Source organism: Nicotiana sylvestris, chromosome 5, assembly GCF_000393655.2.
Source record: "Nicotiana sylvestris chromosome 5, ASM39365v2, whole genome shotgun sequence".
In the NCBI taxonomy this organism is placed as follows: domain Eukaryota; kingdom Viridiplantae; phylum Streptophyta; class Magnoliopsida; order Solanales; family Solanaceae; genus Nicotiana; species Nicotiana sylvestris.
The window spans coordinates 33975286-34047374 of record NC_091061.1 but is presented as its reverse complement, the minus strand read 5'-3'; the positions used below and the strand labels follow the sequence as shown (position 1 = coordinate 34047374).

At 36.4% G+C, this 72089-nt stretch overlaps 4 protein-coding genes across 5 annotated transcripts; 2 read left to right on the top strand and 2 right to left on the bottom strand.

Annotated features, from left to right (window-relative positions):
- Positions 1 to 20189: 20189 nt before the first annotated feature.
- On the top strand, positions 20190 to 25012 carry LOC138868488 (secreted RxLR effector protein 161-like). The gene is made up of 5 exons (XM_070146041.1): positions 20190 to 20244; positions 20461 to 20513; positions 20595 to 20640; positions 24357 to 24456; positions 24565 to 25012. The coding sequence occupies exons 1-5, from the start codon at positions 20190 to 20192 to the stop codon at positions 25010 to 25012; spliced, it is 702 nt and encodes a 233-aa protein (XP_070002142.1).
- A 1556-nt stretch (positions 25013 to 26568) lies between these two features.
- LOC104232373 (flavin mononucleotide hydrolase 1, chloroplatic-like) lies at positions 26569 to 28568 on the bottom strand. Of its 2 annotated transcripts, XM_009785564.2 has the most exons (6): positions 28408 to 28568; positions 28074 to 28125; positions 27746 to 27860; positions 27597 to 27667; positions 27256 to 27343; positions 26569 to 26768 (listed from the first exon to the last, which is right to left on the bottom strand). In XM_009785564.2, the coding sequence occupies exons 1-6, from the start codon at positions 28480 to 28482 to the stop codon at positions 26612 to 26614; spliced, it is 558 nt and encodes a 185-aa protein (XP_009783866.1). In that variant the 5' UTR covers positions 28483 to 28568; the 3' UTR covers positions 26569 to 26611. The 2 variants fall into 2 exon arrangements, with proteins under 2 accessions (XP_009783866.1, XP_070003564.1); XM_070147463.1 differs by having other exon boundaries at positions 27597 to 27860.
- A 20827-nt stretch (positions 28569 to 49395) lies between these two features.
- On the top strand, positions 49396 to 63880 carry LOC104232372 (aspartic proteinase 36-like). The gene is made up of 10 exons (XM_009785562.2): positions 49396 to 50288; positions 51436 to 51565; positions 51687 to 51928; positions 52342 to 52560; positions 54163 to 54322; positions 54444 to 54517; positions 60908 to 60998; positions 61451 to 61529; positions 62827 to 62898; positions 63586 to 63880. The coding sequence occupies exons 1-10, from the start codon at positions 50056 to 50058 to the stop codon at positions 63744 to 63746; spliced, it is 1461 nt and encodes a 486-aa protein (XP_009783864.1). The 5' UTR covers positions 49396 to 50055; the 3' UTR covers positions 63747 to 63880.
- A 1039-nt stretch (positions 63881 to 64919) lies between these two features.
- LOC104232371 (probable protein phosphatase 2C 33) lies at positions 64920 to 70821 on the bottom strand. Its single transcript, XM_009785561.2, has 5 exons — positions 69623 to 70821; positions 67662 to 68045; positions 67455 to 67572; positions 65771 to 65994; positions 64920 to 65683 (listed from the first exon to the last, which is right to left on the bottom strand). Exons 1-5 carry the CDS (start codon positions 69866 to 69868, stop codon positions 65192 to 65194), a joined length of 1464 nt encoding a protein of 487 aa, XP_009783863.1. The 5' UTR covers positions 69869 to 70821; the 3' UTR covers positions 64920 to 65191.
- Between the last annotated feature and the right edge of the window lie 1268 nt (positions 70822 to 72089).

Below are 72089 nucleotides of genomic sequence, written 5' to 3'. Positions count from 1 at the left end.
GCAACCCTTGTCAGTACCTGAATGGAAATGGGAAAGGATAACGATGGACTTTATTTCTGGACTTCCACACACTCCAAAAAATCATGATGCAATTTGGGTCATTGTAGATAGACTAACTAAGAGTGCTCATTTCTTGGCAATCAGAATGGACTACTCATTGGAACGTTTAGCAGAATTGTACATTAATGAGATTGTGAAGCTGCATGGAATCCCTGTTTCTATTATGTCCAATAGAGCTCCGAGGTTTACATCCAGATTTTGGTCTAGCTTGCAAGAAGCTTTGGGTTCCAGGTTGAATTTTAGTACCGCTTTCCATCTATAAATAGACGGCCAGTATGAGAGGGTAATACAAATCTTGGAGGATATGCTTCGAGACTGCATTATCGAGTTTGAAGGTAGTTGGGACAAACACTTAGCCCTGATAGAATTTGCTTACAATAATAGCTACCAATCAAGTATAGGCATGCCTCCTTATGAAGCTTTATATGGTAGAAAATGTAGAACGCCTCTTTGTTGGAACGAGGTTGGTGAAAGAAAATTTATGGGTCCTGAGATTGTGCAATAAACTAAAGATAAGATGAAAATCATCAAGGATCGTTTGAAAATTTCTTCAGACAGAAAAAAGTCCTATGCCGATCTTAAAAGGCGTGAAATTGAGCATCAGGTGGGCGATAAGGTATTTTTAAAGGTTTATCCATGGAAGAAGATTATAAGATTTGGCCAAAAAGGTAAACTTAGTCCTCGATTCATTGGACCTTATGAAATACTTGAGAGAATTGGTCCAGTTGCATATAAGCTAGCTTTGCCACTGTCATGACCCCAAACCGGACCTGGTCGTGATGACGCATATCGTGAAGACAAGGCCAGCCGACACAATTCTCAAATCAATCATTTTCTATTAAAAGTGGTTTTTATACCATACATAAACCAATAATCTCATAATGAACATTTAAAAGAAAAATGCGGAATAATTACACAAGCCCGATATCGGGGTGTCACTAGTCATGAGCATCTACCAAGGTCTGATTACAACAACAACAGTCAAAAGTGTGCTAAGTACAGTAATGAAAATGAGAGGAAGAAAGCAGTACTGCGAACGTCGTGCAGCCACCTTGCTAACTCTGATGACTCAGCGTCTGAGCAATCAACACCCGCTACCGAGTTACGAAATACCTGAATCTGCACACGAGGTGCAGGGAGTAATGTGAGTACTCCAACCCAGTAAGTAATAAGAGTAAATAAAGACTGAGCAGTAGGAAACGATGAATCCACAAATATGATAACTCAATAAGCACAACAGGCTTTCAATCAGAATACGAGTCAATCGTCTCATTTAAAATCCAGCTTTTGGTAAAAATCATTTAAAATGCTTTCCAACAGTTCCAGTAGGGGTTCGATACCATTTATAATAAAAGAGATAAAAACCATAATCGTCCCCTTGGGCAAAACTTAGTTAGTATACAACCCCCTCGGTATGATAGAATTTCACCACCCTTTTCATAACTTAAAAACTTCAGTTTAAATGAAAGATTATTTGAAACATTTGTTCAATATTTCCAATAGAGGCTCGGTCGAAAGATGAGTGAAAGCAGTAATTAAATCAACATATTCAATAGAAACTCACTTTAAAGAGGAGTGAAAAAAAACAATAAGTTCAAAAACAGGACCCTCAGGCAAAGCATCACTCATGTATATGTATATCTATAGCCCCTCGGGCAAGCTTCTCAGTCACTCGTGACTCAACTCTTACCAATCAGCATTCACACTCAGCACTCACACTCAATAGGTACCATATAATAATTGTTACGGTGTGCAGCCCGATCCGTATATATAGTCAACTGCGCTCACTGGGGGTGTGCAAACTCAAGAGGGGCTCCTACAACCCAAGCGCTATATCGCTGCGGCGCGCAGCCCGATCCAATATATATATCGCTATGGCGTGCAGCCCGATCCATATAAGTATCGCTGCAGCGTGCAGCCCGATCCATATATATATAATTCTCACAACCAGGCATCCGGCCTCTCTCAGTCATTAACCTCACAATCAGATTCGCTCTATCTCAATCATCAACCTCACAATCAGATTGATAGAATACGCTTTCTCGACTCTTGAACATTGTTATTGATATTTGAAAACACTTCAAAGTTTGATATATATATATATATATATATATATATATATGTCACATTTATGTATGTTATTTGGAGGCTTGTTGGATTTTAAAGACCAAAATCTTGTAACTTGAATTTGGTAACCTATTTTACTGTTTTAGGGTGTATTAATAACTCAAGTCTTGTAATATGCTGAATTTACACTTTGTCTTGTAAATATGTTCAAAGGAGAAAAACTAGTTTCCTTTTTTTATACCCGATAGTTTAAAATTTATGTACAATACAAACTTGCAGTGATGTTGAATGAATGTATAAATTTGTTAGGAAGTTGCTTTAATCTGTTGATTGTTCAAGAAGGGTTATATCACCTTATGTTGATATGTTAACATTGTATTTCGTTTAAAATAATATTATGAAGTGTACAAATATATATATATATATATATATATATATATATATATATATATATATATCTTTGAATTTTTTCGCATGAGCCTATTTCCGCTACTAAATTATTCTGAGTATATTTAACTAATATCTTTTTAATAATTTATAAGTAGTGAATTTTATTTGTTTCCTAAGTAGCACCCTCCCAAAGGGTCCGCTACAGTACTCAACTCATATTACAAAGAGATCAAGAGATAACATCCTTACAACCCAAGAAGATTGGAGTAGGATACCACATTGGTTCCAAACCAGTATAAGATTTCTAGTGTCATTTACCTTATTGCTTTCATATTTTATTATAAGCAATTACTGTTTGTTGATATTAGTATTTTATTGAATCGAAGTACTAACAATATTGTGCATGCTGACTTCATATTAGTCAACTAGGTCTGAGGAGTAGTCGACTAGAAATTTAAAAAGGCTACAATTCTGTCACGCCCCAAATCTGGGGAGGCGTGGCTGGCACCCGGTGTCGTACTGGCACGAGCGAACCATTCTGTAACTCATTTATTTTCTTTATTACTATCATGGGCCAACATGGCCACAACTCATAATATACAACTGTAAGTGGGCAAACACTCTATTAATAAACTATCGTTCTTAAAACATGAATACATATGGGCCGTCAAGGCCTCTAACATACTGTAAAAAGTGAACCTCCGTCTACAAAGCCTCTAAGAGTATTAGACATCAAAACATGATAGGGCACCGGCTTACCCATACGTCTGTAGCAAAACTCTGACACGATGACTCATAGACTCGGCTGCACTCCGAATGAGGTGGAGTCTTACCGATCCTTCCCTGAATGCAAACCTCGTCTACTATGAGGGCTCGTCAATCTAGTTATCTATACCTGCAAGCATGAATGCAGCGTCCCCAATAAAAGGACGTCAATACGAATAATGTACTGAGTATGTAAGGCAGAACTAAAACATAACAGTAAGTCAACACTAATTGAAGACAAAAAAAAATTAACCTGAATCTCTGAAGTGCCACCGTATATGCATACTTATCATAATTACATACATACATATATACATATACATATATATATATACATACATATACATACATACATATATATATATATATATATATATATATATATATACATATATATATATAATGCTTCTCCTTGAGACTATTATCCATATCGTATGATGCATGACTGTCCAACTGATCAGTGGTAACTGCCCGACCGGCCGTAGCAGAGTGTTAAATGCATGACTGCCCGACCGGCCTTAGCTCGGTGGTAAACGTATAACTGTCCAACCGGCCGTAGCTCGGTGGTAAATGAATATGCATGACTGCCCAACCGGTGGTAAGTAATGATACATAACTGTCCAACCGGTGGTAACTGCCCGACCGGCCGTAGCACGGTGGTAAATGCATGACTGCCCGACTGACCTTAGCTTAGTGGTAAACGTATAACTGCCCAACCAGCCGTAGCTCAGTGGTAAATGAATATACATGACTTCCCAACCGGTGGTAAGTAATGATACATAACTGCCCAACCGGTGGTAACTGCCCGACCGATCATAGCACGGTGGTAAATGCATGAAGATGCATGTATCATTATATTATAAACATTAACATCTTTATCAAATACCTCAACTACAAATATGTTGTCAATGTCCACCACCCATTAGAATCAAAATCAAACACTAAGTTCAAAAGGCAAGTTCTCCTTTTCCATAATATTTCAATTTATACTTTTTAGCTAATTGTCGGAGCTTAAGTTAAAAATAATGTTTTTTTTTATATTAGAAAATTCAAGATCATCTTCATACATTGCAAGCTTCACCCTTTTTCTTTTTATATTAGAAAATTCAAGATCATCTTGTGTTTTTTTCCACACCAACTACGATTGTTGTGGCTGAAGTTTCTCCACTTCTTTTCTCTTTCTGAATTGATGAATATATATATATATATATGGTTGAATAACTTTAAAAAAATGTATGTATATTTTTATTTTTCCTAGATGGATGAATATATATATATATATATGGTTGACAACTTTTTAAAAAAATGTATGTATAGTGAAGCTAAGTATCTATTGTCGCAAAATAATAGTAATAGGTGTTATAGTATTCTCTATTTACAGATTTAAATATCTATGATCTGTCTTTAGTTGTAATATACTTGTTTCATGTCTTAATTGACAAAGACTTTTTTTTTTCGTGAAATTAATTCATGTCATTGATTCCTTGCACAAAGTTAACTTTATCCAATTGAGGGATTACGTTACTTCGCCGACTTACCAGGATAATAAAATTCTATTCAAAGTGAGGAAATTAGATACGTACTTAGACATGTTTGAATATTACTTTACGGGAATAAATAACATGGACATCCTTGACTGCTAAGAGTAGAACTATTTATGGAATATCATAAAGTTTATGTATCGTCACTTAGACCATGCCAAAAGAAGGAAGGATTAACCTTAACATGCCTGAATCAAACTAGTTGTTGTAGTGGCTAAGCAGCAAGTGACCCGTTACTATCATAAAAAGGTCTGGTTTTGGTTTACTTTTTTTTTTTCCAGATCTCTTTTGTATTACCATACTTTCACATGAACTTCACGAGGGCTCCCTTAAAGAAAACGATAGAACTTGCCACTCTCCTCACAAACACACACACATATACACACAGAAAGTTAACTACCAATGAATCCATGGAAAACTCAAGCGATGTGTTAAACGCAAAAAGGGACGGAGATTATTTTGAAAGACATCCAAAAATTTGGCTACACAAAAGAATATAATCTACATAGGAAACAGACAAGCTTCAATGTAGCATCTTCAGAAATAATCAAGTTGACGTGGAAAAAAAATAACCCATCATTTTAAAAATGAATCTTACTTTTATTAATCTATGTCCAAATAAGACCAACTTTGTATTACTTTAGATAGAGCCACATAAGCTCATATGACTACTTAGTCATATATGTCTTCACAGTGGCTTACTGCCACGTTTTGCGTTTATCCAAAATATTTTGGGTAATTGTCAATTATCCGCATAATTAAAAATTATCTCAACTTACTTAAAAAACTACTCAGTTTTAATATATTTTATATAATTTATTATCATGGTCATGTGGTACCATATAAAATAATTAAATACATACACAATTATTTTATTAAAATATTCATGTAAAAATACATGTCACGACCCGGATTTCCGACCCTCGGAAGTCATGATGACGCCTACTAATGTGAGCTAGGCAAGCCAATCATTTAACTACTTATTTCATTACTCAATTCTTTCTTTAAAACAAATATAAGACGATAACATGAAAACAACGGAACTTTAAATAATGCGAAAGACATCAATAAAATATCTCAAATCTATGTCTATTACAATTACTCAAGCCTTAATCACCCAAAACCTGGTGTCACGGTGTCACAGACGGTCTAAGATTTACTACATACAAAGTCTGAAGAAAAGATCAATACACTGTTTCTGAAGCGAAAAGATGAAACAGAAAATAAAGATAGAGGAGACGCCAGGGTCTGCGGACACCTGCAGGTCTAGCTAGGCTCTCCGCGTGGACTGAAGGTAGCCTTCAAACTACGGTCCAAGAGCTGCTCCGGGATCGGCACATAGTGCAGAGTGTAGTATCAGCACAACCGACCCCATGTGCTGGTAAGTGTCTAGTCTAACCTCGGCGAAGTAGTGACGAGGCTAGGACCAGACTACCAAATAAACTTGTGCAGTTATACAATATACAGCGGAAAGTAAAGCAGAATAAACAAATAAAGATAGGAAGGGGAAACATGCTTCGGGGAATAACAGGTAAAAACAGAATATCAAGAAAATTATAGGGAACCAAAATCCAACTACTAACAAGGATAAGGAAAACAAAGGCAGACTTCACTTTCAGTTCACATCTTATTGCAGGTGTGCAACCCGATCCATTTCTGTATCTCGTGGCAGGCGTGCCACCCGCTCCTATTTCATATATCTTGTGGTAAGCTTACCACCCGCTCCCATTTCATTAACTCTTGTGGTAGGCATACCACCCGCTCCCATTTCATTATATCTTGTGGTAGGCGTACCACCCGCTCCCATTTCATTAACTCTTGTGGTAGGCGTACCACCCGCTCCCATTTTATTATATCTTGTGGTAGGCGTACCACCCGCTCCCATTTCATTATATCTTGTGGTAGGCGTACCACCCGCTCCCATTTCATTATATTTTGTGGTAGGCGTACCACCCGCTCCCATTTACAAGCCAACAATAATCACAAGGAATCACGGCAAAGGAACAAGAGTAATATAACAACTTCCCATCAAGGGTACAATGATATTTCAACATCCCGACAAGGGAACAATACTATCAAAACAAACATCCCGGCAAGGGATCATTAATATCAAACAAACATTCCGGCAAGGGATCATTAATATCAAACAAACATCCCGGCAAGGGAACAATGGTGATAATAACATATGAAGTGCAATAAACTATAACGGAGTCATAACAATTATAATACAAGACTCACGAGCATGCTTGACACCAACGTATAGATACTCGTCCCCATGTCTATACGTCGTACTCCACAATTAACATGTAGCAAATAAGACACAACTCCTAATCCCTCAAGCTAAGGTTAGACCAAACACTTACCTCGATGCCACGAACACAATTCATAATTCAACTATAGCTTTACCCCTTGATTCCACCACCAATTCGCTCGTATCTAGTCATAAGTTACTTAATTACATCAATAAATGCTAAATGAATCAACCCCAATGCATGAAAATGAATTTTCTAAAGTTTTACCCAAAAAGTCAAAAATCGCCCCCAATCCCACATGGTCAAAACCCGAGGTTCAAACCAAAACTCGAATACCCATTCCTCCACGAACCCAAATATATAATTTGTTTTGAAATCGGACCTCAAATCGAGGTCCAAATCCCCAATTTTTGAAAAACCTAGGTTCTACCCAAAACACTCAATTTCCTCCATGAAAATTATTGATTTTGAGTTGAAATCATGTTAAAAGATGTTAATGATTGAAGAAAACTAGTTAAAAATCACTTACCAATATTTTGGAGAAGAAGGGTTATTTGAAAAATCGCCCCTTATGTTTTTGGGATTTTGAAAAATGAAAAAAAACTGAAAATCCCGTCTAAATATACTCCTCTCATACTCCATGTGTGGACCGCACAAAATCAACTGCGGCCGCACAATCACCAGTGAACCTGTGTGGACCGCACAAGATCCACTGCAGCCGCACAACCACTAGTGCGGACAGCAGAAAACCAGTGCAGACCGCACTAGCAGGTTCAGAGAGCTGCAGTTTTCTGAACCTCCAATAGCCATGTTTAAGCCTAAGACACCCCGGAACCTACCCGAAACTCACTCGAGCCCTCGGGGCTCCAAACCAAATATACACACAACCTCAAAAATATCCCACAGACTTATTCGTACGATCACATCATCAAACTAACATGTAACATCATGAATTAAACCTCAAAACTCAATATTTTCATCAAGAACTCTCAAAGTTCATAACGCTCCAACCGGAAGTTCAACTCACGTCATTCACCAAACTTTACAGTTATCTTTCAAATACTATAACAAGTTTGTACTGTGCTCCGGAACCAAAATACGGGCCCGATAACAATGGTTTCAAACATTAATTCTTTTCTTTATTTCTTAGATAATTTAGTAAAATATTTTCTTTCAAAAATAGATTTCTAAGGCTTGGGACCTCGGAATTCATTTCTGGGCATACGCCCAAGTCCCATATTTTACTACGGACCTCCCGAGATCGTCAGAACATGGATCCGCGTCCGTTTGCTAAAAATGTTGATCAAATTCAACCGTAATCAAATTTTTAACTCTAAAATTTCTATTTCTCATATTTGCACATAGAAAGATTTCCGGATATAGGTTCAAACCACGCACGTAAATCAAGGTGGGGTAAAATGGAGGATTTTAGGCCTCAAAACACTGAATTCACTTGCAACACAAGTCACAATACATATATTTTCTCAACTTCTAATTTTCCTAATCTCATATAAATAGTAAAAAATTTCATACACTTAATTCTTAAAATGGTAAAAAGATAGCCTTCTTTCATTGAAAATAATTTCTATCTTTACAATAAAGAAAATCTCATAAATTTCTCATTTTACGTGTATAATTTAAAACATATTCGAAAGTAGTAATATTAATAACTATATAAAATCATTTTTTTAAAATTATTTTACAAAAATATTCCACTCAAAATACCATGTCAAATATAAGCTAGAGAGAGTGATAAAAGGCCTAATCGTCTATAGTCTTGATTATCATTCTTATTATTACTAATATTAAATTATGGGATGTAGCAAATCCCCCCCCCCCCCCACTTTTAAGGAGATCTTCGAGAAGTTCTGTATGGGGGACCATATAATGTTAATAGCAAGCCTATGATCTTGAAGGAATCAGCTCCAGATTTTGATCTATCAAATGAGTTCTTGACAGAAATTCCTCTGTGGGTTACTTTACCAAAACTACCAATGAGCTACTGGGATACAAGTCTCTAAGTAAAATGGCTAGTGTGATTGCTGCCCTTGAATTTATTTACTTTTGGAAAGAAGAATCAGAGGAATTATAGAGATTGTAACACACAAATTATTTGAAATAAATACTACGATTGTTACAATATTTTTTGTTCTCGATTATTTTCTTGGCGCAAATTTATTGTCTACAAATTCTGGCATGCCCAGTGGGACCATCTCTACCTCTCATCTCAACAAAGTTCAAGAACATCGAAATGGCTTCACAGAAAATTAGCTCCAGATCAACTTCCATTGAGGCTGCTAATTTCAAGTTCTATGTAGCATCCTCGATGTTAAATTTAGAAGCTTTGGACCAATTACAAGGAGCAAAACAAGCTCTTTAGGACTACAAGCACTCCAATTGTCATCCATATCAACCATAATGTCACGACCCAAACTGAAGGTCCATGACGGGCACCCGGTACCTTACTCAACCGAGTATCAACATAACATATCTTTCTTATCATACTATTATGGGTAAATGGGCCAAAAGGGTCGTCATGAGATAACCAGAATAAGACATAAGGGAATACTAGACATAGAACGACCCAACATGATATAAAAACTTATACATGTGACATACGAGCTTATAAGACCGACATGATCATTTGTAAACTCAAAACATAGCCGGAAAGGCCATACAAGTATCCATATACCTGTCATCTATCTACAAGATCTAAGAGTACATAAATATCATAAACGTCGAGACAGGGCCCGCCTTGCCAGTTAATACATGTCTAAATCATACTGGCCATATAGGCAACTCCAGAGCAAGTAGAGTGCATCAACACCTTCTACTGAGCTGATAACCTACTAGGAGAATTGCCAACCTATCTATCAAGACATACGAGCATGAAACGCAGTGTCCCAAGGCTAAAGGGACGTCATTAAAAATAAATTACCAATTATGTAAGGCATGAAACCAGTATATAAAAGACATGAAAGAAACATGGAGTAAAAAACTCAACCTGTAAATCCGAATATCTCTGTGAATCATGAAATATTTAGAATGCCAAATAAATGTCATATCATGTGTAGATATATGCATACATAATATCATCAAGCCTCTGAGGGCATCTTATCATATCATCTCGGCCTTTATGGGCGAAATCATCATCGTATACCAGCTGATCAGGTAGCGGTACATATATAACGCCGTAACCTTTCCACATACCCCATATACATATAATATATGTGTATATAACACCATCTTTTCTTGGGTTATGTACATGTATAAATGAATGCAATGCATAATAAAGTGAGTCAATAAGATCTCTCGGAATGTCATAAGATCAATATGCCTTTGGATTAACTTTATCTAATGTATTTTCTGAGACCCATGAACAGACGATATAATAATAGGATATATGGGGAATCAAGAACATAGGCACCCCTAGTACTTCTATGAATAGAGTCATATATGAAAGTTACGCGTTTACTCGTTTCATTTGTATCATATGGATCATGCTAAAAAGGAAAAAAGGAATAAGCTTAACATACCTCAAGTTGTCAATGCAACTCAACAACAAGCTTATGACAACTAGCGCACCAACCCTATAACAAAGAAATATATGTACAACTTGATGGCACTAGTATATCACGTATCTAAAATGATAACTCGACTCTAAAATAAAACGGGAAACATTTCCCCTAATTTTACTGCTCCCTCAAGCCTACTATAGGTGAGATACAAACATAATACAATCAGCAACTCAAAAATAACCCAACTACAATTCGGGGATCTTCAATACATCAAAAACCCTAAATATACCATAATACACCCAATCAACAAGTTATCAATTAGCCTGAAATTGCAACAACGAGCAACTAGACTACTACCCTACCACATGTGGAATTTCTCAACACCCTTCATCCTTCAAAACTCCATAAATCAGCATCACAATAGGCCAACACGAGTGGACAACAAAATAGTTCATTAAAAGTGAAATAAATCGAACTAACGGCTTCCGATCACTATCCCGTGAGTTCTAACTATTAGGAAACAAATTTATCGACCTTACTTGATATTTAAAATATTAAATACAGAAATTAGACATTTTCTTAACTATAAATTACCTCCCAAACTCAAACTACAAAGAAAAAGAGAGACGATATAGCGATACTTACGTCGTAGGGATCGATCTAATGTTATCGCTTCTTGATTTCGTACCCGGGACATCAGTCTTCTTTGAAACCCTAGAAGACAGCTTAAGGATATGTTTATGGGTTTTCTATGGTCGTTTTGTATGTAAAAATGAAGATAAAGACGACCTAAGACCTATATATATCAACTTTTGAAAAGTCAAAAACGTGCTAGCTTCGCACCCTAGCATTAGCCCATCTTCCGATACTTATTTCTTTTTATTTGAACGTCATATGAAAAAACGGTTAAGAGTGTTGGAAACTACATTCCAAGAGCTTTAACTTGGTATATAATATGTCCCAAAAATACCTCATATAACACACGAAATGCATTGCTCAAAAAGCTTTAGTGACACACCTACTTGTCACCTATGCAATTTACGCAGTCTCACAAAACTGAAAATATCTATCTACTCTGATGTCATATCAACAAACAGTTTAATGAATTAGAAGTTAGACTCGTAGATATTCAATTTTATATGTGGATCATCCCGTAATTCCAAGTATATTGGGAGAAAAGCTCCACTACACTTGACCTAATTTTCAGCATATTTATGAATGTAACTTGTGATGACCTTTGCCAACTTTTGTTCCAGAACTCATTTGACTTCAAAAAGTAACACACGACTATCATAAGGCTAAAATAACTCATAACATAACGTCCTTATCACGTTAAGAACCCTAATCTCACCCCAAAGTGCATGTTCTAACATTCCAAACTTATCGACTTTCGACAAAACATATTTTTCGTTTAGATTCTAAGATTTCCAACCCTCTTGGTACTTGTTATTCATGATCTTAAAGATTTGTAACCTTCAAGGTAACATGATTAAATTACTTTATGTATTTTTAAAGATGATCTCATTTCTGAGCTTACATCAATTGATTTACGAATACTCTCACATACGAAAATACGGGTGTAACATCATTATCCCCCTTTGGAACATTCGTCCTCGAATGTTGACTGATGCACCTATTAGTCTCATAACCTTTAGGTTTTATGAATACTTTAGTACTGTCCTTGCTATCTAGATAACTGTTCTATGAATAAACCCAAAGGCGAAGACATTCCTCCCCTCCCCCCCCCTCTTTAGGATCTTTCTCACACCATGACTTGTGGTCGGAATCTTTCCAATCTTGTAACTATTGCTACCTTCTATCATGTAGCCTGCATGTCTCCGACCTTGTAAGTGTGTTATGCGACTCTTCTCTCCTTTTTCCTCCAACTATTAGCCAATCTCTAGGCCTCGCTTTGTAAATATATACAAAACTATGACAAGCTGTCCCTTGGGGCATCTATAGGTGTACTGAAGTTCTTCTCTCAGCACTTTGTCGAACTTACGACCATTGCTATATCTTGTTTCATAGCCTCGGTTAACTATGCTTATGGCTTTACTACATCTAGGTAGGTTATACTATAGCATAACACTTACTTCGATTTATTATTACCAATGTCTGCTACCCAACTCTAAGTTACTCTCTCGCTGCTTATCTTATATGTACAAATCTAAGTCCTTTAGTGCTTCCTTATTGCTGTTCATCTTAATAATGACGGCCTAATCTCATCTCATACTTTGTAACTTTTATCCATCTATTGTTGATTCACCTTAATGTTGATCCATAATCTACTACTGATAACTTGAGACCTCTTACATAATACATTGTCACTAGGGCTCACGTTGCATCGGGGAACATTTGAAGTTATTTGCCTGATTCACCTAGGGACAATGCTATACTTCAATAGTCGTATTTCATAGCATTCCAATGTGATTCATCTTATAGGGGTATTCTAATCCCATGCAATTCATGAAATGCCTTTTCTTTAAATCATTATTCAATCAAAGGCCTAAACATCATCCTCTTATCTACCACAATTATACCCTTATTCTACTACCAGGGCAGCATTTCATCTCTTCTAAATTGTCTTAGTTTTAGACTCCTTTGAATTAATTCAGGCTATATTGAGCTTTCTATAACTTATGAAAACCATCAGCTCTCTTATTTTGATTGGCTTATTCTGAGGGCTAACCTATTCTTGTCACCTTCTCACCCACCTTTTCTTATCCATACTCCTATCTACCTAAAACCTTGTCGCTTTACCATACTTTAGCTTGCAACCTACACATATCTATTTATACTACCCGCAATCTTTCTTTAAATTGCTAGCACCATAGATTTCCTTTCCTGCCTTCTCAGTTGTCTTTAAATGTAAGCAATTATCTTTCCTGGTCGTTCTGCCACTTTTTGCATGAATACTTGGCTTATCTTAGTGTCCACGAATACTGAAATTTCTTATAATTCATATGATCTCAAATATTACTTTTGGTTTTACTTCCCGTTCATCAGTCAAGACAGGTGTCACTTTCTTATGGAGTGCATACAATGTTATAGTGAGACTATTCTTACAATATAATTTCTTCTTTAGGTCACTATGCTTGGGTTGAAGCCTTCTTCCTTTATTTCCTTAGCTAGTCTTTCGTGATAGTACTTAGGGGAGACCCTCTGACTCCTATAATGCTGCGAGTTTATAACATCATATACCCGATGAAATTTTCGATGTTCTTACTTGCCTATAATTATCCATAGTTACTTACATCCACGCCATTGTGCTCTTAGGGTTTCTTCTGAACTGAAATTTTGACTATCTTCCTAGTGGCACTCTCTTTTGTTTCCGTAACACTCATACCATACCTTTAACTACCCCAACTCCTATCTGAATATTTCTTAAGGATTATAATGTCATATCTGCGAGACCGAATTCACTATGTTGGGTTTCACTAGGTTCATCTTGAATGATCTACTGATTTGTCTGCATCCTCTTGTCTAGCCATAACCAGACTCTTCCTGAATCAATACTAACTACTTGTTGGTTCGCTCTCATATCTATATTCTGTGTAATCTCTTTTGGGTTATGTCATTTGTCTTAACTTACCCCTCGCGCTGGCTCCTTATGTATCAAGTATTCATTTTCACTTATTTATCAATAACATCTAGTGGTAGAACCCTTACCGCCTCTATTTGGCATACTTGCATAATGTTCTGGAGTCGTAACATATCTGTAGGGTCTGAATCAATGCAATCTCTCCTTTCGCCTTTTTACCGAATTCTTCCTTTTCTATTCCATAATTACTTCATCATCTTTGGAGTCTTTTCACATCTTCACTCACATTGTACTCGTCTTGCGGTAACCCTTCTATACCAAGGATAACTGAATATCTTACGCACGACGGTGACACCTAGTGTAACTGGCATACTTAGTCCCTTAAGCTTAACTCTGCTCACATTGCTTGCTTTAGGGAAATATCTTCCTGAATGACCTTTAAAGGTTATTCTTCTGTGGTCCATTCAATTCTCGCCGGAATGTGATCTCTGAAATTGTCATGATGTCGACTATTATCAAATCCTTCAATCCTGAATTCATGTTTAGTTTATCTTGTTCACTAGCCCATACTAATTTCTATTACTCCGGGGGTCCAACTTTTCCTACTGGTAATCACGTTGGAGTCACCAACTCATTTTACAAAATGATGGTATGTTGTTATGGCTTATACAGTTCTATTTTCTCAACACTTGCCACCTCTTGTCTTTTCCTTCATTTGACTATAGACTCTATCATTTTTTATATTTTGATTTACCCTTATCACCCATTTATTACATTTACTCATAATGCTTAATTTACTCTCTTCTTATTCTCCGACTAATATTTCAGTCTATTACTTTATTCTAAAAACTTCAACACAACATTCTTTCACTTTTAGCTCCCCTTGCTTCATCTCACTGGCTCTTCAGGACGCTTAACTTTCTCTTTTTCTAGTAGGGACGGGAGTCATACAAAGGTAAATATTTATCCCTCTTAGGATTCAGTGTCAATCTTCTAAATTTTTTGGATATTCTAGTATTTATATCTGACTGTACTTATTCTAGAGTGCACCATATGGGTATCTCACAAGGAGAACTATTACCATGTTTGTAATATCATTTGGGAATATCAGCTAATACTAATAATCCATCAAACATTTTGGGTTACTCTAACCTTAGTTGGATCCTGATATCTCATCCTTCTCTTAAACTATATGTGTTAGCTCCCATAGAGCATAACTGAGATCGGTGTTGTCAAATGTATATATCTCTGTTACTGTTGAATGTAACTCATAATGCTTATATTTCTCTGCCTGAATTGTAAATACAAATAATCTTACTAATTGGGTACCTCGTATCCTTCTTCACCTTGCTTCTTTTACTTGTTGAAACTTGTGTCTACCTTATGATTCTCTTATTTCTTTTTACCCTACGAATGGATAGAAATTCATACCTTAGGGCTCCTTATCAAGAAGCTTACACGTCTTAGTACACATATAATCTACTGAAGACCTTACATTTACTCATCATAAGCATGATGCAAAATCGAGTTCCTCTCACTAAATTCTTCCACATCCACATTCAATCTCTTACCAACCATCTTCTTCTGGATGAGGTATCGTTGTATTACGAATAAAATAGAATTTAGGAGTTTGAATTCTTACAACTGAGCTCTATCACACGATTTAGAGTAAGAAGAAAGAGTAACGGTCCTAAATGCCCTGTAGCCTCCTGCTTATAAGTGTGGTGCACAACACACCCATAAATAAGACTCTACTAGACATAACTTGTAGATTCCCTAGGACAGAACTTCTCTAATACCACTTTTTTCATGACCCAAACTGAAGGGCCACGACGGGCACCCAATACCTTCTTCAACCGAATACTAACATAACATATCTTTCTTATCGTACTATCATGGGTGCCGATGACATTTGAAGGAACTGATTATAGAACCTGGAGAAGAGGTGTCCTCAGAGCCCTTTCAGTGAAAAATAAGGTTAGATTTATCACTGAAAAATATAAGAAGCCAGATTCCGGTCATCCGACCTTCGAGCAATGGGAGAGATGTGACGATATGGTGGCGTCGTGAATTCCAAGCTCACTTTCAAAGGACCTGGAAGATAGTTTACAGTATGTGAGCGATGCAAAGAAATTATGGCAGGAACTAGAAGATAGTACGACGAGTTAAATAGAGCAAAAATATACCAGCTAGAGAGGGAAATCAACGAGCTAAGTCAGGAAACCTTAGATGTTACAGGATGTTACACAAAAATAAAGAAACTTTGGTAAGAGTTGACAACTTTCAGTGCACATGCACAATGTAAATGTCAATGTACTTGTGGTGCCAAGGTAAGTATGCACAAGGCAGAATAGGACAAATGGCTAATTAGGTTTCTAATAGGATTTAACGAGGTCTATATAGTTGTAAGAGAGAGTATATTGATGATGAATCGGTTGCCCATCATTGCGCAGGCCTTTTCTATTCTAATTTAGGAAGAAAAACAAAGAAAAGTTAGGCCAAATAATCATCTAATAATGGATTCTGCTTCGATGAATGTCACTGGACTTGCAAATCAAGCATTTAGCACAAATTACACTCAACAGAGAAACATTGTAGGAAATGACATACACAGAGGCAGTTATCCACCTAATAGGTCTCGATTGTTCTGCGATTACTGCAAAAAACCAGGACACACTAAACATAAGTGCTATAAACTACACAAATTTCACAAGGATTTCAAATTTACCAAAGGGAAAAATATGGTGTCTGCTGCAAATGTGCATGGAGGGCCTGAAGGCATGGTTTTTGGAAGATGTGAAGAAATTGATACTTGAAACCAAGGCATAGGTATTCAACACCTGACAAAGGAGCAGTACAATCAACTGTTGCATATACTAGAGAACTTCCATGGTGGAACTGCAATTGAAGTCTCAAATAACATCACTAGCCGCAAACTTTGCAGGTATATTAGCTTGCTCTACTCATGAAGAAATTGTTAGCAATATTTCATGTAAATGTTTCTAATCATCTACTGAATTTTGGATATTAGATTCCGGATCCGCCAATCATATGTCATATAATAAGGCCCTGCTAACTATATTAGAATTTCACCTTATCCTTTCCTAGTGACATTACCAAACTGATATAAAGTTAAAGTGACAGAAATTGGTGATTCAGTCCTTGGTCCTAAACTGACTTTACACAAGGTTTTGTTTGTACCTAGTTTTAAGTTCAATTTGATCACAGTTCATTCTTTAACATCACATCTTAAGTCAATTGTTCAATTTTCTGATTCTTCCTGTATTTTATAGGCCCTTTCAATGAAGAGGCCTCTGGAGATTGGTAGAGCAAGGAATGGTCTGTACTGCCTCTGCTCAAAATGTCAGTTTATTGGTTCAACTACTGTTCTCACTTCTCTTATTTCTAACTCACGTTCTGTTTCTCTTCGCAATAAACATAATGTACAACCAGCAAATCACACACATCATCTACTATAAATTATGTCTACTCAGACAAGAAAAGAATTTTTTCTGCTGATTAACTTTCATCATCATCTGTAAATGTTCCACTTTCGAACAATAAGAAAGATTGTTGTACATCTACTTGTTCTATTGATATGTGTGCATCCTTTTCTGATTCCTCATACTATGAAAATTGTATTGACTATTTTGTGGCATAAAAGATTGGGCCATGTGCCTTTTTTGAAAACGAGGGAAATTTCCTCCAAACATGTGAACTTTTCACCCAAACAACCATTCTTATGCTCAATTTTCCCTATGGCCAGACAAACAAGAATTCCATTTCCACAAAAAATCACATCATCCACCAATATTTTTGAATTGTTACACATAGGCCTCTAGATCCCATACCATACAGTCACACATGACAACAATAAATACTTCCTTACCATCATCGATGACTTTAGTAGGTCAACCTGGACATATCTTTTGAGTTGCAAGAGTAATACACTTTATGTTTTAAAAACTTTTGTGCGTATGATAGAAAACCAATTCAATTCTTCTATTAAGTCCATGAGATCTGATAATGGACTGGAGTTTGTTCACAACGAAACCTTATCCTTCTTCCATTCCAAAGGGATTTTACACCAGAAAACTTGTCTATACACACCTCAACAAAATGGTGTGGTGGAGAGAAAAATTAGGTATTTACTAGAAACTGCAAGAGCCCTGGTACCAGTCCAAGTTGCCTATCAAATATTGGGGAGACTGCATTCTCACTACCACTTACTTGATAAATAGACTATCTTCTACAATCCTGAATAACAAATCCTCTTTTGAGATACTTTATACGAAGAGACCTAGTTAATCACATCTCAAAAGCTTTGGATGCTTATATTATCCTACCACTCTTAAAACTCGCAAAGATAAATTTGTGCCCAGAGCTAAACCCATATTTTGTGGGTTACCCCTTTGGCACAAAAGGTTACAAGGTATTGAACTTGGCCACCAATAAAATACATATTTCTAGGAATAATCTTTACTAATTGGGTACCTCGTATCCTTCTTCACTTTGCTTCTTTTACTTGTTGAAACTTGTATCTGCATTATGATTCTCTTATTGCTTTTTACCCTATGGATGGATAGATATTCATACCTTAGTGCTACTTATCAAGAAGCTTACACGTCTTAGTACACATATAATCTACTGAAGACCTTGCATTTACTCATCATAAGCATGATGTAAAATCGAGTTCCTCTAATTCAACTCTTCTACAACCACATTCAATCTCTTACCAACCATCTTCTTTCTGGATGAGGTAGCATTGTATTACGAATAAAATGGAATTTAGGAGTTTGAATTCTTACAACTGAGTTCTACCACACGATCTACAGTAAGAAGAAAGAGTAACGGTCCTAAATGCCCTGTAACCTTCTGCTTATAAGTGCGGTGGACTACACACCCATAAACAAGACTCTACTAGACATGACTTGTAGACTTTCTAGGACAGAACTTCTCTGATACTACTTTTGTTACAACCCAAACTGAAGGGCCACAATGGGTACCCAGTACCTTCTTCAACCGAATACTAACATAACATATCTTTTTTATCGTACTATCATGGGTGCCGATGGCATTTGAAGGAACTGGTTATATAAGCTGGAGAAAAAGTGTCCTTAGAGCCCTTTCAGTGAAAAATAAGGTTAGATTTATCACTGAAAAATATAAGAAGCTAGATTCCGGTCATCCGACCTTCGAGCAATTGGAGAGATGCGACGATATGGTGGCGTCGTGAATTCTCAACTCACTTTCAAAGGACCTGGAAGATAGCTTACAGTATGTGAGCGATGTAAAGGAATTGTGGCAGGAACTGGAAGATAGTACGATGAGACGAACAATGCAAAAATATACCAACTAGAGAGGGAAATCAACGAGCTAAGTCAGGAAACCCTAAATGTTACAAGATGTTACACAAAAATAAAGAAACTTTGGGAAGAGTTGAACACCTTCAGTGCACATGCACAATGTAAATGTCAATGTACTTCTGGTGCCAAGGTAAATATGCATAAGGCTGAATAGGACAAGAGGATAATTAGGTTTCTAATGGGATTGAACAAGGTCTATATAGTTGTAAGAGAGAGTATATTGATGATGAATCGGTTACCCATCATTGCGCAGGCCTTTTCTATTCTAATTCAGCAAGAAAAATAATGAGAAGTTAGGCGAAATAATTATCTAATAATGGAGTCTGCTTCGATGAATGTCACTGGACCTGCAAATCAAAAATTTAGCACAAATTACACTCAACAGAGAAACATTGTAGGAAATGACATCCACATAGGCAGTTATCTACCTAATAGTTCTGGATTGTTCTGCGATTACTGGAAAAAGCCAGGACACACTAAACATAAGTTCTATAAACTACAAAAATTTCCCAAGGATATCAAATTTACCAAAGGAAAAAATATGGCGTCTGCTGCAAATATGCATGGAGGGCCTGAAGGAATAGTTTCTGGATGATATGAAAAAATTGATACTTGAAACCAAGGCATAGGTATTCAAAACCTGACAAAGGAGCAGTATAATCAACTGTTGCATATACTGGAGAACTTCCATGGTGGAAATGCAATTGAAGTCTCAAATAACATCACTAGCCGCAAACTTTGCAGGTATATTGGCTTGCTCTACTCATGAAGAAATTATTAGCAATATTTCATGTAAATGTTTCTAATCGTCTACTGAATTTTGGATATTAGATTCCGGAGCTGCCAATCATATGTCATACAATAAAGCCCTGCTAACTAATGTTACAATTTTACCTTACCTTTTCCTAGTGACTTTACTAAACTGATATAAAGTTAAAGTGATAGAAATTTGTGATTCAGTCCTTAGTCCTAAACTGACTTTACATAAGGTTTTGTTTGTCCCTAGTTTTAAGGTAAATTTGATCGTAGTTCACTCTTTAACATCACATCTTAAGTCAATTGTTCAATTTTCTGTTTCTTCTTGCATTTTACAGGCCCTTTCAATGAAGAGGCCTCTGGAGATTGGTAGAGCAAGGAATGGTCTGTACTGCCTCTGCTCAAAATGTCAGTTTATTGGTTCAACTACTGTTCTCACTTCTCTTGTTTCTAACTCACATTTTATTTCTCTTAACAATGAACATAATGTACAACCAACAAATCACACACATCATCTACAATAAATTGTGTCCACTCAGACAAGAAAAGAATTTTTTCTGCTGATTAACTTTCATCATCATCTGTAAATGTTCCACTTTCGAACAATAAGAAAGATTGTTGTTCATCTACTTTTTCTACTGATATGCGTGCATCGTTTTCTGATTCCTCATACTATAAAAATTGTATTGATTATTTTGTGGCATAATAGATTGGGCCATGTGCCTTTTGTGAAAATGAGGAGAATTTCCTCCATACATGTGAACTTTGCACCCAAACAACCATTCTTATGCTCAATTTACCCTTTGGCCAGAAATACAAGAATTCCATTTTCACAAAAAATCACATCATCCACCAATATCTTTGAATTGTTATACATAGGCCTCTAGGGCCCATACCATACAGTCACACATGACAACTATAAATATTTCCTTACCATCATTGATGACTTTAGTAGGTCAACCTGGACATATTTTTTGAGTTGCAAGAGTAATTTATGTTTTAAAAACTTTGGTGCTTATGATAGAAAACCAATTCAATTCTTCTGTTAAGTCCATGAGATCTAACTGGAGTTTGTCGACAGCGAAACCTTATCCTTCTTCCATTCCAAAGGAATTTTACACCAGAAAATTTGTCCACACATACTTCAACAAAATGGTGTGGTGGAGGGAAAAATTAGGTATTTACTAGAAACTGCAAGAGCCCTGGTACCAGTCCAAGTTGTCTATCAAATATTGGGGAGACTGCATTCTCACTACCACTTACTTGATAAATAGACTACCTTTTACAATCGTGAATAACATATCCCCTTTTGATACTTTATACGAAGAGACCCAATTATTCACATCTCAAAAGCTTTGGATGCTTATGTTATCCCACCACTCTTAAAACTTGCAAAGATAAATTTTGAGCCCAGAGCTAAACCCATATTTTGTGGGTTACCCCTTTGGCACAAAAGGTTAGAAGGTACTGAACTTGGACACAAAAAGAATACATATTTCTAGGAATGTACAATTCCATGAGCATGTCTTTCCTTTTGTAGTTTCTTCTGATCATACTTCTATTCCTTGTATTTTTCTACCTTTTCATTCTGATACATCTTGTGAAAATCATAGAATTGATGTTTTAAATCATAGTCAGTCACCAATTGGAATTCACCAAGTTCTATCACAAATACTTTCTCATCTGTTGATCAAAGTAACTTTTCACCTGTTAGTTTGGATTAATATGAAACTTCACCTAGCCCCTTAAATACAGTAGACTATCATACCACTAATACATCCTCACCCCCAATCCCTATAAGACCATCTAGGATAGTTAAAACACCAAGTTACCTAAATGAATATGTCTATTTTATTCCAAACCTAAAGAGCAATGCATCACACATTGTTTTACTCAACACTCCCTCTCCAAATCACCAACATATCTATTTTACTGCATTAAGTAAAGATAGCCAGCATATGATGAGAAATATTTCTCATGAATCTAATCCATGTTCTTATGAGGAAGTAGCCTTAAACCATGCATGGCAAGCAACTATAACACAGGAGTTTGAGGCCTTATATGCTAACCACACTTAGAATTTAGTAAAATTGCTTGCCGGTAAGAAAGATATATAGTGTAAATGGGTCTATAAAATCAAGTATAAAGCAGATGTCACTGTTGAGAGGTTTAAGGCAAGACTTATGGTGAAAGAATAAACACGACAACCTAGAGTAGACCATACTGAAACCTTCTCCCCAGTTGTCAAGATGATAACTATAGGACTCTAATAAGTATAGCAGTTAAAAAAGACTGGGACTTATTCTAATTAGATGTGAACCATGCATTCTTACATGGGGATCTACATGAAGAGGTGTATATGGAAGTTCCACAAGGAATGCAGGTTGAAGTTCCTGGTCTAGTTTGCAAGTTAAACAAGTCTTTATATGAACTCAAACAAGCAACTAGACAGTGATAAGTGGGGATTTTGACTACTTATTAGTACCTTTTTATTTTTATTTTCTTCCAAAAGTATTGATTTATGTTTCTAAAACTAATGAAATTGTACAAAATTATAGGAATGTTGGAAGTTTGGTCTCCCATAATGAAATTCGACTCAAAAAGAAGTGTTCTGAATCACAAGGCAATAAAAGGAGAAGCAAAGAAGTGTGGTCCGCGGAAGGATTTCTGCGGCTGCAGAAGAAAGTGCAGACCATAGAATTCCATCTGCGGCTGCAGACCAAGTAAAAGCACCCAGTAGAACTTTGGCCAATGTACGGACCACACACGAATTGTGCAGCAACAGAACATGATTTTCACTAACAAATGATTCAAAGTTCAGATAGTGTGCAAAAGACTAAGTCCTAATGCCTTGATGAAGTGCGGAACGCACAAGAATTGTGTGGCCACAAAAGATGCTTCGCAGCTGCAATCCAGAAATGTGCGGATGCAGAATCCTAGTTCTTGCCAATTGAAGAAATCCGCGGACTTCACATGGAGTTGTGCGGCCGCAGAACCTCCCGAGGGGTATTTTTGTCAGCGATTGTGGGCCACTATAAATAGATGAGTTTTACATTTTTAGGTCAAGTTTCGAAGTTTGAGCTACTGTAGCTGTTATATTTTGCCATTTTAGGAAGTTTGTGATTATTTTAGTGTTTAAACATTATATTTTATCATTTTAATCTTTGATTATGAGTTTAATTAGCATTTCTTCTTTATTTTTCTCAATTGCTACTATGAGTAGTTAGATTCTTATTAGGGTTGTGACCCAACCCTAGTGTGTAAACCTTATGGATATTTAATTTAATGTATGTTTATGATTGGGTGTTGATTATTTAGCTTAGTTCATGCTTTAATTTTAGAACTAATGGTTGCAAACATTGATTCATGTCTTTTTAACTTAGTCTCTACTTGAGAAACAGTGACCTAGTTTAGGGTAACTTGGCTAACAAGAAATTGGGCTAATTGAGAGTTTGATTAGCCTAATTAAAGGGTTCAAGCTAGAGATAGTAAGAACCCGACTTGAGATCATATCAACTATTTTGTTTGATACCTATTTGAACTTGAGAAAGCCAAATTGGGCAAAATTACTCTTTGACTGAGAGGTATTGAGTGGGTAATATAGAGTTGAGATCTATAATACAATTCAATCAACAAAACAAGTATTAACGTATTTAACCCATTATACGAATACCTAGGTTATGGTCGCATCCCTAGGCTTTTTAACTATTTGGAAAAATACTAAAAATAATCGTTCATTTCTAATTTCTTTTTGTAACTTACAATTGTTGAGTAAAGTAGAAGGAGAAATCAAAACCAATTGTGGAAGTGCAAATTTAGCTAATCCATTCACTTTCTTCAAGTGTATACTCCTAACAACCCGCACAACTCCCTGTGGAAATCAATCCCGACTCTTGTTGGGTACTATTCTTTCAATGATTGTTTCCACTCATTGTTGAGTGCGGATTGGATTTAGATCAGACGGTGGTATGATAAGCTGACCGAGGCCCTGTGAACAAGGGGCTTTAGGAATTCAGAGAGTGATTACTCACTGTTCTATAAGAAAGATGGCTTTTCAATTGTGTTTGTTGTTATCTATGTTGATGATGTAATGTTTACAGGCACAAATATTGAGGAAATTAAGGAACTGAAGGCCTTCCTCCATGACCAATTTAAAATCAAAGATCTAGGGAGATTAAACTATTTCTTGGGACGGGAAGTGTTCTACAAAGATGATGCAGTCCTCATTTCATAGAGAAAGTTCACTGCAGATTTGTTGAAAGAGTATGACAATTAGTATACTTCTGTCTCTTCTCCCCTTGACTGTAGTATCAAGTTGAAGGCAGAAGAGGGACTCTTGTTGCCAGATCTTACTTACTACAGAAAGTTGGTTGGGAAGCTCAACTTTCTCACCAACACTAGGATGGACATTGCCTATAGTGTTCAACACTTAAGTCAGTTCATGCAAACATCTAGAGAGCCTCATTTCAAGGCTGCTCTACATGTCTTGAGATATCTTAAAAATGATCAAACATTGGGCATTTTCTTTTCTAGCAACTCAGATTGTACTGTGAAGGCTTTCTATGATTCAGATTGGGCTGTATGCCCTGATTCTAGAAGAACAGTGAGTGGATGTATTGTCTTGCTAGGTGATAGCTCTATTAGCTGGAAGTCAAAGAAGCAGGAAATAGTCTCCATCTCCTATGCAGAGGCTGAGTATAGATCTATAAGAAAGGTAGTTGGTGAGTTAGTTTGGCTCAAAAGATTGCTGGAATAGCTAACAGTTCTTTGCTCACATCCTATCTCGGCCTTTTGTGATAGCCAACTTGCAGTGCACATGGCAAGAAATCCAGTATTTCATGAACGTGCAAAGCATATAGAGGTGGATTGTCACTTTGTGCGAGATAAATTGCAAGATGGACTGATCACCCTGCACCACATCTCCACAAATGCTTAGCTAGCAGGCATACTCATCAAGGCCTTAATAGGTATCAAGCATGCCGGCATTCTTGGCAAGTTGGCAGTAAGTTCCTCACCTCTACCTTAGGGGGTATTGAGAGTGTTACACGATAGCTCAATTGTAGTTGTATTTATCTCAGAGGCGGTTCAGCCGTAAAGCCACTAAAGCAATGTCTTTAGGCCCCCAAAAAATTAAAGCCCCAAAATTAATCATACATATATAATATAAACAATTATATATTTATTTGTAGTGAAAAATAAATTTTTGCAATCATGTGTTGTCAATTTTTATCAACCATTACTTCCATATTTTCCAAGTTCATACTATGTAAAAATTTAAAATATGTAATGTAACTACGATTGAAAATAGTAGGCAATTATATTTGTAGCTACTTTCTATATTATTTTTTGTCTAATGTATTTGAGCTTGAATCATTCTTGTTTATAACTACGGTGTTGTAAGATTTTTTTCAATTCTTTGAATGTCTTTTTTAATATTTTCAAGCTCAAGATAACTAGAATATTAAACGACTAGATTAGAAATAAATATGTTCTCTTATAGCCCGTTTCCTCCTAAAAGTTTGGTCAGATATCTCAATTTCTTAAAAATATACTTTGGAGGGGGAAGGGAGGGGGGAGGAAAGCATTTTTACCCTTGGAGAAGTTTGGCCAATCAAGCTATTAACCTTGAATATATTTTAAAGCATAATGATCTATAAAATTAATGGTTTTGCCAATTTTTGAAATTAAAAGTGAGATGAAAATTGTACAAAGTAAAAGATGATACTTTAATTTTTTTTAAATGTTTCTATTGCTTATAAAATAATTTTAATATTCTTTAAATGTTCCGTCAGTTGAAAAAAGTTTATAAACTAAAATCAATAAGATTTCTTAAGATTAACAATGTTTTATGAGAATTACACGTACTAACCATATTGTTAAGTGAAAAAAAAATTAATTATCTAAATATCATTAACTTTCTTATCTTTTAGAAAGCTATAAAAATAAACATCAAATAAAATATATAAAAAATTTATTTAAAAAAAATCAGGGCCTCTTATAAGTTTTGGCTTTAGGCCACATATTCGATTGAGCCGCCACTGATTTATCTATATAGTTAATGGCAATTAAGTAGTTAGTTAAGTTGGTTAGAAAGTTGTGAGGGTTTTTTGTCATTAGATAGTGGAGTATTTTTATATGTGTATAAACATTAAACATAGTACATAAATATAATTGGATTCTTTTCCATTTACTCATTTCTCCAGAACCCTCTGTGAATCTCTCTCGCGTGTGTTTCTCGCGAGCTCGAGTTGCGGCAGCTTCTACTCATGATTAACTTCTTAGTTTTGAGAAATAAAATTCTATTACCTTATCAAAAAAACACCTTTCTTAAGCTAACAAACAGATAATTGATCATTTAGCATATAATTTTATGATAAACATCGGCCAAATCTGAATTTTCGTTTGTTGAAACATCGACACCAAGAAGACACAAGTCCTTCCGCAACAAATCCACATTCTTGAATCGAAGGCCTTTGAGTCCTATTTCAACTGCAGCTTCAACATTCCTCATCCTGAATGATCATTACATAACTTATATGAGAATTTTAGACTAAACAAACTTGAATATCATAGCTTCTGTATCAGGGGCGAATGTAGCCTTTCGACTAATTGAACCCATAACTTTCAACATAAAATATGAATTTCTATGTAAAGATTTTAATGGAAATGGTATCAGGTAGCCACTTTTAGGTATGTTGTTTAAAATATATTCACAGTTTATAATGTATTTAAGGATTAACCAATTCCGCTCAAACTTCAGGACACGGCCCCCTAGAGTTTAAACCTCAAAGTTCAAACTTCAGGATAGCGTATCCTAAAGTTCGAAAATTATGTCCTGAATTTTACATTAATAGTTCAGAATTTAAATCTTGGATCTGCCTTTCCAAGTAATAATTTGGTCCTTTTGCAGCCAAGGTTCAAGTAATGACTAATGAGTAGATAGATAGTAGTGTAAAATAATTAACAATATGCCTCTTATCCTAAAAGTAAATGACATACCTGTCATCAATAAAAACACAGTTGGAAGCTTCTACATTAAGATGCTTTACAACTTCCAAATAAAACTCAGGATCAGGCTTCCGTTTTCCTGTTAAGATAACAAACTGAAAAAATAAGGTTTATACTCCAATTGGAGGAAAATGAGTTCATGAGGAAAATGTTGTCCAAAACATTTAGGCCAACCAAACATGGGAAAATTGAAAAATATTTTCGAACAAACATACCCTAGGTGTCAGAGATTTTCAACAAATATTTTCTAAAAAATATTTTCCTTCGTATACCAAACACACGCTTAAGTATAAAAGTGAAAATCTTTAAGCCATTTCTTTTGAGAAAACTACCAAATACACAAGAACGAAATGTCCAAGATAGGTAATTTGAGAGTTTTAGCTTGTCCTCAATTATTTGGTACCTGAAAAATAAATAACAAAGTTTCAAAGACTTGATATATTTTGCAAAGTAATGAAGGTTTAATTTAGATTGAACATACCATATGGGAAAATTTGTGAAAGCATGAATTTCATAACCATTTTCTTTTAAAGAATTCAATAATCCTTCAACACCTTCAATGTAGGAACATGCACTTCTCAGACAGTTTTTGAGGCCTAGAAGAAAAATTAAATAATGGTTTTCAGTTTACAATGAACAAGCAAAATATGCTAATAGATTGAAAAAGTAACAATTATGTAAACATTGGTCCAATAAATATTTAAAATATCTAAAAAGACATGGATAGCTCGTTCGAGACACTACAAGATTCATGTTTATAATTTCAGGTCTATTTATGGGTGATAAGGTGCAGGAATATTCTAAGTTACCTTCCAAATCAAAAGATCTTCCATCCTTAAAGAATTTCATAGCTAGCTCATCCTGAAAAGAGTAGTAGAACAAACTTTTATAAATTAAAAAGAGAGAAAAACGAAAATATTTGGAAAAAATGTCTAGGTGCCTTTTAGTAAATAGTGTGTAAAAGGTTAGATTATATTTGATCCAGCCTATCAAAAACGAAAAAGGCATGCATAATGATCATCTTCCACGACATAAGAGTAAAGGATGGTCCGATATTCGAGGAAATGCTGAATCACAAGGGTCTATTGTATGCATTTTTTCGCAACAGAAAAGTAATAGAGTATAATATCAATGCGGTTATACCTCAGTGATAAGACCCTTTTCAAACTCAATCCAGGCAGTTGGATGCTTGCATTCTAGCAATTCCTTCATTGGCATTCTGAATAAAAAATCTCAATTTGAAACAGGAGAAAATAAGTTAGAAGCTAAAAATTAGAAGGAAAAAAGAGAGAGAAAAAAAATAGGCGAAGGGATCATTTTGATATTGGGTGCTAACTGTTAGAACTAGTATGTCTTAAAAAATGTGCATTTTTTAACGGGAAAAAAAAAGAGGAAAAATATTAATTTGGGACTAATTCACGCGCCTAAGGAAAAATAAGGAAATAATATTTTTGTCATGTCAGCTTTTGTGTTTAAAAGGTACACTAATAATTAAGTTGGAATGATCGATAAATACTAGCCTTAATTGAGGTATCAAAATGAAAACTTTAACCAAGTTTAAGGGATTGTTAGTAGGCTTTAGGACATAAGAATTGTGAAATTTCGGGAAAAAATAAAAAAAAAAATCAAGTGAAAATAATATTTAAAAGTTAAAGTTGTGTTTGGACATGAATACAATTTGGAGCTGTTATTGAATTTTTGTGAATGATTTGAAGTGAAAATTTTGAAAACTAATTTTTAGGAGTTTTTAAAATTTTCGAAAAAAATCTGAAATTCAACTTTTAGTAAAATTTAAAAAAATTCATGGATAAACACTAATTCCAAAAAAATGAAAACTTTCCCAAAAAAGAGTGATTTTTTTAATGGCCAAACGGGCCTTAGAAGAGCTAGTTGGGGGAGGGTACATATAGTAAATACCTGAAGAAGGCAGGGATATCATGGTAAAAAGGGTCACGAACAATAGTGTCCATAACATCAAAAAGCAATATGGGAAGCTTCCTTTGACCTGATACTGATACTGATGAAATGGCACTGCAACTAATGTTGTTACTGAAATAACCCATTTTTGCAGTTTTAGGACATGTTTTGACCATTAAAGGAAAGCTGCTAATGTTAGAAGCAGTTGGTCTCCAAGATACCAAAAAAGCCATTTCGAATTTGGATAATTTCCTTTTAAAAAATTGGATTCTTTTGTTTCTGCAAGATTAAAGTATTTTTTTAGGCTAAGGAGGAGTTCTATTTATATGGAAGAAAACATAACTATACAAGATTTAACAACATTAATCAATTAACAAAATATGGCATGGATGATGGAACCAGCTATCCAGCCATTTCCCATGCCTCAAAATTAGGAATCATCATGCATGCTACTTTTGAGGACTTGTTTAATTTGTTTTTTTATTTTCTAAAAGAACAAGTGGAGCAATGTTCATAATTCTATTTCAAATTAGGATAATATACACTTTGTTTTGACATGTTACGGATATGACACGTTTGTAACTACCTAAATAATCTTTCCTTGTTTGTTTTCTTGCTACCGTATATTTTCTTTGGTTTGGTACAATTTGTAAAATATGAAACTAATAAATCTAGAATATATGATTGTGACGACCCAAAGGGTCATCACCGTAATTCTTCCTAGTTCCGTGCTTCCGAGACCCTGAAAACCTCGCTTTTAGTTGCCTCGATTTGCCTGCGCAGTTCGGGCGCGTAGCCGGGAAGTTTTTATGTTAGAATATGCGAATTTTGTGGAAAAAAAAATTTGATGAATTTTGATATTAATATGCATAATATTGACTTCGGTCAACATTTTTGGGTAAACAGACCCGGACCTGTGATTCGACGGTCCCGTAGGGTCCGTAGAAAAATATGGGACTTGGGCGTGTGCCCGAAATTAAATTCCGAGGTCCCAAGCCCGAGAAATGAATTTTTGTGTGAAATTATTTTCTGAAATTAATTAAGGAAAATGAAGAAGAAAATTGATCAGAAAACTGTGGTATCGGGCTCGTATTTTGGTTCTGACGCCCGGTACGAGTCTTAAATATGTTTTAAGCACTATCTGTGAAATTTGGCTAAAAACGGATGTCATATGACGTGTTTCGGACTTAAGATGGGGAAATTGAGTTTTATGAAAGTTGAAGGAAAAATCAGGTGTTTTGAGGCTTGATCTTATGTATATGATGTTATTTTGGCGATTTGATCGCACGAGTAAGTCCGTAAGATGTTTTTAAGATTGTGTGCATGTTTGGTTTGGAGCCCCGAGGGCTCGAGTGAGTTTTGAGTGGGGTCCGGGAGGTCTTAAACTTAAAAAAAAAATTGCAGGTCAGATGTTGCAGGCCCAGCGCGGCCGCGGCCATTTCCGCGCGGACTGCGCTGGCAGCCACGTGGCCGCGACACTTCTCTGTGCGGTCCGCGTGGTGGGGTTCAGAGGGGGGTGGCCAGGCCGACCAGCGCGGTCGCGCACCAAATCAGTGCGGTCCGCGCTGGGTGGGTTCAGAGAGAGCCCACTTCTTCCCTCCCTCGGCGCGGCCGCGGTACATTTCCGCGCGGTACGCGCTGACAGCCACGCGGCCGCGGTGCATTTCTGCGTGGTCCGTGCCAGCCCCAGCATATGTATAAATTCGGGATTTTTAGTCATTTTTCACTTTTCAAAAACCCAAAACCTAAGAGGCGATTTTCTAAATAACTTTTCTTCTCCAAAACGATTGGTAAGTGATTTCTAACTTAATTTCTTTATTCCTTAACATCTTTTAACATAATTTCAACTTCAAATCAAAGATTTTCATGGGTGAAATTGGGTGTTTTGGGTAGAACCTAGGTTTTCTACAAATTAAGGAGTTGGACCTCAATTTGGGGTCCGATTTCAAAACAAAACATATATTTGGATTCGTGGGAGAATGGGTAACCGGGTTTTGGCCCGAACCTCGAGTCTCGACCACGTGGGTCCGGGGGTATTTTTGACCTTTTTGGGAAAAACCTTGTAAAATCTATTTTCATGCATTGGGAATGATTCATTTAGTAATTATTAATGTGATTAAGTAACTTATGACTAGATTCGAGCGGATTGGTGGTGGAATCAAGAGGTAAAGCTATTCTAGAAGCGTGAGTTGAGTTTGGAGCATTCGAGGTAAGTGTTTGTTCTAACTTTGGCTTGAGGGAATAGGATTAGGATGTTATTTGCTACTTGCTAATGTGGAGTACGGTGTATAGGCATGGTGACGGTTATCTATGCACCGGGGTCTAGCATGACCGTGAGTCTTAATTGCTTTTAATTCGATTAATGTGACACAATCTCCTTGTTTACTTGATGAGTTTCGTATAATGTGAACGATTGAGGTAGAATTGTGATTGGTGTACTCTTGGAGCGTTAGCTCGAACATGAATGTATTAGTTGAGGAAGAAGTGATTTAAAAAGAGAATGCGTTGTGATTACTCCCTTGCTGGGATGTGTAGATTGATATATATACTCTTCCTTGTCGGGATATTTTGGGCTGTTAGTTGTACCCTTGTCGGGTTAAAGGTATTGAGTTGTTATCCTCCCCTGAAGGGGTCTACTATAAGAAGTCAGATATTATATACTATATTATGGGATCGTGCGGCACGCCGTCCACTTGGTTATTGGCCTCCGTTGCCGGTGACACATTGTGCACTGTGATAAAGATGAATTGGGATCGTGTGGCGCGCCGTCCACTTATATATGATATTATGGGATCGTGTGGCACGCCGTCCACTTATATATGATATTATGGGATCGTGTGGCACGCCGTCCACTTATATATGATATTATGGGATCGTGTGGCACGTCGTCCACTTATATATGATATTATGGGATCGTGTGGCACGCCGTCCACTTATATATGATATTATGGGATCGTGTGGCACGCCGTCCACTATATATATAAATATACATATATCTTATGGAAACCGGAGTTTCTTCTGTTTATTTCCGATATTTCATTCTTATCTGTTACTCCCCGATAGCATGTCCCCTCCCAGCTTTACTTTGTATTATCTTGTTATTGTTTTCTTGTACTTGTTATATATATATGTACAGGTTAATTGCGGTAGGTCCTGTCTAGCCTCGTCACTACTTCACCGGGGTTAGGCCAGGCACTTACCAGCACATGGGGTCGGTTGTGCTGATGCTGCACTCTGTGCATTTTTGTGAACAAATCAGGGAGCAGCTTTCGGACCGCAGCAGTAGGACTTTTTGGGAGCTATCTTCAGTCCAGGGACTCTCGAGGTAGCCTAGCTGGCGTTCGCAGACCGAAGTCCCTTTCCATGTTTTCGTTTGTTTATCTTGTATCAGATAAATATGATGTATTTTCCTTTCAGACATTGTTTCTAGCATTCTGTAGTAGTCCGTGAGCTAGTGACACCAAACTCTGGGTAGCATTTTGGTTCAAACTTCCGCACTTTTGGTTTTCAGTTGTTTTAAATTTAAAGTCTGTCGCTTAGATTTTGTCTCGCTTATTATATTGTTGAAAGAAAGCAGGAAAGGTGTTTTAAACATTTGGCTTGCCTAGCTCCGATAGTAGGTGCCATCACGACACCCGATGGTGGGAAATCCGGATCGTGACAATAATCTATAATATATAGATGGAACAAAATAATTAAAAAATAATATCAAATAGAACTGTTATATATTGAGCATAACAGTTAAAAAAGCACTATATGTTAAATATAATCTCCTAATAACAATAATATACATTGTAATATACCTTTTTTTTTAAATTATGATTACACAGACATGGAGAAGTCTAAAAAATATTCCATGTCAAGTATACATAAAATATATTCAGATTTCACCAAAATACATAAGTTATACATAAAATATAATACTACATACACTGAATATATACATTTATTTATAGGTGACGTATACAGAACTATACATCAAATATGTATATTATATAGATTACAACTATAAATGTATTGTACATTAAATATACGGAATACAACATCAAATATATATATTTGAGGGAACTTGATTAGTATAGGAGGCAAATAACCTCCTAAAACCTTTAAAGATTTCGGTCTTTCTGTGGATAAAGGAAGGGATCTTTACACAAATAGCCGGTTATATTTATCGTTACTTTTTTTTAGTTATATACATAAATTATACATTCATTATATATAATTATATCATGTAACATAATTTATGCATATATTATATCTTCACCGATTATTTTTAGTTTAAGCGATTAAGTGGACGGCTATTTGAGTTAGGGTGAGAGAAGAAGCAAGTAAAGGGAGAAAAAGAAATGGAATAGCAAAAGTATAAGGGTAAAGTATTTTCAATTTTATGAGAATTTTTTTGTGTAGATTCAAAAATGGTCAAAGACCCCCACACGAGAGATAGAAAGAAATTGAGAGAATATTTGAATTGTTATAAATAAAATTTTATTTAAGGTGAATGTCTATATTTTAGAGAGATTTTAGGAATTTTACTTGGTGGCTAAGTCACTCTTTTCCCTATAAATAGAGGAGTTCTATTCCATTGTAATTGGCTCAAATCAATAACAATCCTCTCTCTCTCTCTTTTTCTCTACAATACTCTTCTTCTTCTTTTATTATTTCATAACACGTTATTAGCACGAGACTCTAACCAATTGAGTAGAAGCTTTGGGATTGAGCATAATGATTGTCAATTGTTCCATGAACTTTCTTCAGGATTAAATTCTGGATTTAAGGTAAGTATTTTACTTTATTTTTCTCTTTTAAATTCTTGATATTTTATAATTTGATTTTAAATATAAGCAAAGACAATAAATTTTGATTATAACTCTAATGGAGTTTGTAAGAAATTAGAACCATGTGAAGTGGTAAAATTTCTATGTCTTGCCATGATCAAATTCATGTATGATTGTGAGCACAAGAATTGAAAATCCGTCCCATTGAATTTGCTCCATTCTCATTCGCTTAAGAGAATGTGATAGCCGTATGTAATACGTCTGAAAGAAGACAAAATTATTACCATTAAGGTATCAATGGACGTGGACGTGGCAATAGACGAAATTATAATCGTCATCATTGTGATAATGAGAATAATAAGGTTTCTCAAAATAATCCTTCACTCTGTGAAAGTAATGTTTGTCATCGATTTGACATGAGATTTTGTAAATTACATATAGATGATTATGGCTCATTCATGATGTAATGTGATTATTAAAGAATAACATTAATACAAGAAATATATCTTGCATATAATTTTGACCATAACCATAATGGTATAACTTTCTCTTTAAAAGAGATATTCACCATATGGATGTTGATGAATATGTGGTAGTACAAAATTAATTGAGAGCTCTGGAAGAGTCAATTATTACTATTTTAGAGGAATAAAATTGATCATCAATAAGGCATTATGTTGTAGTAAGTCTCAAAGAAACTTAATTGAGTTTCTAAAGTATTCGCGAAAACGGCTGGTTATATTGAAACTATAAATAAAGGAAAGATTTAATATCTTCTATTACTACAACTTCTAGCGGGGTAATATATATGTGAAAAGTTACCCGCTTTATTCTCCAATTTGTACTACACAAATAAAAAAATATTACAATAAAGTAGAGGTTTATTGATATAAAAAACCCATGTCATAATAAACATGGAGTTTATTGATAATTGCACACGTCATGGTGTAAATATGAAGTTTATCAATATTGATAATTTATTCAGTTGGCATAATTGATTTAGTCATATCAATTTAAGTATGATGTGCAAAAATAATAGAGAATTCACATGGGTAAATATTAACGAATTAGAAAGTTCTTTACGAATTCTCTTATATTGCTTGTTCTCATTAATTAATAGACTAACTAAAATTGGGATTGAATCCCATGAATGCTAGAAATATCAAAAGTGAATATGGGTCATTCACCTGCCATGTATACCACATAAGATGCATCTATGAGATAGTTGCATGTGCGATTATTAATAACCTGCAACATGGTGTTGTGTGAGGTAACTTGCTCAATAATTTAATTTAGAGCATAATTTTCAGATTTTCTATTCAAGATAGTTCATCTTGATAAGTTGGTTTACATCACAGTTAGTTTAGCAAAATAATTTATTAAGTGTTTCCACTTAATAACTAAACTATTTCTTATGAGAACAAAGTTATCTATATCAGTTTGATATATATTATATACGAAAGTATATTACATTCTCCTCTCACAAGTGGTTCAGAGTCAGGAACTAAATAATCCCATCTTATTATTATTGATGTGCGGTGTATATTTTAATTAATAACATAACGCACAAATGTTTCAAACTTGAGGAAGAAACTTAGTTTTTCTAACATGAGAGGGAGACATGATAAACAAGTGAGAAAAAGTTATGTGAAATGAATTATCATTTGTACATCTAGATCCTCGAATAAAAAAATATGAACTTGAAGTTCATAAAAAGATAATTCATGTGCAATATATTGTAAAGCATGTCAGACGTATTTGCTGACTCAAAGAAAGTAATTATATTCTCACTGCAAATTCTCCTATTAGAATAAGTCCTAGAAGGACAAACTCTACGGTACGCTTAAAGCGTATAGACAAATCGGTTTCAAATAAAATTCTTGATAAAGGAGATGAGCAAATAATCAAAATGATCATAATAAGGAGGTAAGTGATCTAGAAGATCACATGAAATAACACTTCATAAAATCTCATGAGAGGTTCGGGTACCTGAAAATATGAATGAAGAGATCTTTATGTTATGTCTTTATGAAAAATATTGGAAACGATATAAAATGTTCATCAACTACATCTATCATAGCGCTAAGTATAGATGAGGATCTCAAGTCTGTCGAATACAGACACAAAAATATTGGCCAAATAGAAGAGACACAATTCAAATAGAATTGGTTTCATATGAAAGACATGTAGTTTTGGACATGTAGTTCAAACACTTGAAAGTATAAAGCCAATAATATGTGCAATCAGTTTTCGATATCTTATTTGTCTAGCATGACATGAAAACTTGATATGCATCTAATTAAGTCTATTATATGACTTATATGACTTAACTCATATGACAATCCTTGAAAGATTTAAATCGCTTAAAGCATATAGAATTCTTGGTCATGAAGTATTACATCCTAAGTGCAATTTGTGCACATTTGTATCTTGCTATAATTATAAGCATGATAATGTGATAGCGAGAAGTTTCAAGGTGCAACATATTTATTGGAGTTAATATGGCTGATTTATTCACTAAATCTCTGCCGACATCAACCTTCAAGAAGCTGGTGCATAAGATTGGGATGCAACGGCTCAAAGATGTGAATTGATGCTATCATCAAGGGGAGTTAACACGCGTTGTACTCTTTTTCCCTTATAAGGTTTTGTCCCACTGGATTTTCCTTGCAAGGTTTTTAACGAAGCAACCGAAAAGCGTATTGTTAGATATGTGTACTCTTTTTCCTTACTAGAATTTTTTTCCGCCGATTTTATTTTATTTAAGATTTTAACGATGCACACTATCTATTGAATAGACATTCAAGGGGGAGTGTTATAAATAGAATTTTATTTAAGGTGAATGTCTATATTTCAGAGAGATTTTAGGGATTTTACTTTGTGGCTAAGTCACTCTTTTCCTTATAAATATAGGGGTTCTATTCCATTGTAATTGATCCCAAATCAATAAAAATTCTGTTTATTTGAAAACTTGTCAGGAAAAATTATTTACACACCTAAACTTTACGGGTGTCCTAACACCCCACTATTCTTATCTAAGCTAAATTTAATATCCCATTGAGTGATGACCTGACATGAAAAGTGTAGGTTCATTTTGTAGATGCGTGTGAGGCAAAAAAACAGCTTAAAACTAATTTAATTGTCCAGGTGTCACTTTCCTATTGTATACTCTAACTAATTAAATTTAATACTAATTTTTTTCTCTTTTCTTATTCATTTTTATTTTCTTTTTTGTTTCTTTCTCTCTTTCTTCATTTTAGCAGAACCGTTGTCACCCTCTTCCTCCTATTTTTTGAAATTAAGTCATGTTTTATTTTTTGCTTCTCTTTTTTTTCTTGTTGAATCTCTATTCCCACTCCTCTGTTTCCTCCGTCATATTCACCTACCTTTACAAATTTCATTTCATTGCTCATATTTTGTCCCTTTAATCTCCTTGATTTGATAAAAACATAAGTTCTCTTAAGCAATTGAGTCATGGATTTAGGTTGGAATAATTTTAATACTTGATTGGAGAGCTTGATGTTCGCCAATACCATTTTTCGTACAAGGAATTTTCTCTCCTTTTCTCTTCGATCTGGGTGTGTGGGTTTTCTTTGGTGAGATTGATGTATAGGAAAAATGCTCAAATTAGAGGTATTAAAGTGGAGTGTAAGGGAGGTGGTTCTGATTTTTCAGAAATTGAGTTTATGGGTTTAAGGGAGGTTATGGTTGTGACTGCCTTTCATGGTGGCGGGCTACGAAAATAATGATGAAGGAAGGTGGAGAAAATGAAATGAAAAAAAGAGTGGAAAAAGGAAAGAAAAAGTAAAAAAAAAAAATACGAAACAATGCAGTATTTGATACATGGCGTGTATTAACACAGCCCACCACAAGACCGGTTCGGTATTTTGAAGGAGGTATTAAATTTAGTTTAGATAAGAATAGTGGGGCATTAGGACACCCATAAAGTTAAGGTGTGTAAATGATTTTTCGGAACAAGTTTAATGAGGTCTTTATGCATTCTCTTTTAAAAAGTTTATTAAATTTAAATTTTAAACTCATTTCTATTTGTTTCATATAATATGAACATTACAAACAACAACATAAAGCGGTTGTATTAAAAAATATTGTTCGGGTCTATGTGGAAAGATAAACATGTACATATTACTTTACTTTATGGAAACAAACTAAAGATGAAAAGCATTTGAAAGGATGTATCCCATTAGAATCTAACTATTTTATAAAAGAAAAATCAAAAGATGATTAAGAAAGTTGAAGTTGTGAAGAAATACTTCCTTTTCATGTGTAAGAAAGTAATGTATTTGGGTTGTCCACCTTGATATACAACATGAAAAAGTAACAATATTAATAAACAAGTCCAAGAATGAAAAAGGGATATAATTACTAAAGGAATACGAATTGTGGCTAATATTCAAGGTAAAAAAAGCATTTTCATGGGATTTGTAACCACCAGCCACCACTATTCATCACGATAATGATGATTCATGATTACTAGCAATATCAACTTTATGTTTCCCTCTTGCAAAGAACAATCCGATTGAGGTAATCGCTCCGAAATCACTATCATGTCATATTCCATGAAAATCTCGAATGACTTTGAGCAAGAGGTACCTATGCTCGAAACCGACACTGTCGATAGAGAGAATACCTAGTTATGGGTGACAACTCTCTCTAAGGAACTCGACAAAATAGACCCGAAAGTTTGGAAGAAATGATTTTGCTTACTATACTTATTGGTACAACATTATAAACATACTGTATTATTACTCTTGCTACCATCAGGATAAATTTGACCACTTTCAGGTTAATTTGGCCTCTACTACAAAAGTGAGAATCCACTTCAGATTATTATATTTTTTCTAGGCAACATATGGAATGATCGAAAGTGGAGTCTTTTGGGTATATATAATCCAATTCGAAAGTAGATGGAACAAACTTGTATTAACTCAAATCAAAGGATTACAAGAACCAAAGATCCACTCTTAATCTTCTGACTGAAAAAGAAGAATTAAAAGAGAAAACAAAAAAATTGCAGAAGGAGGGAGGTTCCAGAGCTAGTTATAACTAAAAATTAAAGGTAAAAGACAAGACTCAATTCTCTACCCTAATTGATAGCTCCTTCTGAATTTGTATAGGAGTGCCTTCCTCAGGTGTTTGCTCTATTGTGGCCTTATCTCTCACGGTACTAGCAGCCTTGTTCCTTTTTGGGGACCACAAATTCTTTTAGGTATTTTGGAGGGTGCACTACTCTGTTACTGCACCTTTGTCCAGCCTGTCTCTCACTGCCATCCCCTTGAAGACGAACCTTGTCCCCAAGGTTCAAATCAGGAAATTTGTGGAGAATGGAAGATGTGTCTTCCCAAGTGGCTTCAGTTTGTGGCAGGACCGACCATTTGATCAAGCATTAAGGAATTTGGTGACCTCCTCTAGAGATGGTGCGATGTTGCAGAATGAGTTTTGGATATATTTTATTTAAGGAAGAGTGATCCAAGAGGTCTATTGGAGTGACATGTTATGAAGGCTGGCCTATGCACTTGGGAAACTCTGATACATGAAAGACATTATGTATCTTTGAAGAGGCGAGGAGGTCGACTGTATAAGCCACCTCGCTAATGCGTTAGGGAATCTAGAATGGACCAAAGTAGCGTCGACTCAATTTGCTGTAACATTAGAAGCGAACAGAAAGTTAACGATATGGTCCCAATCTGATGTATACCCAATCACTATTGCAAACAAAATGTCTCGCCTTCATTTGTCAGCTAGTAGTTTTATCTTGTCTTGTGTGACCTTGAGATTGTCTTTTAAAAGGGCTAATGTTTCGTCTTGTAGACGAAATGTGTCGCCTATAACAGGAATGATGGAGGAGTCAGCCACAAATCTAGTGATGGTCGGATGAGGTCTTCCATAGATAACCTTGAAAGGGGTGAGCTTGGAGCTGTGTTGGAATGAGGTATTGCACCAAAATTCTACCCAAGGGAGTAGTTTCTACCAAGCAGCCGGAGTATCAGCAGTGAAACAACGAAGATACATTTCTAAACACTTGTTTAACGCCTCCGTTTGACCGTCGATTTGTGGATGATAAGCAGAGTTTTTGGCCAAATAAGTACCTTGAACTCGATTTATCTCTTTCCAGAGATCAAAAAGAAAAATTGGGTCACAATCAGTGACAATCTTGGAGGGAAAGCCATGTAGTCTGATGTATTTTTGCACGAACAGACCCTCATGGAAAGAGAATTGAGGAAGTGAATAAGAGTCTGCTTCGTGTTGAAGTTCCAACAACATAGGGTCAGACTTATTCAAAGCTTGCAATTTATCCAACAAAGCAAATTCAGATAGAGTGAGTGATAAAAATTGAGAGGTGGGAATGCGAGAAAGGGCATCTGCTGTGGATTTCCCTGGTTGATATATTATATCAAAATCATAACCAATGAGTTTGCACAACCATTGTTGCTGCTCTGGAGTCTGGATGACTTGTTTCGTGAGGGCGTTAAGAGGTTGCTGATTAGTCACGATTAAGAATTTTTTACCCAAGAGATATTGCTGCCATTTTTGCATTGCCTGAGTAATAGCAAACATCTTGCAATGGTAGGTGGAGGCAGCTTGCATCCGCGGAGATAGCTTCAGAAGGCAATTGGATGGCTGTCTTGGGCAATACAACCCCGATGCCTGTACCGGAGGCATCTATTTCTACCGTGAAGAGTTTCTAGAAATTTGGCAAATATAATACTGGAACATTGGCTAAGGCAGCTTTTATTTTGAGGAAGGCAGCATGTTGAACCTCAGTCCAACAAAAAGCATTTTTCTTTAGAACCTCAGTCAAAAGAGATGTTACTTGTGCATACACTTTGAGGAAACAACGGTAGTAACCGGTCAGGCCTAGAAATCCTCGAACTTCTTTCACAATGGCTGGAGTTGGCCAATCATTTATGGCTTGAATTTTGGTTGGATCAACTTGAATGTCGCTAGTTGAAATGATATGCCCAAGATAATCAATAGAAATTTGGCCAACTTGTACTTTGACTTCTTGACAACCAGAGAGTGCTCACGAAGACAGGCGAAGACCATGTTTAGGTGTTGCAAATGCTCAGGCCAAGAAGTGTTATATATTAGTATATCATCAAAGAATACAAGGACAAAGCAACGGAGGAATGGTTTAAAGATGGAATTCATAGTTGCTTGGAATGTGGATGGTTCATAGGTGAGACCAAACAGCATCACAATGAATTCATAATGACCTTCATGGGTGTGGAAGGCAATTTTCTCAATGTCCGAAGGATGCACCCTGATTTGGTGATAACCGGCGAGCAAGTCCAACTTGGAAAAGAAGCGGGCACCATACAATTCATCAAATAATTCATCAATGGTTGGGATAGGAAATCTATCCTTGATCGTGATGGAATTCAAGGCACGGTAATCAATACAAAATCGCCAAGTGCCATCTTTTTTTGCGAACCAATAAAATTGAGGAAGAGTAGGGCCTTGATCTTGGTCGGATTATACCGGATTGGAGCATTTCTATGATCAGATGTTCTCTTTCTGCATTCTGGAAGTGAGGATAACGGTAAGGTCGAACGTTGAGTTGTGAGACACCGGGAAGAAGGGGTATTCGATGATCATGTTGTCTTGATGGTAGGAAAGAGGAAGATTGAGCAAAGATGTCAGAGTACCTCTCTAGTAAGTTGGTAAGGTCTGTAGGTGTAGGAGAGTTAGTAAGACTGCCATCTGGGATAAGTTGTAATTGAAAGAAACAGGAAATATAGCCTTGTTTGGCCAAGCTTTTTTCTTTGGCCAAGAGTGTTTTTTTTGGCAAAAAATTGAGATGTTTGGCCAAGCTTTTGGAAGGAAAAAAAGTGCTTTTGAGGAGAAGCAGAAAAAAGTAGCTTTGCTCGAAAGTGTTTTTCAAATTAATTAGCCAAACACAAACTGCTTCTCGCAAAACGCACTTTTTTAAAAAGTACTTTTGAGAAAAACAATCATCAGTCAACATGTAGTCCTGGATAGTAAGAGATAACTAGGCGTACCACGCCCAAACATTGCAGACGATTTCCATCTCCAACCATCACAGAAAACTTTGAAGCGTCTTGGATTGGTAATTTGAGAAATTTTGTCATTCTGGGGTGGATAAAATTTTGAGTACTACCCCCGTTCAAAAGCACATGTGATGTGTTGCCTTTCACGGATCCACTGAAATGTAAGGTGGTCGTAACTTGTCCACCAGATAAATCGAGGTAACTTATAGATGCTACTGGTTCATCCTCCATAGGGAATAGATCTTTCGTAGAATCTGCGAAAGGATTATCAGGTAGTTCCAGCGGAGTGGAGTCAGAATGTTCTTCCTCGGAGACAAGAAGAAGGAGTTGTTGGGGGTTGGCACCACCGTGACCTTTAACCCATTTGTTGTCACAATTGAAATAGAGGTTCAGGTCACCTTTGCGTTAGAGTTCTACTGGTGCTAATTTTGTGAAGGGAAGACAGCCTAGCCCCAGAATTGATGCCATCGATGTGGTGTTTAAAGGTTGTGATGAGGTGTTGGGCAACAATGTGGGTGTTTTTGGAGAAAAAGGGTACGAGCTAGGTGAAAGAGTTGAAATTGGTTTGGTGGAGTAAGTCATGGAATTAGTATTGGGTCTATAGGAGGATGTGGGCTTAAGGGAGTGAGCTGGGCTTGAAAGCTTTTGTTCCTGTAAAAAGGCCAAGCTGATAGCTTCATATAGATCCTTGGGCCTGAAAAAAAGGACTTCACTCTTGATATATGGTCTCATCCTAGAGGTGAAACAGTGGAGCAACATGTGTGGGGCCACATCTGTGGTCTAATTTGCCAAATTTTCGTACCGGGTCAAATATTTTCATATAGAGGAGCCATTTGAATCTTTGCCAGCAAACTTTCCGGTGCCTCTAATGATTTGGGACCAAATCGGATGAGTAATTCTCGGGTAAATTACTCCCAACTAAAGATTTGATGATTCTGATACATCCAACGATACCACTGACGGGCTTCCCCTTCGAAGTAAAATAGGCAAACGCGCTCAAATATATTGGTAAAATCAAAATATTAATTTGCTTGAAATACATAACTCTCAGGGTGAGAACCATCGAACTTAGGTATGTTAATGGTAGTCAGTTTGGTACGACGAAAATGATCAAATGCGTTTTGTTGAAAAGGCGGAACAGATTGAGCATATGGGGGCTGCTGGTAATTGTAAGGATTTATAGGTGATAGAGGTTGGCGACCATATTGAGCGTGTTGGCCATATTGGGATTTGTGGTTGTTGTGGTGTTGGTTGTAGAGGGGTTTCTAGTTGTATTGAGGTTGTTGGTAGTAGTGGGGCTAATGAGTGTAGTGAGGTTGCTGGGTATCTTGAGGGTGTTGGTAGTATTGAGGTTGTTGGGTGTATTAGGGTTGATGGAATTAGGTTGGTGTGTAGTGTCGGGATTGGGATTGGTATAGTGGTGGGTGAAGTATCTTGTGGTAGAGCTGGTGCGGACGGTGCCATAGAAGTCGGGGGTGATAGGAGCAAACCTATTGTTGTATGTGAAAGTAGACAAAACAAAAGAAAGAGAAATCAAAAAGAGATGAAAATATAATGTAAGTGCTTATATCGACATTCTTGTAATGTAAGCGCTTACCTCGACATTCTTATGATGTAAGCGCTTACATCGGCATTCTTAAGATGTACGCGCTTGCCTCGGCAGGACATTCAAATGCCTATAAATAGGGGTCTACATTTTCATTTGTAGATCATCCCAAAACTTTTTCTTTCTCTCTTCAATTAATAAAGAGCTATTTTTGTGTGGCCGTGGAGTAGACAAAAATTATCGAACCACGTAAATCTTGTCTTGTCTTGTCTTGTGCTATTTATTGTTTTTCTCTCTTAAATATTCTTTTCCTTCTATTAGCTTGACACGCTTCCTAACAACTGGTATCAGAGCACAGATAGTGTATTTCTAGTAGAAAAGTACAGTATTGGTGCAGGTACTATTCACAAGAATAATGCGATACTATTGATCATCGTTACTATTCACAAGCAATATTCACATAAATTGTTTTTTTGTGAAAAATGGCATCGGAAGAAGGGAAGGTTAAGATTGACAAGTTTAATGACAAAGATTTTGGAATGGCAAAGATTTTGGATTCTGGAAAATGCAAATAGAGGATTATTTGTACAAAAAAAATTACAATTACCTCTGACCCAGGTGAAACCAGAGACTATGGCTAAAGCGGATTGGGATCTATTAGATCGCCAAGCTCTTGGTGTGATTCGGTTTACGCTAACACGAAATATGGCGTTTAACATCATTAACGAGAAAACCATTGCAGGCCTGATGAAGGCGTTATCAAATATGTACGAGAAGTCATCTGCTTCAAATAAAGTCTATTTGATGTGTCGATTGTTCAACTTAAAGATGACAGAAGGTGGATCAGTCACGGAACATATCAATGAGTTTAATATAATATTAACTCAGTTGAGTTCTGTATAACAATTGATGACGAAATCAGGGCGTTGATTCTACTATCATCTCTATCGGAGAGTTGGTCCGCAACAGTAACTGCAGTTAGCAGTTCATCAGGAAGTACCAAACTCAAATTGAATGATATTAGAGACTTGGTTCTAAGTGAAGATATTCGCCGAAAAAAATCAAGTGATTCCCCAGGATCTGCTTTTAATACCGAAAGCAGGGGGAGAAGCAACCAAAGAGGACAAAGTTATGGTCGTGGCAGATCAAAGTCAAGGAGAAAAGAATAATCCAAAAATCGTAAGAACATTACTTGTTGGAATTGCGATAAAAAGGGTCACTACAATAGTCAATGTAGAGAACCAAGAAGAAAAAGGAAGAAAATTTAGCAAATGTAATTGCTGAACAAGTCGATGGTGCACTAATTTGTTGTACAGACAATCCAGTCGAATCTTGGATTCTGGACTCAGGTGCATCCTTTCACTCTGCATCATGCAAAGAATTATTGCATAATTATATTGCTGGAAAATTTGGGAAAGTTTATCTCGCAAACGGCGAACCTTTCGGCATTGCCAGAAAAGATGAAGTTCGTATAAAGACTTCACAAGGAACGCTATGGAAATTGCAAAATGTACGACATGTTCCTGGCCTCAAGAAAAATCTGATATCTATGGGTCAGATTGACAATGAAGGATATATAACAACATTCGGCAACGGATTGTGGAAGATAACCAAAGGAAATTTGGTTGTGGCATGAGGCTTCAAAAGGGGAACATTGTATGCAACTGCAATACAGAGAGATACTATAGCAACAGTTGATCATGGTCATGATACAACATTGTGGCACTGGAGGCTCGGGCATACGAGTGAGAAGGGAATGAAGCTTTTGGCATCCAAAGAAAAGTTGCCAAACCTAAAACATGTTGAATTAGGTTTGTGCGAAGATTGCATTTACGGGAAACAAAAGAGAGTTAGTTTCTCAAAGGTGGGAAGGACGCCAAAGAAAGAGAAGCTGGAACTAGTGCATACAGATGTGTGGGGACTAGCTCCTGTAACTTCTCTAGGAGGCTCACGCTATTATGTCACCTTCATTGATGATTCCACAAGAAAGGTATGGGTTTATCTTCTGAAAAATAAATCTGATGTGTTTGTTACCTTTAAAAGATGGAAAGCTGAAGTTGAAAATCAGACAAGTATAAAGTTAAAATGTTTGAAGTCTGACAATGGAGGAGAGTATGATAGCCAAGAGTTCAAAGCATTTTGCTCAGAGAATGGGATCAGAATGATCAAGACAGTTCCTAGAACACCGGAACAAAATGGTGTTGCTGAGAGGATGAACAGAACCCTGAATGAACGAGCCAGAAGTATGAGAATACATTCTGGATTGCCGAAGTATTTTTGGGCCGAGGTTGTTAACACGGCAGCTTACCTCATAAATAGGGGACCCTCTGTACCGCTGAATTTTAAAATTCCTGAGGAGGTATGGACAAGAAAGGAGGTAACTCTCTCACATCTGAATATTTTTGGTTGTGTTGCTTATGTGCATGTAAACTCTAATGATAGAGATAAACTTGATCCTAAAGCTAAAAAATGTTTCTTTATTGGCTATGGTGATGATAATTGTGGTTATCGGTTTTGGGATGATCAAAATAGAAAGATCCTAAGACACAAGAATGTCACATTTAATGAAAATGTGATGTACAAGGACAAGCTTGAAGTAGAACCAACCAACACCAGCAAACAGACAATGTCTAAAACAGTTGAGTTAGAAGAAATCTCAGAAAATGAAGTGGCTAGAGGGATTACAGTTGATTCTGAAATTGAAGATGAAGAACTAGAAGCCGAATTTAAAGAAGAACTAGAAGCTAAACCTGGATCAGAACCAGAACCGGAACCAGAGATAGAATCAAATGCAGAACCAAATCTGGAATTAGGACCTGAATCAAATTCGGATTCAGTTACTCATGAACCTACATTGAGGAGATTTAAAAGAGTCACGAATGCTCCAGATAGGTTAACTCTCTCTCTCTTCACTATTTACTTCTAACTGATGCTGGAGAACCAGAGCATTTTTTTGAAGCAATGCAGGTGATAGACTCTGATAAGTGGAAGCTAGCCATGAAAGAAGAGATGAATTCTCTTCAAAAGAATAAAACATGGATACTTACGGAGTTACCAAAAGGAAAGAAGGCATTGCAGAACAAGTGGGTGTACAGAGTCAAGGAAGAGCATGATGGTAAGAAGAGATACAAAGCACGATTAGTAGTAAAAGGCTTTCAACAGAAGGAAGGAATTGACTACACTGAGAACCTCTCTCATGTAGTCAAATTAACTACTATCAGGTTGGTGCTAAGTATCGTAGCTGTAGAAAATATGCATTTAGAGCAGCTAGATGTTAAAATTGCTTTCTTGCATGGTGACCTTGAAGAAGCCACTACATGAAGCAACCTGAAGGTTTTCAAGTTTCTGGTAAAGAAAACCTTGTGTGTAAGTTGAAGAAGAGTTTGTATGGTTTAAAACAAGCTCCCCAATAATGGTACAAGACATTTTATGGATTCATGCATAAAAATGGTTTCACACGATATGAGATGGACCATTGTTGTTATATCAAAAATCTTGATGAATCCTATATCATTTTACTATTGTACGTTGATGATATGCTAATTGCAGGATCTAGCATAAATGAGATCAATTTGGTTAAGTAACAACTGGCGGAGGAGTTTGATATGAAAGACTTAGGAGCAGCTAAGCAAATGCTTCGGATGGGGATTAGCAGAAACAGGTCGGAAGGAACCTTAAAGTTGTCTCAAGAAAAGTACATACAGAAGGTACTAAGCAGGTTCAGTCTTCATGATGCAAAGACCAGAAGCACTCCACTCGGAAGCCATCTAAATCTGTCAAAGGACCAATCACCTAAGACAGATGAAGAAAGGAAGTACATGTCCAAAGTTACGCATGCTTCAGCAGTAGAAAGTTTGATGTATGCTATGGTTTGCACTAGACCTAACATAACTCATGTAGTTAGAGTTGTCAGTAGATATATGTCAGATCCAGGATAAGAGCATTGGGAAGGTGTAAAATGGATATTGCGATATCTCAAAGGCACCTCAGGTATGGCACTTTGTTTTAAAAAGAGCAATATTATCTTATAAGGTTTTGCTGATGCAAATTTAGGCGGCGATCTGGATAGTCGAAAAAGTACCACGCGCTACGTGTTCACCTTGGGTGGTATTGATGTTAGTTGGATGTCCAGACTTCAGAAAAGTGTTGCTCTATCTACCACTAAAGCGGAGTACATGGAAATCTCAGAAGCCAGAAAAGAGATGATTTGGCTCAAGAATTTTCTTAAAGAGATAGGTAAAGAGCAAGACAATTGTGAGCTTTTCAGCAATAGCTAGAGTGCAATTCATCTTGCCAAGAATCCAGTGTTTCATGCAAGATCGAAGCATATCCAGTTATGGTATCATCATATCCGAGAGTTGATAAATGAAGGAACTCTTTTCCTGCAGAAGATACCAAGATCAAAGAACCCGTCAGACATGTTGATCAAAGTTGTCGGTGTTGACAAACTGAGGTTGTGCACTGCCTCAGTTAGCCTTCAAGACTAATAGCGTGAAGGCACCACCAGAGAATAGCAAAAAAAAATTCTTTCTTGATGTAACATAGGTTTGAGGGGGAGATTGATAGGAGCAAACATATTGTTGTATATGAAAGTAGACAAAACAAAAGAAAGAAAAATCAAAAAGAGATGAAAATATGATGTAAGCGCTTACCTCAGCATTCTTGTGATGTAAGCGCTTACCTCGACATTCTTGTGATGTAAGCGCTTACCTCAGTATTCTTATGATGTACGCGCTTACCTTGGCAGGGCATTCAAATGCCTATAAATAGGGGTCTACATTTTCATTTGTAGATCATCCCAAAACTTCTTCTTTCTGTCTTCAATTAATAAGAGTTATTCTTTGTGCGGCCGTGGAGTAGGTAAAAATTGCCGAACCACGTAAATCTTGTCTTGTCTTGTGAAATTTATTGCTTTTCTCTCTTAAATATTCTTTTCCTTCTATTAGCTTGACACGCTTCCTAACAGGGAAGGGCTAGGGTTCTTTGATGTGGTTGGAATGGGTTGATGTTGTTTCCCGGCAGTTAGAATATGTAATTGACCCTGCATCTCAGACAACGCAGGAGAGATGGCGTCGAAATTCTGGGAGTGTAGAGCTAGTTGGTCCTTAATCTGAGCTACGTCGTTGTTTAAAGATTTCAATCGAGTCATCAGAGGATCACCCATTTGGAGAAGAGGTTCAACGAGAGCACCAAATGGAACAAACTTGTATTAACTCAAATCAAAGGATTACAAGAACCAAAGATTCACTCTTAATCCTCGACTGAAAACATCAAAATTGAAAGAGAAAACAAAAAAATTGCAGAAGGAGGGAGGTTCCAGAACTAGCTATAACTAAAAATTGAAGATAAAAGACAAGACTCAATTATCTACCCTAATTGCTAGCTCCTTCTGAATTTTTATAGGAGTGTCTTCCTCAGGTGTTTGCTCTATTGTGGCCTTATCTCTCAATGTACTAGCAGCCTAGTCCTTTTTGGGGACCACAAATTCTTTCAGGTATTTTGGAGGGTGCACTACTCTGTTACTTCGCTTTTGTCCAGCATGTCTTTCACTGGGGTTTGTTACAGTAGAGTTATAAGAAAAGCCGTCTCATGAAAAACTAATCTCACATTAAAAATATTTTCATCTTTTGATTCGTCCATGTACGAGAAGCACATGGAGAAAGTAATATTGTATGGACGGTAGTCCATACAATATTAGGTTAAAATATTTCCGTCTTGATTCAAATTATAAATGATTTTTAGCAATAAAAGTAATATATTTGACAACTATATGTTAAATATATAAATCACAATATTTATCATTAAAAATTTCTTAAAACTGCAATAAAGAATTATTTAATTTCTTGAATATTATTATTGTCCTATAAAAAATGAAAAAATCTTTTAAATAAGATGATCAAATTTTGGCATATACTATCGAAATTGCTCAAGTTTTACGGTTGAAAGTCTCAATCCCTTTATCCCTATCATGACACCAGCTTGAGGGTTATTTTAAGCCATAATCAATTGTAGTAGACTAGTAGTAATTTCGAATCATTTTTATCGAAGAATTTGAATATGTGAAATTCACCCATTTTATGTTGGAGCTCCATTAATGGTAAGAATAATGGACTAAATTTTTTTACCAAGGAAAAAATTAAATAATTTCTAAAACTAGTACAAGTTCAAATTTGAACATTTTCCCAAAACGCGGAGCATGAAATAACGTATTTGCATGAAAATTCTTCTTAGAGAAAAACTTCCCCTCGTAGCTTTCCTTCATTTTCGGGCAGAACGTTTCTTCCGTTTACCAAATTATGATCAATCCACTTGTCTCTTTCCTCTCGATCTCTCTCTCTCTCTCTGGTCACGCTCGAGAGAGAAAGAAAAAAAAATTAAATTTTCTTTTCTTGCTACATTTTTCTTCAAGAGTAATGTAAGGAAAATTGAGAATTCCTTACTTTTCTCTTCCTTCTCAAGATTCAAAATCAACGGATACACATCACATCAATTTGAGATGTGGGTTTGTGTGAATGTTGCATAAATGGGGAAGAAAATGGATCGAAGGAGAAATGGGTGTTTGATATTTTCGTTGTTGGTTTTGGTAGTAGCTGTGAAGGGTGAAAATTTGGTGTTCAATGTGAAGCATAAATATGGTGGGCGTAATAAAGGGTCGATTTTGAATGATCTTAAAGCGCATGATAGCCGCCGTCACGGCAGAATGCTCACCTCCGTTGAATTCAAATTGGGTGGCAATGGCTCTCCCACTGATGCCGCGTTAGTTCCCCTTCTCTGTTTTTTTTTTCCAATTGTTTTTTTGGGCAATTTATATACTACATGTTATATGTCTGCATTTTGTTTATGTATTAGGTTTTTCATAATTACTACTCTCTCTGTCTCCTAATTTATCATGTCTTGGCAGTGGCGGAGCCACATATAAGGAAGGGGTTCTATTGAATCCCCTCGTCCTTAAAATTATACCATGCAAGTAGAGTAGTGTTTTGTATGAATATAAGTTTTTGAATCCCCTTGATATAAGTGAAGCTTTTAGTGTAGTGACGAAGATGCATTGTGGCATATTTTGGAACCGCCTTAATAGAATTCCTGGCTCCGCCACCGTGTCTGCAAGTTTTTTTTTTATGTACAGAAAGTTGTTTCCTTTAAAGTTTAAACCCAATTAAAAATATTCACATGAAAAGAACGTCCGGATAGCTTTAGCTAAGTGAAAATTTCTTACTCAGAATTGAGTCCTAGATGTTGTTGTTGTTGTATGAAAAGTTGTCTCCTTTGCATAGGTTTTTGATAATTCATACTCTCTCTGTGTTGGGACGTTTGATATAGACTTCAAATTTCAATTTTTGATTTAAGTGGAGAAGAGCAGAGGGGCGAGTCCATTATCCACCGAGGTTCGGACCATGCTCCACTTGCACTCGGGGATTTCTCGGTTATCAAAAAAAAAATCAATCTTTGATTAGATGTTTTCTCTATCATATTAGCTTCTCTCAATTACTATGTTTTTCCATTATCTAACGTGTTAAAACAGTTTAAGGTTTGATTGTTGATAATTTGATAGTGATAGTAGGTGTTTCTTGTATTCATTCTTTCTTAAGAGGGGGACAGGGTGTTGAAGTTTTTAGAAAGTATGCAGCTTTGTTTCTCAACATTATGACTAACTGATATCATTGCTTCTTTGTCTAGCTCAGTGATTGGTAGTTGTTTACCACAATAAGTTTTAAAGGTTTGTTGTTCAAAATGCAGCCCCCCTTCACCCAACTTCACCTCCAAAAATTAAATATATAAACAAAAATTGCTGGGGACATGCAGGGCATGACTTCATATTGTGGTGGTGGTGGAGAAATGATGAATGCTCATATTATCCTTTGCCATTGTGTTTATGCATTTTCCTTATATATAAATGATGCAGGCTCTATTACACTAAGTTATCAATTGGAACGCCTTCGAAGGAATATCATGTCCAGGTTGATACTGGCAGTGACATTTTATGGGTGAACTGTGCTGGCTGTGAGGGATGTCCTACAAAAAGCGATCTCGGGGTATGATTCTTCTTCCAATTTATGTGTTATACTTCTCTTTCTTAGTGCAGATAATGGATGCTAGTTCTGTTATTCATAGACACATGTCATGTACTTATTCAATTGATTTATTACCTTACAGATAGACTTGGCGTCATATGACTTGAAGGCCTCTACAACTGCAAAATCTGTTTCTTGTGACGAAGAGTTTTGCATGCTTAATACTCCCTACTCGGATTGCAAGGTGGGAATGCCATGTGATTATCAGGTTAGTTATGGAGATGGAAGCTCAACCTCAGGATTCTTTGTAAAGGATGATATTCGGTTTGATCAAGTGTCAGGAGACCTAAAAACAACATCTATGAACGGGTCTATAGCATTTGGGTAATCTTCTAACCCTTCTGATTAAAATATGATTAAAATAATCCTATTGTTGATGAGCAAATAACTGATCAACTTGGATGACTAACATATAAGTTGCTAATCCTTGTGATTAAAAATTTCCTATGCCTATTTTTGCTGAATAAATTAACTGATAAACTTGGATGACTAATATAATTTTGATCTGTAATTCAATACATTAATCTGGTGTTTATAAGCTTTACTAAGTGTCAACTCTCTCTGTGTAGTCTCTGTTTTACTTCACCAAGTTCCATGCCGCACTTCTCAATTTATTTGAACTTCTCCATAAGATGTAATTGATGCTACTCAAGATTGCAATATAATGTAGTCTGTTCAGGCAGGTAATTTATCTCTAAATGACATGTGGTAGCTCACATCTTTTTTATCCAACGCAGGTGCTCGTCTAGACAAGAACTAAGTAATCCTAGTCAAGCAGTTGATGGAATACTTGGTTTTGGACAAGCAAGTTCATCAGTTATTTCGCAGCTAGCTGCAGCCGGGAAGGTGAAGAAAATATTTGCACATTGCCTAGATGGAAAGAATGGAGGTGGCATATTTACCATTGGACAAGTAGTTCAGCCAAAAGTAAATTCAACTCCACTAGTCCCCGATTTGTAAGTATTTTTACTATCAGAACCCCTTGTTTCTTAAAAAATAAATAAAGATGGTAAATGGCCCCCTGAGCTTTGATCTGGTGGTGAGAGCGCATTACATTAATTGTGGGTTAGGCGCACGCCGCTAGTTCAAATTCTACCGTAGACAAAAGTCTTAAGGGGAGAAGAGTAAAGAGGCAGACCCATTATCTACCGAGTTTCAAACTGCACGCCACTGGTCCTCAGGGATTTTTCGTTTATCAATAAATAAATAATGCATCTATTTGTGTTGATTTTTTATGCAAAATTTCTCAAACATGTCTCTGGTAAATAAATAAATATGGTAAATGGACAATTGCTCAAACATTTAATGCAAAATGTTATAATGCATCTGTTTGTGTTGATATTTGCATCCCCCTGGTTCAGTGATATGGACCTTCATCCACAATATGGCATCTTAGTTGGATTCTTGCTCTACTAGTCTCCCTTTTAATAGGTGGTCTACAAATATAAAAACTAGACAAAATTAATTAGTGCAGGACAGATTTTGCAGCAGCTTCTAGTTCTCAAATAGATTACATTTAGGACTGAAAAAGTTAAGAAATTCTTGGGTTAAAGGGAGTTCACTATGGAGATTGCCTTAATATTGAATCAAGATCAATATAGGCTTGAGAAAAAATTGAAAATAAAGACTTTTTAGGATGAAAAGCAGAGAGGGACCATAAGGTTCAAATTAAGACTATCCAACGGAAGCAAAGTTTTTGCTAAAAGTTCTGTAATAGCTGAAGGCTGTCGGATGAATTGATAGTATTACTGTTTCCAAGAATGATATTTTTAGGATTCATAGATGTAATGTTTTCTATAGAATGGAATAAAAAGTGATGTATTAAGAGTCAAGTGGCTTTCATTTAAGCTTTCTTTTCAGGAAGGAGGACTGAGACAGTCTAGTATGATAAAATAAACTTTTATATTAGGGACAAAGAAAATACTATAGTTATTGGAAACAAGGGAAAAGAAGGGTCATGTATGGTTGTACTGTAGTTACAACCTTGTAATAGAGACAATGTTAGAGCTGGCATTGCACCTTGGTAGCGAATAGCTAAGTTAGCGCCCATAAGGCACTAAGATGAGACTAGAATATATATGTTGACTGTGAGAATGCAAAGCGGAAAAATCTATTATTGAATAACAATGATACACTGAATTCTATATATAATACATATTCTACTCCTACTACATATGGGACTAGGACATATTCGATTCCTACTACATATGGGACTAGGATTATTTATACATAACTATCTAACATTGACTTTTGAAATTATAAAGTACTTCCAGTGCAGATTATTGTCTCCTATCTCTGCTATTGGATTTTAAAAAGTCTACCTAGTGTAAGGAGTTTAAAACTCTCTCGATTCACTCGCTGATGCTGCATATTTTTAATTACTTGGTTTCAAGCTTGAGTTTTGAAGTTGTGACTTCTGGTCTATTTTTTGTTATTTATTTTTCTTGCTTTGATTACATGATTTTAGCCTCACCTATTTACTGTTATCCTTTGAAATGTTTCCTTTGTTACACTACACTATTCTGAACTATTAACTAAAATATTTGCCTTCTTTTTAGGCCACATTATAATGTTGTTATGAAAGGAATTGAGGTTGGTGGTGAAGTTCTAGACATTCCCACAACCATCTTCAACACGAAATCCAGTATGACAATAATTGACAGTGGCACAACCTTAGCATATCTTCCGAACATGGTCTACAGTGCTCTCATCTACAAGGTAACTTCAGATATTTCAGAAACAGTGTAATTAATTTATTCCTTAAGAGAGCTTACACTGCATGTATGCATGGATAATTTTGAGCTTTCTGCTTGATTCTTCCTTCTCTTTGTTGCCATAGTTGATGGAACGGCAACCACAGTTGAATATTCGTCTTGTTGAGGAGAGTTTCCACTGCTTTGACTACACCGGGAAGTAAGATTTTTTCTGGCCTCTCATGTGAGTTTCATATTTCTTTCTGTTAAAGGCTTGGTATGTAATATCTTTTTTTTGTCCTATGAGTATATACACGAAAACAGTGGGAGAAGCAGATAATAATAGGGAACTTGTTCCTTCATTTGTCTAATGACCTAGTGAAAATGACTGCAAAGCAATTTATTGCAGTTGGTAGAAGGGAGTTTTTTTATTTGCAGGCACGTCATTTATAAAACTATTTATTGCAGTTGGTAGACGGGAATTTAATATATATGCAGGCATGTAATTTATAAAACTACTCTTGTTTCCCTCGTAATAGTTTTTCTAATTCAATTTTATGTGTGTGTGCCAAAATGGAGGAGTTACGGGAGTGTTATGTGACATGAACTCAATACTAGCAAGTACACTAGTCGTTCAAGCATATACAATAACAAGATCAATACACTAGCAAGTACACTAGTCGTTCAAGTTTATATAATGATGACGGGATGTCAATCCCACAAGGTTTAGGTAATATATGCTTATCTAATATAAGATTGTTTTGGGTGTTTGTGTTACAAAGGTTTGAAGATCCCTGTACATAGATGTAAGGGTCCCTAAAAAAAGTTGATAGTTCCTGTACAAAAATCACTAAAAGCCCTGTAGAAAAATCACTACTGTAAGGAATTTTATTAACATCTATCATGCTATTCTCTTCATATACATCTTCCATTTTGCACCAAAGTGCCAACTGACCTAAACATCTGTATCCTAAGATATTTGTTAGCGGAAACGTAAAAGAAAGAACACAAGATTTAACGTGGTTCGGATCAAAATAATCTTACGTCCACCAGAGAACAATTGCCCTTTTTAATATTAACAAAGGAAGGGGAGATTTCCCAATTACACTTAAGAGAATTTCTCTCTTAACTCTCTACTCACTACAATGTATTGTATTATTTTGGGATGATTTCTACAAGTGAAGGAGTGCATCTATTTATAGAGGTAAAGACCTCCTCTTGATGTCATTGGTGACATCAAACTACCTCCTCTTGATGTCATGGGTGACATCAAAGGAGGAAGCTTCCTCCTAGCATCCACACCAACTCTTTCCACCAACTCTTCCAATTGGCATGCCATTGTTGACTAAACATAAACCAACATTTTCAGCATGCCATTGTTAACTAAACATAAACCAACATTTTCAATCTCCACCTTGGTTTGCGTTTCGAGCGTGTGAACAACTCTGGCCAAAACTTCTAAGCTTACTGGGCAACCCCGTTGTAAGAAACAAGAAGAATCAAACCATTGTTGAACATACCACCTCCACCTAGCAACTGTTCTCTTCGGAGTTGCATCAGTTGATGCACACCCCCGCCAAGTCCTTGCAGTGTGCAAACTTAGCGAGCGGGACTATCTTGGTCAACATGTCTGCAGCATTATCGTCTGTGATAACCTTCACGACCTTGATAGTTCCCTCATCAATAACATCTCGAATAAAATGAAATCTGACATCAATGTGTTTAGTGCGCTCATGAAATCTCTGATTTTTCATTAGATGAATAGCACTCTGACTATCACATCTAAGAGTTGATTCCAGCTGAACCAAACTCAATTCCGCTACTAAACTTTTCAACCAGATAGCTTCCTTTACCGCCTCCGCTGCTGCCATGTATTCTGCTTCTGTCGTAGACAAAGCGACAATCGACTGCAAAGTCGACTTCCAACTGACGGCACTGCCAACGAGGGTAAAGATGTATCCAGTTGTGGACCTTCTTCTGTCAAGATCTCCTGCATAGTCAGAATCCACATAACCGAGAATTGAAATACCTGTACCACTTTTTCGAAAGGTAAGACCAACACCAGAAGCTCCTTTGAGATATCTCAATATCCACTTGACAGCTTCCCAATGCCTCTTTCCTGGGTTGGACATGTATCTACTTACCACACTTACAGATTGAGCAATATCTGGACGTGTGCATACCATAGCATACATAATACTACCAACTGCACTGGCATAAGGAATCTTTGACATATGCTCCACCTCATCCTCAGACTGAGGCATTTGTGACTCTGAAAGTTTAAAATGAGGAGCTAATGGTGTACTTACAGGCTTGCACGTTTGCATATTGAATCTCTCGAGAACCCTTTCAATATACCTCTTCTGAGAAAGATGTACAACATCGTCTTCTCTTGAAATCTCCATACCAAGGATTTTCTTTGCAGCTCCTAAATCCTTCATGTCAAATTCCTTACTCAATAGTTTCTTCAAAGCATTTATCTCTGTAATGTTGTTAGCAGCAATAAGCATATCATCAACATACAACAGTAAATAAATCATTGAGTTACCAGACATCTTCTTGTGATACACACAACTATCAAATGCACTCCTTGAGAATTCATGTGTAGTCATGAATGCATCAAACCTCTTGTACCACTGTCTAGGGGATTGCTTCAAACCATACAAAGACTTCTTTAGTTGGCATACGTGATCTTCTTTTCCCTCAGCTAGGAAACCTTCAGGTTGATCCATATAGATTGTCTCTTCTAGATCACCGTGTAAGAAAGCAGTTTTGACATCAAGCTGTTGAAGCTCCAAGTCAAATTGTGCAACCAATGCTAGTAGCACGCGAATTGAGCTATGCTTCACGACCGGAGAGAAAATCTCATTGTAGTCAATTCCCTCCTTTTGGCTGAAACCTTTTGCAACCAATCTCGCCTTGAACCTAGCATCTTCCACTTCAGGAATTCCCTCTTTCTTTCGGTAGACCCACTTGCATCCAACTGTCCTCTTCCCCTTTTGTCTTTTCACTAAGACCCATGTCTGATTCTTGTGAAGAGACTCCATCTCTTCAGTCATGGCTAACCGCCATTGTGCGGCATCCTTGCAAGAAGTTGCTTCAATATACGAGGAGGGCTCCAGATCTTTAATCTCTTCTTGTGCAGCTACGAACGCATATGCAATCAAGTTTGCTTGATTTATAAGGCGTTCCGGTTCTCGTGTCTGCCTCTTCTCCCTCCCCTTCGCAATTGTGTATGGTTCATTGACAGCAAGTTCTTCAACGCCTACATCTTCTGACTCATCTTTAACCTGAGTCTCTTGATCCTTTTCCTTGGCAAGCTCCACCGGAAGCTCCACCTGCTCGTTGTTCTTGTTTCCTGAAAACTCCACGGAAACTTTACGGGGATCAAGTATAGAGGATTCATCGAAGGTGACATCTCTACTAACTATAAATTTGAGTAAAGACAAACACCAAAGTTTGTACCCTTTTACTCCATCCACATACCCTACGAATATGGCCTTCTTAGCCCTTGGTTCAAGCTTTCCTTCATTAACGTGATAATAAGCTGGACACCCAAATACTCGTAAGTATGAATAGTTAGAGGGTTCACCTGACCATACCTCATTCGGAGTCTTAAAGTCAATTGTCGATGCTGGAGATCGATTGACAATATGAGCAGCAGTGTGAACTGCTTCAGCCCAAAATACTTTGGACATTTTGGCTTGTAGGAGCATACAACGAGCCTTTTCAAGAAGAGTTCTGTTCATTCTCTCGGCAACTCCATTCTGCTGTGGGGTATGCCTGACAGTCCTATGTCTTGAGATCCCATGAACCTTGCAGAATTCATTAAACTCTTCATTGCAAAACTCCAAGCCATTGTCTGTGCGAAGATACTTGATTTTCCGCTCCATTTGATTTTCAATCAAAATCTTCCACTCTTTAAATGCTTCAAAAGCATCACTTTTTGCCTTCAAAAAATACACCCAAACCTTTCGTGAGAAATCATCAATAAAAATGAGAAGATACCTCTTTCCGCCCTTCGATGGAAGTTTAGAAGGACCCCATAAATCTGAATGGATGTAGTCTAGCACTCCTCTTGTCTTGTGTTTGCCAGTGCTGAAGCTGACCTTCTTCTGCTTCCCTAGAACGCAGTGCTCACAGAAGTCAAGCGTGCTGATCTTCTCACCTTCCAAAAGTTTACGATTGCTCAACATCTCCAGTCCACGTGCGCTCATATGACCTAGTCTCATGTGCCATAGTCTTGCCTTGTCATCATTAGATAACTGCACTGTAGATGCATTTGCAGAGCCAACAATGGTGCTTCCGGCCAATGTGTAAAGGCCGTTCTCCAGCTTGCCTTTCAGCATGACTAAAGAACCTTTAGTCACCTTCATAGTTCCTGCTTCGCTCATGTACCTGTAGCCTTGTTCATCCAGAGTACCCAAGGAGATCAAATTCTTCTTCAGATCAGGAACATGACGGACTTGTGTAATAGTCCTCACGATTCCATCATGGCAGCGAACCCGAACTGAGCCAATGCCAACTATTGCACAAGTTGCATTATTGCCCATTACTACGGTTCCTCCACTTTTCTCGTAGCTGCTAAACCAGTCTTTTCGGAACGTCATATGCAGAGTACAAGCAGAGTCTAACACCCATTTGTTTTCATAACTACTATTATTATTACACGATGTTGTTAGTACATAATCATTATCAAAATTATGTACCTGTTCAACTGTAGATGCACTCGCCTTTTCCTTGGACTTTGACATTGGGCAATCTCGTTCAAAGTGCCCCTTCTTGCCACAACCCCAACACTCTGTATTCTTCTTGTTCACACGAGACTTTGATCTGTGCTTTGATTTGGTCTTTCCCTGTTGGCTAGTCCGGCCTCTTACAAAGAGGCCACTTGCCTGGTCATCTCTATCTCCTTCAATGTGCCTCCGCACATCACTAGAGTTAAGTGTCTGCCGCACTTGCTCAAGCTTGATAGGCTCCTTGCTATACATCATTGAATTCTCAATATCACGATATCCTGAAGTCAATGAAAATAGCAAAGCACATGCAAGCGTCTCCTCCTCCCTTTTAATTCCTGCAATCTGTAAGTCCATGACAAGTTTATTAAACGCATCTAAATGATCTTGTAACGAAGTACCTGACCCCATCTTAAATGTGTGAAGACGCCGTTGTAACAACATTCTTGTTGTCACTGATCGGTCTTGGTATAGCCCTTCTAGCTTTTCCCACAACTGTTTGGCCGTCTCTTCGGTACCCGTACTCACTTCACAAAGCACGTTAGGTGCAAGGGATAGTTGGATTGCACTCAATGCATCCCCTTCAATCTTCTCCTTGTCGGGAGCTGATATATCCGTAGGATACTTTCCGTCAATAGCATGGATTGAACCTTCCCTCCGCAGTAACGCCATCATCTGGATCTTCCAGATATTGAAGTTGTTGCGTCCATTGAATCTATCAATTTCAAACTTCATGGAACTCATATTTGCTTGTTCTTTCTCCTTGGATCGTTAAAGAATCATGTCGCTCTGATATCAATTGTTAGCGGAAACGTAAAAGAAAGAACACAAGATTTAACGTGGTTCGGATCAAAATAATCTTACGTCCACCAGAGAACAATTGCCCTTTTTAATATTAACAAAGGAAGGGGAGATTTCCCAATTACACTTAAGAGAATTTCTCTCTTAACTCTCTACTCACTACAATGTATTGTATTATTTTGGGATGATTTCTACAAGTGAAGGAGTGCATCTATTTATAGAGGTAAAGACCTCCTCTTGATGTCATTGGTGACATCAAACTACCTCCTCTTGATGTCATGGGTGACATCAAAGGAGGAAGCTTCCTCGTAGCATCCACACCAACTCTTTCCACCAACTCTTCCAATTGGCATGTCATTGTTGACTAAACATAAACCAACATTTTCAGCATGTCATTGTTAACTAAACATAAACCAACATTTTCAATATTTACTGATGTTCTTTAGCATTCAAAACATGCAACCTTATATGGAGCTTTTGTTTTCCATATTAGTTTCCAGGGCCAGGATATATGCTCCTGCATACCTGAACTAACAGTTCTGTAGCAGGTCTTAACATAAAAGGTACCACTGCTATTTCCCTTCCATATGGAAAATAATATACATGTAATATGAACTTATGAGGAGTCAGATTTCAGTTTGCTAATGGCTGAGAATAAAAAGTGTTGATAAAAGTTTAGACAAACTGATACAAAGCAGCCCAGTCCCGAAAAGAAAATTAAAGACCCAACAGATCAAGGATATACCGGCCCGAGATGCGAACCAGTAGTATACAAAAATGTGTATACTAATGTTTCTTAACTTGTTTTCTGTCCTAGTACTTCCAAAATATACTTTGTAATTTGTACTTTTTGGAGAGTACTGTGTATCTTGTAATTGTTTTTGGGACGGACGGAGTAATTTGTTTTTGGAGTGACTGGGAAGGAATAAAGGACGAGTATGTGTATTTATACCGGGATTGGGAATAGGGAAGAGTATTGATTTGTAAGAAATTAATCAGTATGAGTCAGATATAAATTGCAATGATATATAAACTCAATGTCTTTTAACTTTCCTCTTCCTCTGCTGGTGCAGGATTGATGATGGATTCCCAGTTGTAACATTCCGCTTTGCAGATTCGCTTTCTTTGACAGTTTATCCCCACGATTATCTTTTCCAAGTCACAGTAAGTAATTAAGTATGCTGAACTTTTCCAGCTCTTTTTTTATTTAATCAGATGAAATTTTTTCCTTTTCCCAAGAAAACTTCCAATTTCAATTCTAAAATTTGATTGTTGGACCCTTGCTTGTTGTACAATAGCAGTTCTTTTAGCTCTCACTCCATTGCCAGACTGAACATTCACGAGCATAGGCCTTTAGATTTGTCTCCTAGGTTAATCATGTTAGATTCAACACAGCTATTTTTCTGGGAATTTGTCTCTTTCATGTCTATATGATACATTTGTGTATGTTTTATTCTACACTTCTGTTGGTGTATATGTCTGCATTTATATGTATGTTGTCCGTACCGGAGGATAGGACCAAAAAGATGGCCTTGTGTTGTTAGGGTGCAGAGAAATATGTCCCTTCTCCTCATGGAGAATTTCATCTCAGTTTTGCTCTGGTCTCAATTTTGCAGGAGAGTCGATGGTGTATTGGTTGGCAAGACAGTGGAGGAATGCAGGCAAAGGATGGAATGACAATAACTCTGTTAGGAGGTATCATTTGACACCTTCTCTTACTTTTAAGAGAAACCATCTAAATTGAAGTAAATCCTTGCAATTTTTATCGAAGAATTTTTGTGAAACTTAAGCTTGACCGTGCTCGATGATATTCCATCCAATCTTATTTCAGCAAGCATGAGCTGGATAAGACATTTCAGGAATATGAATGAATGTAGGACAAAATAAATCTTGTTGTTGGTCAAGCTTGCAGCAATGTTGAGGGATTAGAGACAGTATAGATAAGAATGCATAATCCAAAATAAGTTTAAAAGTTATAAATATGATAAAATGCTTAAAGCTGTGGTAAAGCTGTTGTGTTGGAGTTTAACGATGATTGCAATTTGCTATGATAGAGAAATCTTAGAGGAGGCTGCTGAAGAGCCTATTAGGTCCTCCACGCTCTGTCAATGCTGTGGATAGGGAAAATTTGCATAACAAGTCCCTTTAGCTGATGAAACCTTTCGTGAAAGTTCCTCATTAACTTAATTAATTAACAATGCACAAGTGGGGGAGCCTTGCGCTACGTAATGTGGTAAGTAATCATTCCTTATGCTTAATCATCAAATAAGAACATCGTCCTCTCTATTTCCAGTGGCCGGCATCGCCCGCTCCTCCTAGGGTGCCGCCTCCTTCGTTATTTCGAAATTTGTTCAGATCCAAGAAAGCCACAAGAAAGAGAAGGGAGATGGCTGTGGGACAAAGTGAGAAAACAGTGGAGGAGGGAGCAGTTTGGAGAAGGGTGGCGGTGGCGATAAAGATGGTTGAGCAGGTTATACATAGAGGGGATGCTGTAGGGCAGCCGTGGGTGTGGGTGGTATGAGAGGTGGCAGATTTGAGCAGAATTTTGGGAGAATGGCCTAAAATAGAGTAATAAATAGCTCCTATCTCTTGGACACATGGTGTTAAGAGGCTATATATTTTGGCTTGCATTTGTCTTCTCACGTGCTAGATGGACGTGCATACATTGTTAATGCCATGCCAGCTCTACGGGTGGTATTTATGGGTAATAGGACCTCCCACAAAGTACAGGTAAACATAATATTAGTTGAAGCTGTAGCAGTAAGAATACTCTTTCTAGGCCTGGACTGGAGTGGAATTGAATGATAATTCTGCCATACATTCTGCTTCATCACTTGCATCCAATGTTCTTCTGCAATCCCATTCTTTTATCTTTCAAAAATATTAACGCCGTACACATTATAATTTACATTAAAAAGTGTGCAGCTTTCAGAATTGACTTAAGTTGATAAAACTATTGATAGACAGCTTTTTGACAAATATTTTGTTGCAGATCTTGTGTTATCAAACAAGCTAGTTCTGTATGATATCGAAAACCAGACCATTGGTTGGATCGAGTACGACTGTGAGTATAGTTAATTGATTGTGATTCTTCTGTAGTCTACTCCATATTGAAATGAATCGATTTCCAATATCATTCGTAGCCTTCTACATACATATGGAAATCAATTCATTCCTTTCATTCCATAAGACGCCCCTCCTATCTAAGAATTAGGTGTCTCGCCTGTGTTTTGGTTGCTCTACTTCCTAGTTGTTGTTAATGCTTTCCTGACTTTTACACTACTGTATTTTTTTTCTATACTGTTGTGATTTGCATGCTTGCTTGGAGCCAAGAGTCTACCGGAAACAACCTCTCTACCTGAATAAGGTAGGGGTAACGTTGTGTACATAATACCCTCCCAAGACCCCCTATTTGTGGGATACACTGGGTTTTTTGTTGTTGCTGTTGTTGTTGTGCTATTCTTCACTAGCACTCTATAATGAAAGAAGATATTGATGCTTTCCTCATGTTTCAATGTTTTGCATAGTTATTTGGATTTTGCAGAATCTTCTACTGCACATGAATGCCTTTAAATATCTTCATATATTAGCTATAAAGTGCCTTCCTTTCTTTCTATTTTCTCAGGTTTAGAGACTCCATGTTATTACGATGAAATGTTATGCTATACTCAGTGCATTGTTTATAATTTCCTTGAAAGATTTTTCTTTCAGCATTGGACTTCTCCTCAAGTATTTGCTGTGTTAATTTCAGGCTCTTCAACCATCCAACTCAAATATGAAAGCTCTGGAAGTGCTGGAAGCGCGTATACTGTGGCTTCTCACGATATTTCATCATCTTCTATTGTGGATTCAAGGAAGGGTTTTACATTCTTTTTTTTAATCATTTCCATCCTGTATAATTTGTTGAAGTGATATCATAAACAGCTGTACAGGTGGTCATTTTTGTACCATAATATTCAGAAATTTGAAGGTTTCGACATGTTTCATTGCATATAATCCTTTTCCTCGGTTACTTCTGATGAAACAGTCATTAGCAGTTTCTCTTCTATGTTTAACATGTAAGAACCATTCATATAGAAGCTGGTCAAGTATTTATCTCTTCTCTGGGTATTGTTTCATAGACTATTATAGACAGTAAACATATTTAACCTGGTTTTATAAGTTAATACTCTCTGAGGAGGGCTCTTATTCAGATGAATCCGTAGCTAAAGTACTATATATAATAAACCACCTTTTAAAAGGATTTAAGAGGTGCGATCCGCATATTCTTAAAAAGGATTTAAGATATGTATATATATAATAAATGCTTCAACAGCTCCTGGAGAAAGTTGCTTGAAGAAAGATGAATCTTATTTATAGCAGTATAATATTGAACAAGAAATGCCATTAGCCATAGCCAATATTCTGAAAGTTGCATGGAAATTGTAGAGCATATATTTTTCTGAAACTGATGGATTTTAGGTAGCCCTCTCCTTGTTAGCCTATGCCATTCATTTTAGAAAATTCATTTGATTATGAAGTTGCTACAAATCTCGAAGGCAAATGCAATCGAAAAGCGTCTTCATTTCAAACGAGACACATCCTACAGGGTAAAAAATTTATACGCACCCGATGTTTATACAAAACAAGCGAATGCAAGACATTTATATGAAATCAACGAATACAAAAACTTTATACTAAACCAATAAATGCGAGACTTTTATACCAAACCAACGAATGCAAGGCATGTATCCTTAATATACGCATTTATCACTCACAGGGGCGGATGCAATGTGGTAGATGCGGGTTCAATTGAACCCATAACTTTCGATGCGGAGTTAAAATTTATATGTATAAATTCATTAAAATTGCTAAAATAATGGATTTGAACTCATAACTTTAAAAATATAATGGGTTCAATGTTAAATATCTTAAAAGTTGAACCCATAGAGTTTAAATCCTGGATCCGCCTCTGATCACTCAAGTAACGAATGTCTTCACTGTGATTAGTGATCTTTATAAGTCCATCTAATCACCAAAGAGGCTGGAGTACAATACATTGCAACATAACAAATCATGCAAAACTGTGATACAGGAAAAAGAAAAGAGCAAAAGAACAAATAGCTAGTATCCAAAAATTTAGAAGACCGCGAGTTGGATGTACAAAATTTCTGATTCTACATACACTTGAGAGAGAAAGAATGACTCCCCAGATACTCTAATATAGCCCAGAACAACATGAAATGACCCTATTTTTCTTTTTTCACCTTACCTCTCAGTTTATAAATGAGACAATAAAAAACAGAATATAACAACTAAACAAAATGGAAAATAGGACAGAAATAAACCCAGACTCAAGCACTTCACCATTTCACTCTCTATTTCTTCTTTGACTTTGATCCTCCAGAAGCTTTCTTCTCTTCTTTGTCTGGCACAAACCTTGGTAATGTCATCACTGTGTTCACCCGAGATACCCCTTCGAGCGCAGACCATTCTTTCCCCGTCTTCGGTAGCAACTCTTCCTGTTCTGAGGCTTCCTCTTTGCTGCCTGCTGAAACTTCTTCACCTTCTCGAACAGTGCCAACGCAATTCAATGCAGGTAGACTAGATGCAACATCCATCTCGTTGCTACCTTCGCTCATTCCCCTTACAGTCTTGTCATTCTCTTTTGTAATGGAAGCAGTAGAGAAATTATTTGAGTTTGAATCTAGGAAGAGGCAGACAACTGCACAGTCATCGACTTTAGAAGTTGGATATGTAGTTTTCCAAGCTCGAACAGCTACTTCAACAAGTGATCGAGCTGCCAATGAACGGGATGAAGCCGAAGCCACAATCCTCACTACTTCATCATTTGAAAGCACATCCCAAATCTGTCAGAAAAATCAAACTAATTTGATTGGCGACGGAATAAATGTTGGATCCGAGAAATACCAAAAGCAGGAATTCAAGATTCTTACCCCATCTGTCGCCAGAACAATGAATTCATCTTTCTCAGATAAACACCTATAAGAAATTTCAGGCACTGAGATGACACCAAAATCCTTGAGGCAAAAATCTCCAAAAGCACGGGCCATGGCAAGTCCAGGAGAATCGCTGTTTGGCATCCACACTCTTGCAACGTCCGGCTCATCATGAAGAGAAAACACTCGCCCTTTACATTTGCGAATCCTCTCAGCCTCCGCTGTACGTTTAGATAAGCAGAGTAAAGAAAACACTAGTGAGACGAGCATCAGTAGAAATTAATCAAAGTCAGCTACACAAAGGGAGAAGAATTCTGCTTTCTACAGTACCATTGCATGGATGCCATAACCCTACTACCATATAGTATTTCATCTATCCTGAAGAAAGCAACTGTTCCTTCAGGTCTAAAATGCATTTACCAGCAAAGTTCTAGAAATGTGGATTCAGCCACACCCTTGCAAAAGCATCTCACTTGTCATAGAACTTAAAAAAAAAAATTCCCTCCTTGGAATAGATTTCCCTGTCCTTTTACTTGTCTTTTCCTTCCACTTCTAGGTAACTGTATCGCATTCCTAAGTTTTACATGTTTACACCAGATCCTTGAAAAGTATCTCATTTGTCAAAGAAGTTCATAACATGAGTGATTGAAGTACATGATTAATCATAGATACGAAGGAGGTATGATTGCCAATCACTTCACACGTCAAAGAGAGGTCGAAAAACTTGCTCGAGTACTTGATGATTCTAAGAAAAAAAGGCCTCTGTGGACCATAGAAGCAAGATGTTGAGAAATATAGAGAAAATTGATAAAGATTTCAACAGAAGCTTAATTAAAAAGAACTTGAAACTTTAAGAGAACGGTGGGGGAACCTTCTGTCTTCTCTTACTTCAATGGAGAGAAAAGCTGACTAGCTTAAGTTTATCTAGACATCACAAGAGTCTCATGTGATGGACAATGAGTATGGGAATGAGACCGCTTAGCAAGAATTTCAACAGTTATCTATCACGAATTAGTTTTTCCTTTGTCACACATTTTCTTTGTATTCGGGGATGAACTTAGACCTAAAATCACATGGAGCCATGGAAGTAAACTGTCTTCGATGACCAATAATCCCTAAAAGAACATGTGAGCTTTAGCTAAAAATGCAAAAAAAATTGAAAGCAAGGATAATTGGCGAAACCAATTAGCTGGAACAAAAGGTTAGTTGCTATGGTGACACTAATATTATGTCTCATGTTCACAAGGAGATCTTTTTAATTTGGCTAAAGATCTTTGTGTCAATGTAGAGATATATGTGAGATTTAGAGAACCCTATTTTTCAGACAACCCCTAGTTTATCTTAACAAACAGCTTATTGAGTATTGAAAAGAAATGCCCGATAGAGTGTAATTGATATAGAGGATTCATAAATGCAACCTCAGAATAGTTGATTGATTGATTTCGTATATGTATTAATAGTTTGACCCTCAGTACAGTAACTTCACTCTATAGACATACTCGTCCAAAAGCAGATGATCTTACTAGCAGTTACTGCTTAACCAGTCCCCTCAGAAGGAATATTCTTTCTACAACACTTAAACCAATGAACCGGAAGGTTTTTTTTTTTTTTGGGGGGGGGGGGGGTGCATGAATGTATAAGATTGCAACAACATGGAAGCAAGACAAAGTCATGTATGCACCTGGTAAATTGGGCTTAAGATCTACTGTCAATTGCACTGCAGTGAGAGAATCATCGTCGCCTCTCATACACAGCACAGCTCTAGAATCCCCAATATTTCCAATAACAAGATCCTTACCCTACAAAAAAAACAAAATACATTGTTCATCTTCAGATTAAAATAAGACAAAATCCAGCTAGCTTCAACTTTCTGAATATGACAACGAACCTGTTTAACTAGGGTTACTGCTGTTGTTCCACTACAGAGGCAATCGATATTGGTATAGCTTCTCAACTCTCTATCCACAACCTTATAAGCCTTCAGAAATGACCCCTTCAACGTTTGAAACACCTCTGTGTGCTTTTCAGTATCTTCAACATCAATTGAAACTCTCGACTCCTCAGAGATAAGGGAAGCATCCTCAGGATATAGGCTACTCCCCCTGTTGAGACTGATCTCTCTTAGAACATCCTCACTTTTTATATTAACTTCCCAGTGTGTGCTTAGCTTTAAAGGAAGAGCATCTCTGACTAGTTTTGCAACCATATGACCGTAAGGACCATGGCCGTCAAAAACACCACAGAAAACAGTATCTGTTCTGGAACCAAAATTCTGGAATATATTGTAAAAGCATAGTTAGAAAATGCTCCCCCACAGGTATAATCTATCTAGAGAGAGTATTCAGTAGCCAAGCATTTCATACTGTCGTATTTATTCTTCTTCTACAGATATACACTTACAAAATATAAATCAGGAAATAACGTATTATTTAACTTTTAAACGGCATGTCATGTAACTGTGTACTTATCCATGACTAGAAGTATCTAATATACTGCTTGCTTGTATGATGTTATTCCCACCCTCAACTCATTTGCTCTTAGAATCTGTCTCTTATGCCTTTTCTTGGGGGAGGAACAAGTAAAGCAAGTATAAATATGATGAAGTTCCACAACTTTATAAAAGGTGGAAAGTTAACTTGAACTAAAAAGAGATTGATTTTCAATTTAGAAGCTCCAAACATGACTTTTGCAGAGCAACTTAGAGAAAACAATGCAGTTTAGCAGATCAGTACAAAATGATGTATAACTCGAGGATACATTTTTGTCCCCTCTAACCTAAGTTGCTCGGACTTGGGCGCGGGTGTCCGATACGGGTGCGGATCTAGAGATAGGATCCTTCATGATCTAAAATTTAAGATTTGGGGCTACGGATCCAAGTATAGATACGGATGCGGGGTTTCGGCTAAAAATAATTAAAATATCTAAAAATAGAGTTATAAAGATATATCTAAATTATGAGATATTATATGAAAAACTTACAAGATATTCTGATATGGAAAAAATATTGATCAAGAGGAGAATCTGAGAAGGAGATAATAGGAAAAGGACTGACATAGAAATTTCTACATACAAAGTATTCCATATTTTTGAATTTTACCCCAACTTTTGTTTTGATTTCAAAAATCATTGTATCTATCCTTATTTTATCCGTCAATTTTGGTCAAAGTACCCAAAATCAGTTGACCAGATGCGGTACAGATCCCACACCCACACCCACATCGTGTCGACACGGGTGTGGCATCGAAAGTGAAGAGTCCGAGCAACTTATCCTCTAAATCTATGCATGTTTATAGAAAGTAAAAAAAGCAAAAAGCATGCCTTGAACAGTAAAAACTTACCTGGACCGGGTGTTTACACAAAGCAAATGAAAGCAAGACATATGTCTTGCATATACATTTTTTACATTTACTCATGGTTAAGTGATATGTATTTTCACTTTGATTTGTTGATTCTTAAGGTCAATTATGTAGTTAGGTATGAACCTGATCAAGAAAAAGAGTTGTCAATTATATAATTACTCACAAAATAAAAGGGCAGTCCGGTGCACAAAGCATCCCGCTTTCACGCAGGGTTCGGGAAGGGCCACACCACAAGGGGCCGTGATGTAGGCAATCTACCTTGATGAAAGCATATATATATATATATATATATATATATATATATATATAGGCTGAAGCAAAAATAACTATCATTAGCTACCAAAATTGGGATCCAAAAGATAACTACCACATAACTTTTTAGCCCCTAGTTTCTTTCACTGCCGCAATGACCATATGCATTCTGGTGGTAATGAATATTGCAAGTCAATTCATAATCACAAAAATAGCAAATAGAAATTCAAGGACTAACCTCCCAAACAATCATAGCATCTTGATTAGTGCCTTTGTTGCCCTGCTGACTGAAGAGTGAAGCCACCTCACTAGAACCATTCAAGAACATACGCCCCGGTATCCTATGCAGCAGTTCTTCCTTATGATAGTCGAAGGAAGAATTTCGCGAACCTAACCTCTTTTTTGAGCTTTTCCTTTTCCTACTTGAAGATGCAGGAGAACCGGGATGAGGGCTCCTGCTTTCAGATGATAAGCAGGAACCCATCCCGAGTCCCCGGACTATATTCAGTATGCACTCCAGAACAGCAATATAATCAGACACCCTATTTCCCGTGTTCCGATCCGTATTAATTATCCTTCTTGAAAATCTTCAAATTCTACCAACCAATCCTCCACTCAATCCAATCACTTCATCCCAAAAAGTCGGGATCAACTATACGAATCCCCACTGACCACGTTACCAACAAAAGAGGTAAAAAAATCCAATAAACAGACTGCTAACCACAATCCACTTCGACTCCAAAAGCAGTCAATATCCAATCCACCAAAAAAAATCTATCAGACTCAAAAAGTTATGAACATTTCAACAACACTTGAAGGATCATGCATAAAAGAACAGTTCTTGAAACAATTCCTCTATGAATTATCACAAATTTAAAGTTTTTGAATAATAATAATAATAATAACTGTAAAGAAAAATACTCACTACCCTTTTGTTCCCGTTCTAACAGAGAAAGCCAACTTCAGATATTGCAAACATTAAAAGGGGCATTAAAACATAAAGAGCAGATCTATCAAAACTGTACCCCTTTTCAATTTTTTAATAGCAATAACCCCAATATATACCTTTTTTATTATCACCTTTCACTTACAAGAAGGGTCAATTAGTGACCAGTATAAAGAAAGTGTCAAACTTTATCAAAACCCCACTTCTAATTAAGCTCAATTAAGCTCTAAATTATGTATGAACGGGAGGATTTTTTTTATTTTTATTTTTGGTTAAAAGGGTTGAAGTAGAATTAACACAGTATAGTTAGAAGTGTATTAAGAACAAATGGATAAAATTAATATGGATAAGAGGCGAAAGGGGAAAACGGAAAGTGAATGGTTTAATGGAATTGAGAGGACAGGAAAAGAAATAGGAATGGCAGCGAACAACAGCGTGACACACAGCACAGAGAGAGAAAAAAGATGGCAAAAATGGCGCCGATATGACTCTTTTTGTCAGGAGGGAGAGAGAGTATATAATACAGATTAGAAGTTAAAGAATATACATTTACTTAATTATAATTAATAATAAATGTGTATATAAAAATTAAATATCTTGCATTTACTTATTCGACTTAAACCAAATACGTGTAAGTTTTTACGCATTAATTACTTAATCATAAATCATACTTGATATGTAGATTGATTTAATTTAAGAATGTTAAAAAGCTAAATTGCTTAATTTTGTATAACATGTGTATATATACAAATGGATAAAAGTGAAAAACTTTTAGTATTAAGGCTAGGGTATAATTTTTTGGTAGAAAGTAGAAGCCTTAACTTATATGCATTGCCAACTAGAGATGTTTAATTAATTTGGAATATGAGATTAGATGTTGACTTTATAAAATCTTATATAGAGATGTCACCTTAAGTACTTATTAAGTATAAAAAAGCAGTGCCAATAAATAAAAATTAAAATTAAAAATACAAATATAGAAACTAAATCATCAAGCCCTCGCGTATGAACTCTAAAATTAGATTATACATGCATAGAAGTCACATAGAATATAATTTTTTCATATTGATCAGGTAAGGTCTTAAAATGAATTTGTAGTGGCAAGATTTTACTATTAATGTGTTGTTTAAAATTTAATCAAAGTTTCAAACTTTAAACTTATCACTTGCTTTGGACGAATTGAAAAATGTTTTTAGAGAAGAAAGTTTGTATAAATAAAATGCATTTTGATAGTTGCTTTTCTTTTCTTCCTTTCATTGTAGTTTTTAACAAAATAAAAGATTTTTTCAGCATATAAAACAATCTGATTAATAGTGACTAATTTAAATTGACGGCGACAAGACTCGATACCAGAGCAAAGTACTTTTTGTAGACAAGAACTCTTAGAGATTGTTTTTAAAATATATTAGGGAAAATAATAGTATAATGTATTAATTTAATACTATTAATTTCTTAGAGTATTTGGTATCACCTTCGTTTCAATTTATGTGAATCTATTTTTGTTTTAGTCTGTACCAAAAATAATGATCACTCTCCATATTTGAAAACAAGTTATATTTTATAGTCGCACAAAATATATGTGTCTTATTTTACACCACAAATTTAAAAGTATTTTTTTTTCTTAAACACTGTGCCCAGTCAAATAGATTCACAAACGGAAGGAATAGTATTTTTTAACCTGTGTATACAAGACACTATATTCAGTACTTCTTATACATAGCAAGAAAAACAATCATCCAACCACAAATATTTGGTAGTA

Coding starts and splice junctions, on each gene's coding strand:
- LOC138868488 (XM_070146041.1), top strand. CDS start 20,190: ATGGTGGAAATGCAATTGAAGTCTCAAATAACATCACTAGCCGCAAAC. Junction 20,514..20,594: donor TGTTTGTCCCTAGTTTTAAG/GTAAATTTGATC, acceptor TGCATTTTACAG/GCCCTTTCAATGAAGAGGCC. Junction 24,457..24,564: donor TATTTCTTGGGACGGGAAGT/GTTCTACAAAGA, acceptor CCTTGACTGTAG/TATCAAGTTGAAGGCAGAAG.
- LOC104232373 (XM_070147463.1), bottom strand. CDS start 28,482: ATGCCAATGAAGGAATTGCTAGAATGCAAGCATCCAACTGCCTGGATT. Junction 28,126..28,407: donor AAAAGGGTCTTATCACTGAG/GTATAACCGCAT, acceptor TACTCTTTTCAG/GATGAGCTAGCTATGAAATT. Junction 26,769..27,255: donor TGTGTTTTTATTGATGACAG/GTATGTCATTTA, acceptor ATGATCATTCAG/GATGAGGAATGTTGAAGCTG.
- LOC104232372 (XM_009785562.2), top strand. CDS start 50,056: ATGGGGAAGAAAATGGATCGAAGGAGAAATGGGTGTTTGATATTTTCG. Junction 50,289..51,435: donor GGCTCTCCCACTGATGCCGC/GTTAGTTCCCCT, acceptor TAAATGATGCAG/GCTCTATTACACTAAGTTAT. Junction 51,929..52,341: donor AACGGGTCTATAGCATTTGG/GTAATCTTCTAA, acceptor TATCCAACGCAG/GTGCTCGTCTAGACAAGAAC.
- LOC104232371 (XM_009785561.2), bottom strand. CDS start 69,868: ATGGGTTCCTGCTTATCATCTGAAAGCAGGAGCCCTCATCCCGGTTCT. Junction 68,046..69,622: donor ATGCTATGATTGTTTGGGAG/GTTAGTCCTTGA, acceptor AATATATTCCAG/AATTTTGGTTCCAGAACAGA. Junction 65,995..67,454: donor TCTTAAGCCCAATTTACCAG/GTGCATACATGA, acceptor CTAAACGTACAG/CGGAGGCTGAGAGGATTCGC.